We start from the raw sequence: 70,625 nt of genomic DNA on the forward strand, positions 1-70,625 counted from the left end.
GTCTCGTATCGAGCAAAATGGCGGGGGGGTCGAGTCTCGTCTGGAGGTTCCATGAATCGGCGCGGTTCGAGAAGGGGGTGTTGGCGCGTGTCCTCCTCCACACAGTATCGTTTCCACGATCCGATCAACCATGGGGGTGGAGGGGGTGGGGCCGTTGGGGGTGAGTGGGGTAAGTTGGCCCGGTGACCCAGTTTATTCCCGGGGGGGTTGAATGAACGGCACTGAACGCGATGACGTCATTCCCGACCTCATTTCCGGTTCCCCTGGTACAGCCCAGCTATCCCAAGCTCCGCGACGTCCCGTTGACCCGAAATTTCTCGTGAATCGAAGGACGCTCGTTCATCCCCCGGCGCCATTCTAGGCGGCCATGAATGAATTTTCCGTACATATACGCGGGGCTTGCCGCGCTACGAACGGAAAAAAAATAGAAAAATCCCGGGAAGAGACCCTGGTGCCCATCAGTATCACCTGCCACCCCGTTTCATCTCCTGTATGTATTACGTGTTATGTAGGAAATATTACAGGCTAGAGGTAAATTTTATTCGAGTCGTGCTTTCACGCATGACGCTCTCAGGACGGACGGTGAGGGATTAACACTAGAATTACCAAGCAAGTCAAGATGACTTGATAATACATTCTTACAACGATGATTAAAATGTTATAACAATCCATTTTCTCAGATCTTTTGTAACTTTTAAACATCTATGTGATTATAAATGATATTGCAGGCGTAGTCGCTGCCCCGTGATCGCCAGCCCAGTCCTTGCAATTTGGTAATCGACAGACGATCAATACGTCTGGAAATCAAACTACGAATCTGTAAATAAACTTGTAATTATTGGCGAGATTTTTTTCTGTAGCTAGAATGAAATTGAAAGTTGTAGCTTCTATTCAGGATTTCGTTTCATTAAAAATACAGTAAAATGTGGTATTTGAGTTTTCATTAGGTCTTCATTCTGTCGTATTTAACACCGTTAACACATTAAATCTAGTCTACTAACAATACAACGCCGTGTTTCATGGAACTGAACAAATTTAAAAGAAAGGTAAATTTACAAAAACACAGTCTGCATGTAATGTTATACAATATTTAAAAATCTATATGAAATATACATCATTCACCTTTTGGACTGTTCTATCCTACAAAAGGCGAGCGGTAAACTGCCAAAAGTCACGAGAATCACTCATTTTTCGCAAATATTCGATTTACATTCGTAACATTTTTTTTTTCTTTTTTTGCGTGATGTCACAATGACCGAAAAGGACAGGTAGAATTACAACCGTGGAAAACCCATCTCGGAGTTATTTGTCACGGGTATCGGTTGCAGCTCGCGCATCCCCCGTGAATTTCGTACGGTTCGTCTGATCTCGTAAATTTTCCCCGAAGCACGCCCCTCGTTTCCCCCAGCGGGAACTGTTTTTCCGAGAAGCGACAATACGGAGGAGACGGACAACGGGTCCATCGGAGAGGAAATTCCTCTGCGATTTCTTCGGACGTGATTTGTGGAGGGCCGTGGGTGCATACCTGAGATGACACCTGAACCACTCTTCGGGAACAAAGAACGGTCCAGCAGGTATACGGGGCTCCGATTCATGGTGTAAATTTCACTGAACAATCGACTTCGTTAACAGACGAACCCTCAAACGTCTATGCTGACACTAACACCTTCAATGAACCTACAAAGCCAGGGCCGTAGCAATCTTTACGTCACCCTCTGAATTTTTTAAAAAGCAAAAAAAAAGCACCAGTTGATAAACGTTCGAAGCTACGTCTACACTATATAGCAGAACAGTGTTATATTAGAAACTGTTGCATCTTGCTATACAACATATTTTTCTAACTTGTTACAAGATTATACCTTCTGGACAAGTTTATAACAAGATTGTATAACATTTTGCATTTAATAACGGCGTCGCAATGTACCATATAACATGAAAAATGTTATATAACATCGTGTTATAAAATGTATATAACATCATGTTATATAACATTTTTGTTTCTGTTCTTCTGGAAAGTTTTATAACTTTGCTACATAACGTGTTCTGTTATATAGTGCAGACGTAGCTTAACAGTGACCCCCTGGTTAATGATAACAGCCTTACTTAAAGTTATTGTTTTTTTTGTTTTCGTTACTGTAATGGTAAAAATGGAATGTACGTCGATTGTGTAATTTCAGACGCGATATAAGCTATTAACATTTTGACTGCCACGCCAGTTATATATGGGTGACACTATTTAACTAGATTATTTAGCATTGTTTATTATGTGAGCTCAGTTTCTATGTTACAATGACTTATTGAACTGTAGATTTCATGGATTTACACAGTAAACAATTGTGAACAATAGACTGATGGAAGTGTTACAATTGAAGTTTCATGGAGCTTCCGTGACGTTTGTTCGAGTTATTTTGATAAATTTCGTACCGAGAGCGTTGGTATACACGTCCCTGCGAGGGGGTTTCGTTCAATTTCACCAGGACGATTGTAAATCTTTCATTGGAAAGTGATCCCCATGGACAAAGGGCATCGCATTACAATGCAAACCTTCTACCGGAGGCATCACTTTGAAAGTGAGATCCTTCAGAGTGATGAGCTCCGACAGCCCTGCACCTTTTTCCCTGCCGATACATTTTTCACTCGGAACTTCTCCCTCGAAACGAGGAGGGAGTTATGGTCAGCGGTATGAAAAGAAAGTGTCTTTGTGGGAAATATATTTGCAGTTATTAAATAACAGAGAACGCGATGGACCGTATCGAAGTGAAGTCAACTTACCATGAACTAGTCTTATCGATTAATTTTCGGGGTAATACTCGCCCACACCTTAAAACATCGATACTTTTCCGTTATATTTTTTTTTAAATGATCGCTGTTTAAATTACGTTTAGAAACTAGTCAGAATGACGGATTTCAGATTTTTTATTTTCCAATTACTGAAACCTTAGAGATACTTTCATCGAAATTTATGTTAACCTCTAATTTCTTATACAGTTTATGTTACACTGTACTAAGCTATATTGTATTATATATTACACAATTTAACTTAGCATGCAGTCAACGCTGGTAGTTTCAGTGTTAACACGTTGGATAAATCTTATCACTAGACTGCAGAAGTTTATGCAAATTCACAATTCTAGGTATAAATACGTAAAAATTAAAACGCAGCAGAATTCTACATTCTGTGCTAGAGGCTGCACTACGTTAATAGTAACAACAGTAAAAATATTAAGCTTTATTAAAACCTTTATTTTATTTCATTTTTCACGTTAAAAGATACTATAATCATATCACTAAAAACGAACGAACTTTCCGGTTCAACCAACACATCGCGACAATTAAAATCTTCATTTCTGTTCGGATCTTCGAGCCATGCTTAATTGTATTTGTCCTCTGATCTTGGCTCCGGCACCGTGGCCGCGGATGTGGCGCGCGTTCGGCGATTAGTGTCGGCACACGGCCCCAACATATAAACATTAAATGTCGCAACACGCGTATACGTATATAAATGTTGGATAAAGCAGCCAGCCGCGCGTTAGTGGAACACAGTAACTACGTCGCGAACGGATCGACGAGATGGACTTTTTGAGTTTCGATGTCGCGACAAAAAGGCTCACGTTGCAAAGGGCCGAGGTCCCTGTGCCGGGCCCAAGCGAGGTTCGGGTCAGAGTAGCTTACGCTGGGATCTGTGGGACCGATCTTCACATTCTAGACGTGCGTCGTTACCGATACAACGGTTTATATTTCTTCATTATTATATCACAACCTTGCCCGTCAGCCTGTATGAGTTTGTTGGCTTCGTCTCTGTGCTTTTCATACCATTCCATAGTAACCCCACGTTACGAAGTTCTTGAATACACCAGGTGTACGAAGTGCTCGAGTACACCAGGTGTACATGGTGCTCGAATAATAATTCTTACCGGTATGTTCGTGTATCAGTACGCTAAAAACGACAGGACTCATTGTGTATACGGTGCTGTAGAAATGTTTGTTGTTTATAATAAAAGTTTGCCTGAATTTTGGTTTGGATAATATAATAATTATAATACGTACATAGTGAAACGCAGCAGTATCTAAGGGTCGTCATCCTGACCATCAAACAGACAATGAGATTAAATAATTGTTTTTGTTAAATGTCTACAGATTCAAGAAGTGTTATTTTATTATAAAAATTGGAATTTCCACGTTTAATCGATTTAAAATGGAGAAGCAGTTTCTTGTATCTTTTATTCACTAGTCGAAACTATTTATCCACGTAGTGAAGTTTTCCGTCTGTGTTTAGATTGATCGGTAGGTACCTATATGGTCTTAGACGATAAAAATTATTTGGACACTCTGTGTGACTCGTATTCGAGTGATTCTTGCCGCTTGTAACATTATAAGAATTCATTTGGTCCAATGTGTATGCATAATAATTCTGACCGATACGTCCATATACATATATCTATATCAATGTACTAGAAGCGGCAAGATCGCTAACCGAATACATATCCGTGCACGGTAAAAATAATTCTTCTCCCTCTCTCTGACAGTGCCTGGTGAACGAAATTTTTCGTTTTTATCCGACGTTACGTGACTTTAATCGGTTCTGCAACGATTACGCTCTGTGCCCCGAGCCACGGGAATGTCCCGTAATTTCTTAACACATAAAAGTATTTTAAGAGATAGAGATTAACCGGCCGCACGATACAACGCTCCTGTTGATAAATATTCAACGGACACGACATCGCTTGTATGCAATACACACGGTCTTATCGGTCGCGTGATGCTGACTACATGATTCAATGAGATTTGTTGAAATTTTCCTATGAACAGCGTAATTATCACGTTCTATTTGACCCTCGGACAACGGTGTTTGGGTACATTTAGACCCACGATATCAGAATCCTCACTCGACGTTCCCGTTTATAGACACTAACCAAAGCATACAATTTGTTTGTAACAATATTTTTGTAGAAAATCAGGGGTAGATAAACAAATTTATTTTTTCTCTAAGAAATTTCGATCGAAGCTTCTAGTTTCATCTGTCTCACACAATCGCGCGTGTTATAAACGCGTAAATGTACATTCTAATTATCAGTAGCTGTAAAATTCAAACTGAGAAGAGAAAAACTCGTGTAATGAATGATTAAGAGTGTTAAGAAACGCCATGAAGAATTATAAGAGATATACGAGAATAAATACAATATGTAAAAATAAATGAATATTAATTAAAAAATTTTTATCAATACACAAAACAACCCCGATATTCGCTCATAGTGTTCTGTCCGTATCATTCACCTTCCAAGGCTCAAACACGAGTAGATGTCGAGGTATTGGTCGAGTAGTTGGTCCTTTGTATTAATTGCAAAATGCTATCTCGATTTCAGGGATCATTCCCGTGCAAGAAGGAGGGTTCTCTGACACTTGGCCATGAATTCTCGGGCACGATCGATGCCGTCGGTTCGGCAGTGAACGTTCTGAAAGTCGGCCAAAAAGTCGTGGTCGATCCGAACAGCGGTTGCAACACTTGCGATTACTGTCACAGCGGGAATTACCATTTCTGTAGCGCCGGTGGTATAAACAGCACCATAGGAATCTACAGAGATGGCGGCTGGTCCACTCACGCTATCGTGCCAGAAACGCAGGTGAGTGTCACCTGGTTCTCGATTTTTTCATTTAATGGAATTGAACGGCACACAATGTTTCTTGTCAAAATCGGCTTAATTTGATAGATAAAAACAATGGGTAGAATAAATTTTTTAATGAAATATTTAAGGATCAACGAAACATACAATTTACTGTACTGATTTATCAAATATTCTTGGAACTACTGATTTTTTTTTACAAAACTTCCGTATATTTTACAGATTATTTTTAAATGAACGTTAATAATTATTACTTGATGGATACAAGTTGCGAGAACTATTACAGATCATTAAACTTTTATCTATTCTACACCATATCGATTACCTCGTCCCTTCTCCCATTAATCATTCGTATACGAGTGATAGCGAAACCCATTACTGAATATGAATCGCCAAAATGATAAATTGCTCTGTATATGTACCGTTTGAACGATGATCCCATCCGTATTCTTTCGGTCCCCGTGTACTTTTCATGTTTTCTTCGAATCCCTTTTTCGTGTATTTATTTTTATTTTGACAAGACTCTTTAAATTCCATTATTCATCGCAACTAAGAATTATCTCTTTTGCACAAAATATACGTGTATCCTCTGTTCACTTTATACAATAATTTAAAGCTACAAAATTACGAATGCAATAACAAGTTCCGATTTATATTCAAACCACTCTCATATTTCCTTTAATATACATAAAACAATACATTTTCAGATACCAGATTTATTACTCAAATATTTATTAAATCCTTTAAATTTCTACGTAAACACTTCACGAAAAAATAAAATGTGATACAGCCAAGAAAAAACAGTATAATATTACGTTCGTGTGGAACAAAGGCCGCGATCTACATCCTTCCGGCGTCTCATAAAATCTCCGTATAAAAATACGTTCGGGAAACCTATTTACGTCACGCCGTCAACAGTTTTACTATCCCAGTTTACGAGTTCGTAAAGCTTCGCGTAGCTCGTTTTAATCCTCATCCAATCAAACGAACAGGGCGCGCCCTTATAATCACAGGTCGTTTAAATTCAGCGAAACAGAGGCTCACGTTTATTTTAATGCTCGCGGTTCAATTTAGTTCCTCGGGGGACGACGAACATAGGAACACGACCTCAAACATTTTATAAATATATAAAAGTCAACTGTAAAATTTATTTCAACCAACCAAAAGCTATTTAAGCATTAAAACTATGGGCAGCGCCGGTTTAAGGGTCGGGGGCTATAACTCCGGGCCCTACTTTCAGAGAAGGGCCCCGATTTGAGCCTTCTGTTTATGTCAAAAAATAATTGAATGAAAGTTTGTTGACTGTTTCCCTTTTGGAATAATTAAAAATTGTGCTAACTGTAGAAATAAATCGGATCAAAGTTATTAAAATATAACAAAGCATTGTTCATTATAATCAAGCGTTCGTTAGGATTAAATGATATTTAATTTTACTTACACTAAATTTCAATTTTTGAAGATTTATGAATTTTATTATACGTTACATTACAAAAGTTTTGTGCCCCCCTCTCGCTCGAAGGTAATAGCCCTGGGCCATAAGAAATCTTAAATCTTGCTGACTAGGGACGATGAAATTGAGAAAACTCGTTTGAAAAAGTGAAAAATGCACCTTTTTGCATTTCTATTTTTGATTTTGTTTTTACGAACTTTTATTAAAAAATGATAAGTGTGTTTCGTAATTAAGGTTTCAAAGTGACTATACAATTTCTGTCAGACTATAATCTAGATTAGTTTTCGAAGAACCAATAAACCTTAGGGAGGGATGAAATACAGGCACCTTCCCCACTGTCATTCGACCCTCCTGATGAAGCTAGATGCAGCACTTGCGAAACATTGGGAAAATAATTTCACAAGGACCACGATTTACACCCAAAAGCCTCAACAGCGAGAACTGTTTCGTGTGGGACAGGCTTTCCATATCATTTCTCGTTCATTCAAGGTCTACGTGGTGCCCGATGGCGTGGAGATGCATCAAGCTGCCCTCACGGAGCCTCTCTCCTGTTTGGCCCACGGATGGGACAAGATTAATCCCGTTAACGTCGGTCTCAATGTACTCGTAATTGGCGCCGGAATAATTGGCCTTCTGTGGTCCTGCCTGTTGCACTTGCACGGACTCAGGAAAACCGTGACGATCAGCGAACCGCAAGAGAAACGACGCAAGATGATGCCCAAACTCGGTAACGTCTTGGACAACTGACATTTTCTACACAGGGAGACCACAATGTTTCATTGCTAATGTATGATCAAGTCCGCCCACAATCAGACTGTCGCCTTTGAAATGAGAAAGTTCATACGAAAAAATTATCTTTACCCACCGATTTTATCAACCCCAGTCAGCCAAACCTGCAAAGCCAAATTTTGTCCAATACTTGTTATAAAGTTATGGCAACAAGTTTCATGCAAGATTTGCTGCAAACAATTTACGCACGCATTGGCAGCAATATCAAATTGGTTTGCACAAATCTTGTTCCGGTTTTGCCCTCAGTTTGACATAGGTCATGTTGCAAGACTTTTTGCTAATTTGCTTTACAATTTGGTCAACTGGCGTTGCCTGCAAAATCCAAGTCGAATGCGGAAACAAATGGCAATGGTTTTTCTAGACAACTTTTGTTATTTATTGCTGGCCATTTGCTCGAAACTTGTACATAACTGGTTATTAGGGAACTTTAGCGAAATTATTGACATCGATAGTGCAGTGATATGGGATCATCAGACTGTTCGAACAGCTCGAACTTGTCTGTTGATGGACCTACCTTTGTATTTTCTGAACGACTAACAAAGTCATCTAGAAATTAATGGTAGGCCTCTGATAGCTGTATTATTTCTGTACTAGTAATGTAACATTTTAGGTCTCTTCGATATTGCTATAAGTCTAACTATGGTTTAACAGAAGTTAGTAATATTAGTATTCTATTTTTTTAGATTTAGATTACGAAGTAAAGAGTCCAAATGAGTTAAAAGAAGGTTTCGACTTGGTTGTCGACTGCAGCGGCTCCGGTCCAGCTATGGAGGCGGCTGTGCCGTTGTTAAGACGCGGTGGCCGTTTATGCGTGTTCGGTGTTGCCAGTCCTAAAGCGAAATTGACCATCGAGCCATTCCAGGTAATTACTGACTCACGATTATGTCATCGTTTTCCGGATAATTGAGTCGTTATTGTTCCAGCAACCGAGCGCGTTGCTGAAGCGAGACACACAACGTGTAAATTGTTCTTTGTTTTCCTGTAGGTTTACATGAAAGAATTGAATATCGTCGGTGTAAATATAAATCCTTTCACATTCCCAAAAGGGTTGGCCCTATTAAGAGCAATGGCTGATAAGTATCTCAATTACGATAATCTAGGTATTAAAATATTTCCATTATCAAAATACGGTGAAGCTCTCGAGGCACTTAAGAGGGGAGATATCAGCAAGGCAGTGTTCAAATTGTAAATAGATCGATTATTGAATAAAATATTGGAATATCTTTTATATCGGTTAGTATAGTTATTTATTTTATCGTAGGTTAATATTTTAAATAGGGCATAAATATAGAAACAACAGTTTGACGCAATTCGCATTTATTAAAATCCATATTAGCCTAGAAGTAAATATAAAATTGCAAACTCGTAAAAAGGTCATAAAAAATCTTACTTAATGAGATTCTATGCTTCTGCCCCTCGTTACGATATTCGCGTATTCGTCTGAATGAGATAAGAAGAAAAATGATCCCTGTTATGAGTATGCAGTCTATGCGCATAGTAACACACGTATAAAATATCCTAGTCGCAATTGTATAAATAATTTCGTCTACAATATACAACCGTTGGTCTAGTTCTAAAAAAACGAATTACATGCTTTGCATATCAACACGATCAAGGTACTAACGTGTATATTTAATTTCTTTTTTTTTCTTGTTTGCCGAACTTTACATAACAAGGCAGCTAGAGAGTATTACTACTTCGTGTATTATTTTTTTTCCTTTTCAATAGAGCATTAACAAGTATTTAAGTCTTTAAAATTGTATTGCTGCACTTTTGAGCTCCTACCAGTGCTATCTGGAAGGTTGCATTGATACACTCGTTAACATTATTATCAATCACTTCCTTCGCGTCTATCAGTTGTACTGATATATAAAAAGAACTATATAATATACTTATATATATATATATATCGAACTATTGATACGCAATAATATTACTTTTTTTCTTCTTCACTATGCCTCACTATTTATTTCATCTGGAATGTTAGTTTGTACCTTGCCAACAACTCTTATATGGCTGGCCCCTAATAAGTTTCATATAATATACGCTAGTATTAAGTCAATTTTGGTTGTAAATAACTACAAAAATAATCATCTAAAAAGTGTTAAAAACAAATCAGGCCCCTAAAGTTATCGTTGATGTTTTCTAATATCTATTGAGAATGATGAACCACAGCGCTATCAGCAGCCATTTGGACAAGCCGCATCGACTTGCTGCTGCCCACCGAAGTCCCGGGTAGTTAATATTTGGCGTGGAGATTTCTGCAAATTGTGATAGTACTTTTTCATACAGCGGCGCTACGTCGTTTGAAGTGTATTATACAAGTTCAATATCGGACATATCAAGCAAGAGAAAAAGCATTTCTGATAACGTACCTCATAACTGTAAGCAATAAAACTAAGACTATCAAAGGTCCTGAAGAGAATGGTACTACTCCAGCCCCATAACGGGCTTGACCACAAGCTGGTGGACACACAGGGACAGTTGTTTCTGCGCAAAGAAACAAGGAGCATTCTAGAACATGCTAACTACCAAACTCAACATATGAATACGGTGAAATTAAATTTACAAAGACCAAATAGGCATATATGAAAGCAAAAAACGCAAAATGAATAATGTACATAAAATCATATCGATTTACACGTAGAATGAAATACAAAATACATGGTATTATCATATCATGCACAGTCAATATATACATGTTTATCTACCCTACAGCTTTATAAACCTAATATCACAATTAGAAAAATTAAATTGATATTTCATACGTTTACATTTACTTTTAATGCGTTCATGAATGCTTCAGAATACGTACCAAATAATTCGACCTTCGTTTCTGCAGTTCCTAACTTATTAGCAGCTCTGCACACATACTCTCCGAATTGTCTCTTTTCAATTGTTATCACTCTAATCGTTGTATCGGTATATTGGTCAGCAGTTGCAAAATGTGATATGCTATAATGCTGATTATTAGACAACTGAACATCATCCTTCAACCAGACAATAGCTGGTGGAGGATAGGCCTCTACGTGACATTCTAAATCCATATCATACTGTAAGGCTTGACCAAGACGTGGTCTAGGTGCTGTGATCACAGGCGCAAATTCAACTTCAACATTAATATTACGTCTACCTCCGCGACCTACACCATTTTCGGCAACACAATAATATGTTCCGCGGTCTTCTTTACGAATTGCAGGGATTTTCAATGTGATACCGCTGAAACATACTTATTTTTTAATACAAATTCTTAAACAACTCAAACAACAAAAGCAACGGAAGATCAATTACATACCGATAAATTGATCCACCAGTTGGTAAAATGGCATTATTTTCCCTACGCCATGAAATTCTTGGCGCAGGAAAGCCACCAGCATAACAATCAAGTTGCACCGGTTGTCCTTCGCTGACAACAAGAGATCTGGTTGAATTATCACTGATGACAGGTGGTCTACGGACTTGCAGTTCAACGTTTGCAGTTACATAATTATTTAATGATATCAAAACTTTACATTGATAAAATCCTGCATCAGTTTCTTGTATGTCTTTCACCTGAAAATGTTTATAATATTATTTTCATACACTGACTTGCTGAAATAAACGTGTAAGTATTATTAAATTACCTGTAATACAAAGGTAGATGTAGCTTCATCATACCTAAGGGCAAATCTGGTGTCTCTTATAATTAAAGAACTGCCATGTGAAAGTGGCATTTGTTCATTAGCGATATCTTTATTAATTTTTGTCCATATAACTGGATATTCCTGTGCATATTGGACCGAACATCTAAACTCCACAGTCTCTCCAATATCTTTAATTTGTTCTTGGGAAATGTAAGATATTGTTGGTGTACGTTGACCCTTCACTAAAAGGATAAAATAATAAAATTGCTTCCTGCATGCATACTATTACATTAATATGTAATATTACTGTTGAATAAATATAAAATATAATAAGAAATGTGACTTTATATAAATATCACATTATATTATTCAGTTGCCCAAGAAGTTTATTAACTATCTAATTATACAACTGGGTTATCAACATAATGGTCAAAGATAAACCCCCAAAAAGAGTGAACCTTGATCAATATGTTGGCCTCATTGAACCCATCTCTTATTTCTTCTAATCATCCTCATTATAACTTTGTACTGATGTTTTCTCAATACCATTAGTTTATTTTGGATTTCATGTATTCATATCATACACAATTGCTTAAAACTCAATATAGTAAACAGTTTTATAAAGTTCAATAAAGTTTCTATTTTATTTTGAGCCCCGATATTAATGCAATAAATTAAATTTTTTTTTAATTTCAATTTCTATAAATTAATTTCTAGAGATCTACATCTGCATAATAATCCATGGGTAGTATAATCATTTCTACTGTTGTGACTCAATGTTTCATAACAATTGTATCCTGTTGCGTTTTCTAAGTAATATCGTCAATAAACCAAAACCAAAATCGATTCAAATAATACAAGCGACAATAAATAATATCTTTGAAATACTTCAGAAAAGTGAAGTGCCATATTTTTAATATTTTTAAACCGGTGGGCCAGATGAGTCCTCTCCTTAGTTTTTCTAGGGTTATTGAAACAGCTTTCGATAGAAGAAAAAAGCGTCGAAAAAACAAAAGACAGGCATTACGTACGAAACTAGTACGTGCAAGTGAATCGTGAATTTCGTGTCTCTTACCTGTTTGTAGAAAGGCAAACGCACAAATTATATAAACAGTCTTCATTATGACACACCCAATGCTGTCCAACGACGCCCGAATAATCTTCACCTTTTTTTGTGCGTGCGTTTATATCCACTGGTTTCGCTGAACATAGGATAACACCTTCTCGTTACATCTGTTCAACGCGTCCAAAGTAAAGGTTGTTGTTGAAGACAACGATCCACACTAACGATAATTCGAATATCTTTAGCGTTGTTGTCAAACAACAACGCAAGTGGATAGGAATCAAAGGAAGTAATGCTCACAGGTGTCTGTTGACCGAAAATAAATATGGCGAATGACGCTACATATCTGATCAAGCGAAACACTATTTAGACGCCTTTGCACACTTAATACAAACCGACAATAGTCATCTATATTTAACTTACATTATTTATTTCATTATTTATACAAATTGTTTATTTATGTATTTCTGTATTTTCATGAATTAAAATTCTGATCGAATGGTACAAATAGTTGTACACATGACTCACTACGTTCATTCAAATTTGTACCTTACGATTAGTAAATCGATTGACGCACAATGGAAAACTGTTATTTTTAATGAATGAATAATGAATTTTAATGATGAATTACGTTTAAATACAATTCTTAGATCACTCTTCCTCCATCTTTTTAATTTAAAATAGAATAAATTCAAGTCTAACTTTAAGTTTGTATCCGTACTCACATCCCACCCCCATTTAATTGAATTTAATCTCATCTAATCTGTCAAGTCATTATTTAAGGCGTTCAGTTTAATTTATTTACATGTTATTTTTATAGCTTCGTTTTTTCTCCCATGTCTCACTTTTCAGTTACCATTGTTGTGAAGACCTTTACCACTCCTCATCATTTAGTATTTAAATTTAAGCTAGTTATAAGCTAATGTAAATCGGTACAAAAACAATAAGTAGATAAAATCTTTGATTCCATCTATGGATCGTCGACTGTATCGATCTCATTCCATCCATCTGTCTTGGGTCTCCAATCGCAGCAACCTCCTCGTGGTGAGACCCGGGCAATCGGTATTATCCTCGACAAAATATTACAAATCAAGGGTAATACCGAGCTAATTGCTACGAACTTAAAATTTATTTCCATTATTCTAAAAATAAATGTACCTATTAACGAATTTTTTTCGTGAGACACCAAAACATTTCATTAATTGTGACGACTGTGGTTTCTGTTTCAACGCGTTCTGCGTCATCGGTTTATGTTCCAGAGCTTACAGTCGTAGCTAGTACATATTTCCGATCGTTGCTTTACAATAAACGCGACTATAGATTCTTTTATATTCAAGCGTCATCAATGTGTTACGTATGTACGTCATGATTTCATCGGTATGCACGTGTACATGCTCATCCCTCCGTTGATGTTTCAAGTTCATCAAAAATTTGTTCTGTAGCGATTCGATTAAGTTCAATATATACACATTAATGCCAATTAATTCAATACAGGATATCCCACCTAACGTGAGCACCTTAAATATCATACTTGCTTTTGATTGGCAAAAAAATAATTCTAACAAATGCTCAAATAGATGTTCATCAACTTCACGCTGATAAAAATACGTAGTCCCATTTAAAAAAACATCGATGACCTTGAAATTTCGAAAAATATGACCTTTAGAACAATTTTTGCTTATCATAGTACTCCTTCTAACCAAATAATACTATCCCCTCGCATTTTATTAATATAAATTGAATATCATAACGTTGGTACGCAAAATCAACATATTGATACGATGACCTACAACTTTTGCAGTAACCTAGTAAAAAAGATCGATCCTTTTAATTGTTAACTAGTAGAACCAGGTTAAACCAGTCTACCCAAATGCAAAAAATGACCAAAGACCGATGTTTCCATTCGACTCGAATAGACTCTGAACACTGCACCATTTGATCGAGTTTCAAGTCATCGGTTTCGATGCTGTTCGCAATGCACTTGGTTCCATCATTACCGCTCCAGTAATGTCCTATACATGCACGATACGTAACATATGTTGTGACCGAGCGGTAACCATAGCGATCCGAAAAACCTCATTGTTCCCCTGTATTCTCGTATCGTAGAACCAACACGAATCCTCGAATACCTTGATTCCTTGATAGGTCCTCACGAGCGTGCCTATGTGTGTGAGATATGCATCGTCGCACACAAACATATACACGATTACCTGTGGTGAAAACGCGTGTGTGCACAATATTATATGTGTGTGTGCGTGTGATTCCGTGGCAGCGGGAAATCATGAATCGTAAACACATGACAACGATGCTGTCGCTCCTAAGATTCCGGTATATGTATGTGTAGATGACACGATGTATCAGCATGAGTAACGTTTACGTGAACGTTCGTAATTATCCATCACGCACACCGGTCGAATTAACGCACATGTGTATATTGATTTATGTCACGTGGATCCACGTGGACGGAGTTGAAAAAGGTGTACAAGAATAATTGGGAATAGGCATCAAGTTGTCCCATGAGGGGAAAGGATTTCTTTGGGGAACAATTTAACGAGGAGGAACGATCGGTTGTGGACTGTTTACCACCTGATTTAACGATGACCAAGCAGTTTTGTTGCAGGAATTATATTGTTTGAGGACAACGTTATTCTTTTCGTTACACAAGTCATCGGGCAAAAGGTCCTTCGAAGACCTGTTCGCATGAGAATGAGGCTAGTTAAATCATTTCGAAAAAAACTGATAAGTCATTCTGTAAAAATAGATTCTTGGTAAAGAATAACTCAGTGCAAATTCGATTGAAGAGCAACAATGATAAACTTAAACATATAGTATGTAAAACATTTGGAGAAGTTAGTGATAATAACGTCTTTCTGTCATTACGTTCGTGAATAAAGTATAGGGCTGCATTGATGTCAACGGTGTAAAGACATAACCGTTTTCATGGCTACCCTTTAAAAGGTAAATACCTAATGGACATAGAAAATGTCTCATTGTCAGTTGATTACTATTATTATCTATATTTGTAGACACATTTAAAAAGCTAGAATTAAAAAAACATTCGTAACATCTATTAACAAAGACTATTATATTAGTTATATTAAATTAACAAACTCGGAAAATTTTTCGTACGTTTCGAATATTTCCATTTCCGCGAATTTCGTGCATACATTCGCTAATGTCGTAAGTGTAAAAAATCTACAATCTGTTCGTTTCTTTATCATTAAAACAAAAGAATTTTCACAAAAGAGGAATGTAAAGTGTGAATAAACGCTGGGAAAGATTTGTTGATTACGCAGGAAACTCGTTTCATAATTAAAATCGTTGAGTGCAAAAAAACTGATTGTTAAACTTTATCAAAACAAGCAAGATTGTTCACGAAACAAAGGTGGTCACGTGTATTTGTTCGGTTTATGGTCATGATGCATGAAAGACCTAATGATAAACAAACTGTATGTTACAACTAAAAACACGTACATCATAGAATAATATCGAAAATAATACGACGGTATATCTTATTAGACTTCGTACTAAGGAAGACGTAGGAAGTTGAAGGAGAACGAGCAATATCTTTAAAAATAAATACTAAATTCAACAATAAATAGTGGACTACTCATTTATACACCTGACAAGAAGAACAAGGACACAAAGATAACATGAAAACTCCAACACTTATCCTTCCTATCAAATCTGAACAAACCCGCACTGTTTCTATATAATCCTACAAATTAATAAATATCAAGACGGATTGGTTATATTAGATTATTGCAAAAGATTCGTTGTATTGGTAGAATACAAAATATCACACAAAACAAGAAGACCAGGTATGGACCGAAAGTACAGACGAGGGTCGACTCCGTGTTAGAATTTCAAAATCCTCTAACACGTATCCTGGTAACCACCGTCAATCAGATTTCTCACAGAATGTTTGCATGTCACTAAATAAGAAAAACAGAGGAAATATCGATAATCCGAAATTTCGTTGTTATTACCAATTCGGTATAAGGACACTTTTGACCTTCTTATACCCTTTAAACGATTTCAAAAATAATAATTCCAAATATGTTTCGCACAAAACCGACAAACTTTTCCAACGGCCTAACCTCGTCCTGTCGTCAAAATTGTTAAAATATAACAAAGCGTTCGTTATAATCAAGCGTTCGTTAGGATTAAATGATATTTAATTTTACTTAAAATAAATTTCAATTTTTGAAGATTAATGTAAATTATTGTTTGTTTCATTACAACAATTTTGTGACCTCCACCCCCCCCCTCGCTTTTCAACCAAAGGGGGACTCGAAGGTTTAATAGTCCCGGGTCACAAAAAAATCTTATTCCAGGTCTACTCCCGACAGTCCTGCACGATCCTTTTTTTTGCGCAGCCTGTAGAAGGGATACCATGACACGAACCACGCTTGCAATTACACGTGTGTCTGTTCGTGCAAAGGCACGTATATAGTTACCATTCGTAAATGACACACGCACGGCTGTACATGAAACATATAAGTATCGTCCTGCCACGAGGAGGTCAGTATGTGTCACACTATCGCGGTGGAAGCTACCGGCATCACCTGACAAGACACGGAACGTTGACAGTCCACGGTGGTATTTCAAACGAAGTGAAACATCCCACGAGTACCTATCGTCACGATTACAACTACCCTTTGTGAAACAGATCGACGTGCACTATTTACGTTCAATCGATGAGATATTTTCAACAGCACACTACAAGAACGGAATAGACACTTCGGGAGACCAAACATTGTTTCCAGTCTTCCGAGCACCGTCGAGTGACCCAATTCTGGTTAATTAACATGCTATCGTGTTTATATGAATTGTACAAACTTTCGTGAAATTGACGATCGCAAGTGTCGGAAGTGACACGGAACGTCATCTTCTTCTCCGTCAACGTGACCTCACGATCTTTCAATCCGTGTGCCATCGGTGGTGACTTCGAAGACTTTGAATCGTTCTGTGGTGACGTTAGTGGTGACGATTGAAGACTTTAAATGATCGACAAGATAACATAATACATAATAACAGTTCGGTTATTTTAATAGAACACAAAAGACATAAGGACGCTAATGGAATTGTGTAATTATCAACTATTCTTGGAAGAAATGGTTGCAATAATTATTGTTCTTTACCAACAACTAGAACCAGAAGAGAGACAGACAAGAAAGACGCAATGGCGCTAATAAAAATGCCTAATGATCGAGATCCAATCGAAGAAACTGCTACCAAACCTTGTTCTAATAATAAATAATACCATTTATCAGATTTCTTGAAAGAAATGGTTGCAATAATTATTGTTCTTTACCAACAACTAGAACCAGAAGAGAGACAGACAAGAAAGACGCAATGGCGCTAATAGAAATGCCTAATGATCGAGGTCCAATAAAAGAAACTGCTACCAAACCTTGTTCTAATAATAAATAATACCATTTATCAGATTTCTTGAAAGAAGTGATTGCAGTAATTATTGTGCCTTACCAAGGACAGTTATAAGCACAAAGGAAAGTGGAACTATGTAATGTTCAAGTACAAAAGACTAAGTATGTACATGTAACGAGTGTCGAGCCGCGGACGACCATCGAAAACACGGTGTTTCGTGCAAAGGATCTATAGATTTCGTTTAGATCGTACAGGAAAGACTCGGCCGGAATGTCAGCACGTTTCCTCGTCGGCCAAGGGCATACGAACCCACCCCGGGTCGAGGGAAGGTGATAACTATAGAGCAGCCGGCCAGTGATCCATTCATAATTGAGGAAGTGCCTAACCGTCCCGAGGCCGCAGCCTGGAATCGTGATCGATCCCCCTCGTTTACACAAGCGGCGAACGATCAGTAGCAATCACGCCGAGTTTTACGTACGAATGTCGATCGAATCGATATCTGAATTGTCTGGCATCCCTCTATCGATCGATCGTTAACGGGAACGATCTCGAGGAGATCATCTTCGTCTCCAGATGTGCTGTGTTCGATCCTGTGAATGCAAAGTAATCTATGAAAGACACTTTCTCTGTTGAGTTCGACGAACAACAATTACTGAATCAGTGATCGACAATGTGAATGGCATTAAATATAATATGGGGAATTGAAGCAGTTTTTATATAAATCGGAAATCTTCGGTATTTGGATACGAAAATCGGTGTAATTGTGGTATTCTTGTCAGGGATCTATTATTGGTCTTCTTAGAAGCAACGACGATTCAATGAGAATTATTGGATCGTGAGGTGTGCACTTGGTGCAAAATTGTTGTTGTGAAAGTACGTGGATCGTATATTGTTTACCAAAGGAGGAGACTGTATTCCATTAGCGTCTCGACTATCAGAATGACGTTGCCGGTCAGGATCGTCGTGGTGTTTGCATATTATTTCGGTGTTATCGGCGACTTGCCATTGTTCGACCGATTGTCTGTTAATTCCTGGTGAGCACGATGGACAACGACGAGCTTCGGGTGGAGGATGAGACACAGGTACGAATGTTTGATATACAGCCGATGTTAAGGCACCCATTTTTTAAGCTTATTGTTAGATGCTCGATGCATGAATTATTGAGCATAGAAAGTGGAACGCGATGTTTCGATTAACATTTTAGTGTTTCTTATTTTAAAATAGCTTGGTGGAAACAGTTGTATCGTTGTACCAAGATAAAATAATATTTTATTTAGATTGAGTGGTTCGACGAAGATAATCTAGAATTTGAAATGCATATGTAGTCCAATGTTCTATTGTAGAATTGTATGTGTTTTCAGAGAATTATTATACGTGTTTTATATGGAAGTGTCTGAATTAATTTGTAAAATCCTAATATTTTGAAACATTAACAATCTAATTGTCGAAACAAATCGATTCCTCTACTGTATATAACTGACACACAATTATACGAAAATGATTTCGAACAAATCAACTCAATTCACCATTTGAATAATGACACTGCAATAATTTAGTATCGACAAAAGTATTTATTAGGGTGGAAATGTAGTGCAAATACGTTGACAGAAAATCGAATCTTGTCAAAGCTATAACATAATCTATAAAATAATCGTAGGTGTATTTTATAACGTTAATGCACGGAACTGATACCCAGATCAATTACAGTATTTACATATTTCGATTTCAATATTACTGCATTTATAAATAACTTACGTGCCTGCACAGAACGATATTGCTGAACATTCTAGGCTTTCGTTGCGATCAGTTGTTGAATCTAATCGACACATCTAGTCAGCACGACTATCGAAATAATGGATCTATACGAACCACGTTATATCAAGAATATCCGTTTAATTATAAAAATGAAGTCTACGTTAAATTACGAAGCATTCGCATAAAATAAAGGTTCGAGTGGGTAATGTTCGTCGTTTCATCGATCCTTCGAAACAATGAAATTTTAATAAATGTAATAGTCCTAATAGCCAACACGCAATATGTTAACAGGTACGGTGTATACATATATATTAAATAAATACGTCAAACATGATAGTAGCTATTGTTTCGCAGTTTTCTTGGACAAGTGAATTTAATAAATATATTTAAGGAATATGAAAAACACTCGTACATTAACACTAGAACTGCCAGCGTTGAATGTACACCAAATAAAATTGTATAATACATTGATGTGTATAGTACAATATAACATAATATAGCACAATGTAAATTGTATAGTAAATTAAATGTCAACGTAAATTCCGACAAAAGCACCTTTACGATTTCAATAGGTAATTGTAAAGCAAGAATTGGTTGAGAGTTTTAGTGTTAATTTATTCTGGAAACCAGAACCTTTTGCTTTTTCCATGTCATTTGTAGATTACAAATAACAGAGTGCTTGAAACAATTCATTATTCGAACCATTATATTCACATCAAGATCCGCTTGACAATCGAACAAAAAGCGTGACAAATAGTCTGAAATTTACGACACGTGTTTAGGAAGTATGCTTCTGGTGCAGTACAACTTCAATTCACACGATGAAAAAAAAAAGTAGGACTCGCATGAATATAAAAATAGTTTAATATATCATTTGAATTTCACGGAAACTAAATGCATACGTGATTCGAATTGACGACGAAATTAGGCTTTAAATTGCACTAGAGACTGTTCGGTGATTAGAAGCATTTAGCCCAGTTTGGAGTCCAAAAATAAAAATTATGTTTCGACAATTTTTTAGCAAAAATGATGAAGTAAATGAAACATCTATTAATACATTTATTGTACATATCTTCGGGTATGCGAAAGAATATTTTTTACAAGAATAAAATGGCGATGCTGGGACTCAGCCACGTTTAGTTCCCCTAATTGGCATTCAGAATAACTTGCAAACAATTTGACCTAGAACAAAAAACAAAACATTTTCATGCTGTATATGAAATTTACTAAAGAAATACGTATGGATTTTGCGATATGTCAAAAACAATCTTTGCTATGGACATTTTACAAAAAATGTTTCGGTTGCAAATGATACTTATTTCTTCAAATATTCACTAGTTGCACAAAAATGAATATTTCTAAATCTCTCTAGGTATTTGTTTGGTAAATTTCATGTAGAATACACAAACATTTCGTTTTTTGTTCTAGGTCAAACAGTTAAAAATCTTTTAAAATCTCCCCCTGAATTGACATAGAATTATAGGTATATTAAAAAATACTGAGTATAATCATTATGTGTATTATAACATCATAATTGAGTATGATAATTATCACGGTTAACTACCGAATTACTTTCGATGACCTTTCTGTTTACCGCCACGCGATGCAGTCAACCGAGCAATACCGTAGTTGTTTAAAAATGTTAGAAAATTTGTCGAGAAATGTTACGAGCAAATCCAAAACTATTCAGGATGGAAAGTGTTAGATATGTGGGTAACAATTTTAATTCTAAAAAACATGGTTTTATATTTTTACAATGTCAAACTCAATCAACTGAACAGAAAGTTTATCTGTCATCGTCGATGACCGACACGGCCTTTACTGTGTTGTACTAGGTATACTGATCGTGAGTATATGTTGACTTATTAGTAAAGCCCGACCATAGACGAGTTATGCACAAGATAGAATAAAGTCAGGGCTGCCTTTCAATGACGTGAACGAAAATTCATCAAAAATAGATGTACGCCATTAGTGCTTTCAACAGCTGAATTATCGATCATTCTTTAAAACAATGACAGGTGAACAGTAAACTTTGTCCCCGAATAATTTACGCACAAAATGGAATAAAGGTACGGTTAGTTTTCTATGACATTAACTAAGATTCATAAATAGAATTCACTTATACCATTTATCGTGTAATGGCTCAATTAGTAATCATTCCTTGAAACAATCACAGTAAATTGCGAACTTTGTCCCTGAACAATTTGTGCGCAAGGTGGAATAAAGTTAGAGTTAGTTTCCTTTGACTAAAATTCATCAAAAATCGACATATACTATTAGACCATAGAAGGCACTGGAATTATCCCATTATCAGTACATTCTTGAATATATATTACTTTTGAAAAATACATTTCAAAAAATCGATTTTCTAAACTTTCACAGTGGCCTGTTGGCCCTTAACGCTTTCAATGGCTCAATTTATTCGCATTCTATCCCCTTAATACCTGAATACTTCAATCGGTCTTTTTTTTTGTTTTAGGAAAATCACAGCAGACGGCCAAGTCTGTCCCCGACAAATGCGAACGCGGACGATCGGACCCCGAGCAGATCGCCGTCGCACGTGATACCGGAGAATGCGACACCGAACGTGCCCTCGGCGACTTCGACGCCCCGAAGTCGAAAATCCTCGACGGAGTCGAATTCACACAGTTTGAACGACAGCTCCCAAAGGACGGTGGCCGCGGATAGTAAAGAGATCGTGATTCACGACGCAGATAAGAATGGTATTATTCCAACTGGATCGCCGAGAACCAACAGAAAATGCTCGAGAGCCAGTGTCTATCCATCCGGCACGAGTTTGACCGCCAGAGACGCTTTCGGTAAGCTCTTGTCGGAATCACGATTTTTTATACCTATCTACCATTTCATTTATAGTCTTCTGCACTATTTAGAAACTCTCCTCGAAAAGTAATTGCTAGGCTATTGACGATGTGACATTCAGTGAAAGGTCACTTGATGGGAATAGAGACAGTAGCCATGTTGAATTACTTCAATGTCTTTGCTACGTATCCGCTAATCATTACTACTATATATTCACTGTAGATTCACTGTGCATTCAGTATACATTCAATATAGATTCACTGTGCATTCAGTATACATTCAATATAGATTCACTATACATTCACTGTAGATTCACTAGAGATTCACTGTAGATTCACTGTAGATTCACTATAGATTCACTATACATTCACTACACATTCGTTATGCATTCATTACGAATTCACTATTCACTATACATTCATTATGCATTTCTTGCGCATTCATTATGAATCTACTATGCATTCACTATGAATTCACTATGCATTCACTTTACATTCACTATATAATACGGGAAGGTTGACGAATTTGAACCATCGCCTACGTTGGACAGGTGCCTGAGAAAGAGGGGATGGTTCCTGAATTTTGACCATCACCTACGCTGGACCACTACCGTAACTTGTCATGCATTAACAATTTGCTCCGTATGATAGACAATATGTGCTGTTTGTATACCTACTAAGTTAATCAATATAATCATCACTATCAGACACATATTAGCGTATAGACAGACCTAGGTAATTGCCTAACTTCAAGAACCTTCCCCTATATGGAATTTTATGTATTATATAAAATATTTCTTTTCAGAGATATTTATACTTTCAGTAGACGTAAGTTCGGCTGAAATTGTTTCTCGTAATAAACGAGATAAGTAACGTTTCTGTTGAAATTTAAATGTGCTGTCAAACGTAATGTTTAAAACGACAGAAAGACAAACAGGAGTGGCTCTATTCTGAAAACTTCAATTCTTCGATTTTACAATCGATATTTCTTCGTACGTTATGTATAAATGGCTGAAATAGGCCTGAGTCAATAAACTACGATCAATATGCATACGAATGTCACTGTGTCACGAATCGTGGACATTAATAATGCACGGACAGCTCGAGCGTGATTAAAAAGTCCCCACGTTTGTCCCTTCTGTTTTTATCCAATTTTTTATGTACTTTGCAAAATGCAATCTTCTCTGACGAAGAACAATGTTCTCCAAAAACAACAAAATTAATTTAACGTGAATATTACGTAAAATCTACCTGTCTAGGATTTATAAAAATCATTATGTTTCAAAAAAAATAAAGCTCCGGTAACAATTTTTGTTTCTACGAAATGTTTGATACTGTTAAAACTATTAATCAAATTTTTAATGTTCACGATTTTCGCACTGGTCCTGTAAACATCCTGTCCATAGTTCAGTACACTTTTCAAGTAACCATTTCAACGATATAGTACATACATATTTTATATTTAATTCATAGAGTCTTCTAATATCTAGTGATGAGAAATTTCCGTGCAACAGGTGCTTAAGTATGTACCTACTTCTGTTCGCAAAGTTCACACTTAAACTCTATTCAAAAGCTGTAGGATTCCTTGAAAAAAAATATGATGGAACACATGAAAAGATTATTAAAGATACTTTGCATACATACTTGGCTAGTACGAACAAGGCAATTTGTATTTAAACAATTATGTTATAGCGTGTCGAATCGATCAGCAGCTCTAATAGAGATAACAGACTGTACTCCCTGTTGGTAAATTGATCGTTACGTTATAATAACTTGAACAGGTCACAACCGACGACACATTGTCAGGTATCTGTAAGTTTCAAAATTAACACCTAATAATATACTAACATATTTGCATAAAAATTTTCGTACACCCAATAACAAATAAACTAACTTTCGATAGTTTTTCTTGAAAACATTGTACGCCATTTTGGTGTTCACCACGATGAACAGTTTAAAGGAATTATGATTCTTTAAAAGTCCGAGAATTCATAGCGTTCTCAAAATATAAGGAAACATTTAATCGTTCAAATAACGAAAACATCGTACACAATTTTGATTCCGTCACAAACAGTTCAAAGAAATTATTATTCTTTAAAGGTCCGAAGCTCACAATGCCAGATACATCGGACGACAACCCGTCATTGATAAATACACCGATATTCCCGGATGAAACACCAAGGGACGATGCAATGTTACAGAAGGATGCGTCCCCTGAACCGGAAATCGATCCTGACACGTTATATTTTCGGTATGTAAGAACCATGAGAAGATGTTTCGTTCTTATTAACACTATGACGACCGATGACGTGACAATGGCATCATGATGCGAGTGTCAACTGGTACTTTTCAGATACTCAAAGTTATGGAATTTTTTTACATACATAGAAAAAACGATATTTCGTTGGTTCTTGACAAAAACAACCTTCCACTAATGATAGTTACCCGCGAAGCTATTACTATGTATTAAACAACCGGGTGGTCATCATAATATCAAGCAGACATGGGCAAGTTTGTTGTCTAAATAAAGAGTTTCAAATAACGACTAAAAGATATAAAAAAATATTTTACAATTTTCACACGATTAAACGTGGAAACTCAAATTTTCTACAATAAAATAATATTTCCTCTTGAATAAGTAGGCACTTGGCAAAAAATTATTTAAACTCATTAACTGTTTAAAAGCCCAGAATGACGATCTTATATACTCCTCCCTGTTCGCTATGTATTATTCGAATAGAATTCGGCCCAATTCGAGTGTTATTAGGTGAACGTAGACAATGAAATTCCCGGTGAATGATTGAAAGACTAAAAAGGAAGCTCAATGCGCCCGTTTCCGCGGTTACAATAGATTACACATTTTTGTGTCACGGTCGTGTGTATAGGTACCCCTGCTACAAGTGGGATAGAGGCGATAAATGAAAGACCATTCTTAAAGGCCATTTTTATTTTTAGTCCGCGCCGGGCTATATCGGTGAGCCCTGGTACGTCCGTAAATAGTGTGCTTTTGCATTATTAATTTTCCCATCGTTTCGTGTCCTATCGGTGGCTCCCGTTGAATTCACAGAATTGCGATTTTATCCTTTGATAAGCTACCGCGCTGGTTAAGGCACTATTTTCGTTCAAGATAACGTCAATTTTTACCTTTACGAGAATGTCCCGGGAACACGATTCCACTGGACACCGTTCGATTGCCATTCGAAAAGAAAGGTCTTTTATGAATATTAAATAATTATCGAAAAATATTGGTAAAACAGTGTTGATCACCAACTTTCAATCTATGTCTTGAATCCTCTTTATTTTTTAACCACTCGTCTAAGGGTGGCAGGCACTGCACAAGCCAGAAATCGAGAACATTTATCGAAAATTCAACTTATACCCATTTTCTTCTTTCGATCAATGACAATGAATATCGAAGGTGTGATTCGTAATAAATGAATCGATTAGGCAACTTTACTTCACTAAACAAAATCATAGCGACCAAGATTGGGATAAATGTTAGTTAACCATTTAAGGCCTGAATTATGTTATCGTTATCTTTTTATCGCAATTTTGATTCCAGATAAATTTGAAAACTGTTCAAATATGATATTCCAATTTTTTTTTGTATTCTTCGTACTTTTTCAAGTAGCTAAATAGGGTGTCTCTGAGTGCTGGCACAATTTTATAGCATCTCAGAGGACTTCAAAGAAGTACAATAAATACTTAAGTCCCAGCCAGATTCTAAGTACATTGTTTCGTGACTACATTTTACTGTAATATAAGTGGTAGGTACTACAGAGTGTGTACATATCGTTAGAACATAAAGGGTTAACGCGTATCGTGACAATATCAATTCACAGTGACGGCAGAAGACGGATCGACAAAGTGTTGGTGTATCAAGATGACGTTAACGGGGTGCTGACGGAAGTGGAGACACGTAGACAGGAGCAGAGACGGGTTTTCCAGCAGAATCTATTGAAGGAAGGTCTGCAATTGGAACTCGAGCCAAAAGAGAATTCCTTCGACGGGAAAACGTATTTCTTGAAGCTGCACATACCGTGGAAAATCAAAGTGCAGTACGCGGAAGTGATGAACCTGAAGCTGCCTACCAAAAGATTCATCACCATCTCTGTGAAGGCTTGGGTAGGATAATGGAAACGTTTAGTTAATTATACGGTACCGCGTAGGAAAATAAGAAAGCAAAGATGGGTTCGACACTGATACGTTAACATTAAAACCACCAAAATGACGGATTTCAAATTCCTTTGTCAGACCATTAACAGTATCGTAACGCCCTATTTACATTCCCTTCGTATTCGCGTAAATCGTCAGATTATCTAACTCGTTTATTTCCGTCAGCAAGGTAACGAGGACGCGAGACAGAGACCGAAACTTTGGGAGAAATGGATGAAGTGGATAAAATGGATGAGAAAGTTACACACCTGGGACACCAAGAAGTATCCGGAGGAGCCAAGTTTTTACAAAAGCACCGATTCCGGTGACCGTGAGGAGAGGTAATAGAGCATATAATATTGTCCAGACGGTTTCCTATTCACCTTGACCAGTGCAGTGTCTCCGTTACTTCCGATAATAGGAAACAAAAACCGTAAAACTGTGTCAGGAAAAGGGTTAATATTTAATATAATAATATTAACAGAGAATTGAATTAATATTGTTTCAACGTGTAGGTTCGTGGTAAAGGACAGGGACACAGCTTACACACCTGCTCAAAGATCGCTGATAGTGATGCAGATATTGCTGAGAGCTAGGTACGACGAGCATCACGATAAATCCGGTATCCGTAGACTTTTGGCGGACGGCACTTATCTCGATTGCTTTTCGCTGCACGAGGGACCATACAATAAACCGGTCCTCAACGGGGAGATCCTCGACAGATATTTATTGTACTTGATCTGGGCCAGACCTGGACAATGGTAATTCTACGAAGAAACTCTTCGACACGAATTGTGTATACCTTCTGTGTCCAATAATTATTTGGATGATTCGAAAATCAAATCTAACTACCCTAGAAGTTATGAACCCTTTCTTTTTGTATCGCCCTGTATAACGAGGAACAATGTTATATATTGTTCTTAGGTATAAGAAACAACCCCTTTGGTTGATCAGACGGTATTTCGGTGAGAAAGTGGCCCTTTACTTCGCATGGTTGGGCTTCTACACGAAATGCTTGTACGCGCCAGCGATCGTTGGGCTGCTCTGCTTCATGTACGGCGTGTTCAGCATGGAGAGCAGCGACAACATTCCCAGCAAAGAGATATGCAATCCAAAGATAGGGGGTAATTAATCTTGAAATTTTATTCTCTCGAACGATTCTGCTTATTTTAGGGATGTTCGATTCCTATTCGATTCTTCAGAAGGTCGATTCTTTTGGGTAACACGACACTGCCCTGGCAAAAGTATGGGACTAGATCTTATAATTAAAAAAAGAGGAAAATATTATTATATACAGAGTTAATGAACGTCACGTATTCAAACTGATGGGAAGTGATTTGTATACAGGGAGCGTAAGATAAGAACAAAATATAGAAATAAATTTTTTTAACTTACAGCTTATTTTTCGTGAAAATCGACTTTGAAGATCTGCTAGATTTATTTATTTATTTATTTATTGATATACGGGTATATAACCCTTCAGTATAAAATCCAGTTATAATCAGTCAATTGTAGGTAACAATGTGTTGTATAACCTATGCCTAAAAGAGACTTGGGAACTAAAGAAGTCCAGCGATACACAAAATAAATTAACATTCATAATTATGCGGTTTATGCAATTATATTGTCCATAATTCGTACGGTAGGCTTCTGGAAGTAGTAGGACATGATTTCTTCTGGATGACGCTGACGTAATTAACTTAAAGCGGGATAAAATATCAGGACACATAATGACGTCATCAAGCACTTAATGCGCCAATAGTAAGTCAACATAATACGTCTGCGTTCCAGAGAAATTTAGAAATTACGAGTGCAGAGGGTTAAGAATATACGGGGACAATTGAGTAGGCCTGGGCTAGCGCGTCTGTTCATTGCAGTCCGTTTCTACTTACTACTGTAGTGAACACATGTTCCAGATTAATATTCAAAGTTGATTTCCTCGAAAACGGAGCCTTAAATGAACAAATTTTATTCCACATTTTGTTCTTATTTTTTTATAAGGAATCACCCTGTACCCGCTTGTACATCTTATTCGATCGCACCCTGTATATACCGATTCCATAACTCTTAATTTATCGTAACAGAATAATGAGTTACTTTTCGATCAATCATGAACTCTGGTCCCTTACTTTAGGCCATCATGTATTATCTGCTATACATAACAGTGACGTGTTACCCAAAAGAATCGACCTTCCGAAGAATCGAATCGGAATCGAACATCCTTAACTTATCCCCAATTAAAAATCGACACTTTTTTTCCTCAGGAAATATCACATTGTGCCCCAACTGCGACAGAGTGTGCTCGTATCAGTACCTGGGCGAGTCTTGCATCTTCTCGAAGCTATCTTACCTGTTCGACAATCCAGCCACCGTATTCTTCGCTATATTCATGTCCTTTTGGGGTACTATACTCGAAACGTATAAAATGTTTCTGTCGAAAGTCACGCGTAAGCACTCGGTAAAACGGATGCTGTTTTCTATTCTTGCGCAGCCACGACGTTTCTCGAGCTATGGAAACGACGCCAGGCAGTTTTGATCTGGGAATGGGACCTTCAGAACGTCGAGAGCGACGAGGAGCCCAGGCCGGAATTCGAGACCACGGTGAAAACGTTCCGAATAAATCCTGTGACCAGAGAAAGGGAACCGTATCTACCGACTTGGTCCAAGGCGGTGCGTTTCTTGGCCACCGGATCCATAGTGTTTTTCATGGTAATTATGAAGGTGTCTAAATGTGACGGGATGGATACATAAATAATGGGAGGGGGGAATTCTCGAAGTGATATTTCAGTATTACTATCGGCAGAAGTTTCCGAAGACAGATCAAGTATTGCTGGACTCCTATGTTTATTTATTTATTCATTTACACGGGTAGAGAATAACCCTTTGGTGTACAGGTAATATGACAGGGGAAAAAAGAAAAAAAGAAAGTCATTTTGGTGAACAGAAAGAATGGACGTTATTGATTTAGTAGTTGAATAAGAGATTGCTTAAATTCACAAGGTGTATTTCTGAAAAAATCAAGAGATTGACATTAGGTGTTGGAAAGTATATAATGTAATGTACATAATAAGTATATAATGAAAAATACATAGCTGATTGAATATTAGGTATACAAAAGAGTATTCTTCTACTCCGAAGACGAACACTCTGTATAATTAATTAAGTAACACAAACGACATTTGCGTTTAGATATGTGTAGTTCTGGGTGCAGTGTTGGGAACAATCATTTATCGAATATCGCTGGTGGCCGTGTTCTACGGCGGCGGCGGACGGTTCCTGAAGAAACACGCGAAGATCTTCACCTCTATGACCGCCGCCCTGGTGAACTTGGTGATCATCATGATACTGACTCGAATTTATCATCGTATGGCACGATGGATGGTGAACATGGAGAACCCGAGGACTCAGACAGAATACGAGTCAAGCTACACCTTCAAGATATTCCTCTTCGAGTTCGTCAATTTCTATTCGTCCCTGATCTACATCGCCTTCTTTAAGGTTCGTAACACAATGAATGAACCCATAATCCCCATGTGAACAGGACTTTTGTGTTCGCGAAACTCATAGTAACAGTGAGATCTGAAAGTCTTCTGTTTTGAAAACATTTTCCTCTGACAACGAAAATTCGAGAAAACAAACGAAATTTCTGTAGGTATTAGATTATCGCGATTCTAATGATAACATTGCTAAACTGTAAAAACTTAAGTTATCAGAGGTTAAGAAAATCACTTTGTCGATCATCGTAAAATCGTTTTGCACTGATTTTATCTACCAACTGGGATATTTGTATTCATTTTGTGGGCTTTTTAACACTAGAACTAACGACGATATACGCGTATTTTCTTCGATCGGTGGATAAACGTGAAAAACTTCTGAAAATTTAGAAATTTAGAAATTGACCAATAACAGGTGCAAAAGATCTGAGAAAATGTATTGTCAAAACATTTTAATCGCCGTTGTAAGAGTGTATTGACAATTAATTTTGACTTGCTTGGTAGTTCTAGTGTTAAATATACAGTGAGAAAGTAAGTTGAATAAACAGGGAGAAAGAAATGAAATCCTAAGTTTTATTAAAATTTAGCTACCTAAATTTCAGAATTTAGCTGAATCGTAAAAATTGCAGTTTGGCAGCTTTAGTATTGGAATCAGTCATATAAATTTATCGAAATGTACGACCAAATTCTATAAGCCGATGATTATATTGTTTATGAAACTATTAAGTACTAATTTGTAGGGAAGATTCTTCGTCCATCCCGGGGACGCGGACGCAAGGGTCTCCGAGTTTTATCGAATAAAAACGGACGTTTGCGATCCAGCCGGTTGCCTGTCGGAAGTTTGCATACAGCTCGCCATCATAATGGTGGGGAAACAGTGCTTCAACAATATCGTGGAGATATTATCGCCGAAACTGTGGAATTGGTGGCGGAAAAGGAGTCACGTGGCCGCCACGAAGGATCACGCTAGACCTTACACTTGCTGGGAAAGGGATTACCAGTTGCAGGATCCGGGAAGGCTTGCTCTCTTCGACGAGTACTTAGAGATGGGTAAATGGCATTTCAACTGTATGCTCATGCTTTGTTTTTGAGAAAAATAGCATTGAAAATTCGATTGGTGAACGTAATACTACTAACAAAAAGATGGCCGCAATATCAAAACATTTGGGACACGTCGTAAACTTCTATCTTTTTACAAATCATCTCCTCCACCCTCAGATTTTGTCATAGCAAATCTTGTCGTTTGTATCTTCAAAAACAGACAATGCAGTAAAGGATACCTTATTTCATATTATAAATAAAGAATTCTTCTAACGTAGACGAAAATGATCTATTAAATCAGTTATGGTAGTATCACTTCAATCACAAAAATGTTCTTTAAATTGTTGCACGATTGTTTTCTCGTCAACAGTATTGCAATACGGATTTGTGACGCTGTTCGTCGCTGCGTTTCCGTTGGCGCCATTGTTCGCGTTGTTGAATAACATCGCGGAGATACGTTTGGACGCTTACAAGATGGTGAGAGAGGCGAGGAGGCCGTTGGCGGAGAGAGTTCAAGACATCGGTGCATGGTCTGGCATACTTCGTGGCGTGACTTACGTCGCGGTGGTGTCCAATGTATGTAAAACTAAAAAAAAGTAACGTACAGTAACGGACAAAAAAGTTCAGCACTATTCGCATTCTTCGAATAGTCTCAACTCCATTTGATATTCTTTCTTGCAGATCGTGCACATTAGTTACTTGCATTGAATGCACAATAGTTTTCTTTAATGGCCCCAAAAGTAAAGATCGTGCACTCCGAACAGTTTCTTTAATCATCCTTAACTCAAAAAAGTACGACGACATGTTGTTTACTTAAATTTTTTACTTAAATTAGTGTGAAGATTTACCCCCTAAGGTATCGACATACATTTATGAATCACCCTGTATATGACAAAGACATATTGAATTTTTAAGTTGACGTTACAAAACAATGAACAAAAGCTCGAAGGTCCCGAGGTGTAACGCTGACTTATTAACCCTCATCCGTCCCTCATTGCCCCAACTTAATTTGTCCCTTGGTGTTAAATTCACCCAGTGGCAAAAATTAATATAATGAAGTGATAAATAGGTGAATTTGCAAATTCTTTAAAGTAAAAATCACGAAGCTTCAGCTTAATTTACTTACACATGACAGAATAACGTCGTTTCTTAGGACAAAAATGTGTCAGATTGGCACAAGGGACAGATGAGGGTTAATAAAGTTTAGCACAGTGATGGAGCCTGAAATTCTGAAGCGAATGATATTTGTTTCAGCCGCATATGGCCGTTAGTTTATGCTTTATTTAATGTTCACTGCCGAGGAGCCTTCGAACACACATCGATGATTTGCTGTATCAGCATGGTGTGCATAAATCGTATTAGTGAATACAGCTCTATGTCACGTTACCTTATCCCTACCAGTAGGGAATTCTCCAGCAACCCTGGTACTCCCCATCAGTTATATCGTTAATTATTATTATATTTTGCATAGGCGTTCGTCATCGCGTACACGTCCGATTTCATTCCGCGTAGCGTGTACGCTATCGTGTACTCGCCGACGAACGATTTGGTCGGTTACATTGACAGTTCCCTGTCAGAATTCAACACGTCCGACTATCGGGAGGACATGAAGAGCGACATGGACGGTAAGCATCCGGAAACATGCCAGTACAGGGGTTACAGAAACGGACCTCAGCATCCGACCGATCCGTACGGTCTAAGTCCACAATACTGGCACGTGTTCGCAGCTCGTTTGGCCTTCGTCGTTGTGTTCGAGCATGTCGTAAGTTTCTGTGTACTTATCTGTACATTTTTTTTCTCCATTACAGCATTTTGAATTAGTTGAAAATATTAATCATTCCAATTAAATTGGTAAAATTGATAAAATGTATAAAGCGCCATATCGGGCCCTAGCTAAACACGACTCCAAACGCATGAGCTATCTTAAAACTGGATTTAATAAAAATGTATAGTATTAATTTTCTTTGAGCCCAAATGATATTCTGTTTTACTGTTATTAATATTTAAGATTTACTAAGAATAAAATTTAAGATACATAGATATTAAGATACACTAAGAATAAAATTCCTTTTGTATCTGGGAAATTGTTAACGATAAGGTAATGCTTGAAAGTACAGTCGTCAAAAAAATCGTAAGGCAAGGGGTTAAACAAGAATTACTAATGTACATGTTAAAGTCCGTCGCAATCCGTGGCACCGACAATCTATAAATGGGCCTTAACACTAGAACTACCAAGAAAGTCAAAATGACTTGTCAATACACTCTTACAACGACGATTAAAATATTATGACGATACATTCTCTCACATCTTTTGCACCTTTTATTACGATACAAAAGTGAAGAAATTAGTAAATTTTTAAATTACTAAATTTTCAAAAGTTTTTCACGTTTATCCACCGATCGAAGCAATCGTCGGTAGTTCTAGTGTTGAATCGTCTCTTCGATGATCCAGGTTTTCGCCCTGACTGGAATAATGAGCTACGTAATACCAGCGGTGCCCCACTCGTTGGCGACCCAACTGCAACGCGAACGGTTACTCGCGCAAGAAGCCAAGTACGAGAAGGGCCTGAAGGGCCGAGAAAACGAGGACGATATCCTGTCGATGCTCAGGGACGCTGGAAGCAACGGTAGAACCGGGGGCGGCGGTAGAGGCAGCTGGGCGAGACGATTCAGTAAGTTAAGCGACGGATTGGACGCCCACGTAGACGTGGGCGTCAGAATCAACAAAACCAGCGATGGTTCAACTGTCTGGGAAGTCACATAATTCGTACGTGATCAAACGATTTTTGCCACTCTGACTGCCAATATCACAAGTGTCACAAATTTCCACTAGGACAAATTGCAAAGTACATAAAGATGTTACAAGAAATAATGTTTTTTTCGTTTTTTGTCACATTGAAATCATGCGATCCAATGAGATTTATTACTTTTTAATATTTAAATATGTATCTTTGTTGAAATTTTATAAGCTTATCGTTTTCATCATTATACACGGATTGTTTGCACAATGATATAAGCGACGATGTTTAATTAAATTATTCTCGATTGAGCAAACTGCAAATACTTGCGGGTCACCTAAATGTGAACGATGTGGCAGTCAAAATGTTAAACGAACGATTGCGTTTCGCTCACGAAAAGTGTGCTTGAACATTTTTTTAATACTTTATTCATTAACGAAAGACTTCTTACGGTACTCCATTAGGAAATGCTTAAGGAATGTTTTATGTGTATATAAGACGTACTGAAATATCAAGTACAAACTTTATATATGAACGAATGAAGTAATAATTGTGATACATTAGGTAATGTAGGTGTATAATGCATATATTTATGCACGGACTTAAGTAAGAGGAACAATGTTTCAATATTATGCGTAATGAGGTGACAAATGCCAAACGTATTTAAAAAACCATAGTCAATCGTCCACTTACGACTCATTGTACTTGATTCTGAAAAGATGTTAATAGTGCTTAAACAATATATGATTAATGATAAGTGAGTGACTCGTGATACAATCAGTATTAATTAACAGCAACCCTCTTCTGTACTGCTACGAACTGTAAACGCTATAAATGTATTTTTTTAAATGTTTTCTGAAAATAATTTTACATAGGGATTAGTGTTGCAGATAGAAATATCATCAATTATTGAAATGACAATGATGTTAGTGTTCCTAATTCTTGGATCTCGTAGCTTCTTAACCGTATATAATTACTAAAAGACGTTTCAGCTTCGTACTTTAAATTAAAATTGTGTATTTAAGTAGCATTATAATAGTTACCAAATAATTTCCCATGATTTCAGATTTTTTTTATGTTGAAAGTAAACGTTATTTTTATAATTTTGAAAAACTACCCACACTCACACTTAACTGTAAGAGAAAATTACGAAACATTAATGTACGATGAAAAACGTGTCTAAAATATGCAGAATGTGATAAATGTATAAGATTTATCGGTTAATCGATTAATTCTTAATGCATTAAAAAGCGTAGAATGTAAAGCTAACGTATAAAAATGTCTTTTTTATATCTGACCATGTGTGTGAATTTAGACAATTATTTTTAAATGTATGTACTGTATAAAAGTAGTCGTAGAAAGTATAGAGTGAGAAAAACTACTAGTATTATTATTTAACTGCTGGAATTATTTTTATAACTCCGTCGAAATAAAATGTACAGTACTTAAATTCTTGTGTTGCATGGCGAAAAAACCGTTGCACGTGGGAAAGGCGAAGAACTTTCCCGGAGAGCTTACACAATATACTCTTTATTGTACATAATTTCAATATTTCATTTTCCGTCTTACGCTTGACATTATTACAATAATTACTATAGAATATATTTATAATAATATACATGTACATATTTACTTCTTTGCTATTGATTCAATTTATATGTATAATTCTATATGTATATTGGCCTATGATTCATTCCATACTGCACTTTCTTGCGTCATCTGCTTCCTTTTAAAATCTAAAAGTGTATCACAGTTGTGTCGAGGGATAGACAGGGATTTTAAAGAAAAGGAGACCGTTCAGACGACCGAAATCGATACGTAGTCCATTCAGTCAGATATCGGACCTGATGGACACAAATAATCTCAATGTCCATAATTCGGCAAACAGCTGCGATGAAATGTATGTTCTACATTCCTAGTCTATAAAAGCGACTTTTTATCCTACTATAAAACTGTCTATGTTGTTACGAAAAATAAACCGTCGTATTACATTTAAAAAAAAAAGACAAATCCTAAAAAAAAGAGTAATCACCATTATGCGCAATTTCAAAAACGAGGAAGAACTTCGTATATGTTTCTTTCGTTTTTTTTTTTTCTTTAAATTTAATCTAGCAGTACGATAATCTGCTATAATCTGTTTCGACTATAATACACACTCTCGCGAGTAATATTATTGCTTTTGTACTAACGTTACATGAATAATCTCAGAAAGTGTTACGGTGGAAAGTTTATCGTTACATTATTACTGTCTACAACTTAACATTTTTCGTAGCCAGTATATCAGGTATGATTAGCAAAGTTGTTCACTATGCAAATTCTTCTTTTCGGTACAAATTGTAAAACATAGAAAAACTCTTATGCATCACGCAGCGATAAAGAAGAATCGAATATGTAACACCGTCAAACTTTGTTCGTTCTGTTAATTTATAAAAATATTTTAGATTTCAACAACAAACGTTAATACATTGTTCTTTAGGCATTCTGTACAAATAATTCATTTCGTAAAAAAATCTCTAAAAATATACTATGTGCGTTAAAACATCCTATATTCTCTCAAAAATAAACTTTCAATAAAAATAGTGTCACGCGCATTAAAAGAGAAATCGTAATAAAGGAATGTAACAGCATCTCATCACACATGGGCCGTTGGTTCGTTCTTGTTAAAGGAATCATCTGCTACAATGTATTCACTTACTTACGCGTGTTTCAGATACCGACTACAGAATCGCTGTGAATAGATTAACAGGAAGTCACAGACGGATTCGTTCGTGCCGAGAAAACATTTTGACATTTTGTCTGACAACGAAACATAACGCAGAGGCATTAAATGTACATTGTCAGTCGTATCGAATTTACAACACGTCTCAATTAATCCTCCTGAGTGGACTAAATCTCGATTTCCAAAAGATGTGTTTTTAATTTAGGTAAGAGGTAGGAAGATGTAACACTTAACTAGGTCCAGGAGGAGCATTGAAATTGAACATGGTGGTTGGTGGCCGACCTGGTAAAGGTTTCGGTGGTAGTCTTGGCGTTACTGATCCTGAAATTCCATAAACAATTAGAATCGAGTTTAAAGTGTTCGAAGTGTTTTTTTACTTGAATTCAACTGGGTTCGCGTTTTTCTTTTCTTTTTACCATTAGGTTGCGTAGGTGGAAGTTTCGTAGGACTGGGCCCATTGAAAGACATATGTCTCCGTGCATGAACGGCGCTCGGGCACGTATTTTCCAGGGTAGAATTCCGCCTTGCGAGCAGTGCCGAACTACTTGGATTCAAGGTAGGAAGCCGAGGCGGTAACGTAACTGGGGGCTCTCTTCGCGGCGGCAATGGCGGCGGAGACGTACCGTCCCTTGGAGGAAGTATTGGTGCATTTGGAGCTTGTCTTGCCTATGCAATCAATCGTAAACAATATCTCATGAATGACAGATAAATTATATTCTTTTCCTTCAAGGTGCAACGATTGAGAATTATTTGACGTTTTTCGTGTGATCTTAAAGAAAGCTACATAACCTCTAAACGATATTTTATTGCAGGAGAAAAAAATCAACTGATCGGGTACACGGAAGTCGAAACCGGATTTCTCGCTTTTCGGGCGAGTACTTCGACCAAGTAAGCTACCCGACAGTTGGCTGATTCTCCTTCTCATAACTCATATGAGCTATACAAAGATGGCTGCCCCGATCTACCGCTTAAATTATACAGGACGTCATCAATGGATATTCCTTATGCAAACACAAATCGAAAAGTCCTTTAACGTTTTATAATCTGAAGCTTCATTACCGAAATATTATCAGTTAAATCAATCAAGAAGCAGAAGCCAGTGACTTGAGTCGTGCGCTTTTTGACTGCCTGCACGTACGTGTGAGCTCATTTGACTGCTAATATCTCACAAACGAAGCTTCGGACTACAAAACGGCGAAGGACTTTTCGATTTGTATTTGCACAAGGAATATCTATGTTGCGGATTGTCCCATCTTTTTGGGACACCCTGTACACATAATACATTACCTGTTGCGGTGACTCGCTTATGGAACTCTCTCGTTTCCTATGAGATCTAGGCGGTAAAGGTGGCGGAGGTTGACTTGGAGGTACGTGGCTAGGAGATGGTGGTGGCGGCATCGCTGCACCAGGGCTGCCGCCCGACGATGACATACCAGTCAGAACTCCCATTACACCGATCGTACCGGAATTAAAGCCGAAGTGACTATTTTGCGGTTGATGATGAGGGACAGGCAAGTAACCAGGCGATCCCAATTGAGGACTGCTACCCGGCGAACTGATCGAAAGTCCTGACATGCTTAGAGGACTTGGTGAACCTGGAGGCGGACCTGTACCTGTATTAACAGTAAAGTATGTCTACTACCTATGTAAGCAAATCAGGCAAAGAAATAAAACCTGTTCCTCTGTTCATCTCTATGAAAATGAAGATTTAGAAGAAGCAGCCTACAGTTTCTAAACTAGGTGTGACGTTGTCGCACACAAACCTCCTATTAAGACAGGTGCAAAGACACTGTGGTCCCCTGGGTGAGATACTGTGATGTGTGAGGTGTGTGGAGGAGTTTCCGGTAATTCCGGTGCCGGCGCTTCCGGCGGAGGATCATGTAATCTTACGCTAGATGCTACAGCTTGCAGTGGAGCTGGTAACTTGCTTAAGCTTCTAGCTTTAATGCCCGGCGATTTTAAGTTTAAATCTGGCCATTTACGGGGCTGCGGGAATTAATCACATTAGTTGGTACGTTTCAATGTTATTACACTTCCACTGTTCCGAGCATTCGATAGAACTTACAACTCTAGGTGGCTGCCTACATCCCCTCGGTTCTACTTCTAAGCTTTTATTATATAAATAATTGCTTATATCTGCATCTTTCATATTAGGATCGAAGGGCGATAAGTTCTCGATGAAATGTCTTATTCTGGGCTCCACTGAAAGACAATACGGTTGATTTTGGTACTGTTGAATTTCACCAGTTATTTCTGCCACTTTCCTCCGTTTACTAAAATTTATGAGCTCTGGACTTCCCGGCAAATAATCCGGATTTCCTTCTTCGGTGTGTAGAATGTTGGTCAAGTACATACCTAAGATAAAATTTATTATTACTATTGATTCGTTCAAATTGACATACAATATCCCATATTTTGTTTAAATTATTCACCAAAAAATGGTACACAAGGTGGATTAATAGATCGTAGTTTTTCTTGATATCTTCGGAAATGACCGTTATTCAATTCTCGTGCTTCTTCGAGGGCCTTTTCCAATCGTGCAGGTATTTGCTACAGAGAAATAGCATGTGAAAGTTCATTTGCTACATTCTATTAAGAATACTGCATGAAATAAGATTCCAGAACGTACTTGAAATGTGAATTTTAACCTAAATACAGATGCAGATCCCATAGCACTAACAATTGCTAATACACCATTAAAATTATTAAGATCTTGAAGCACCATCATAATTTCGACTGCACGCGATACAATTGCTGCTCGCTCTTCTAAATTTTCAGCTTCTACTATAGTTTTTTCAAGCCACCGAGTAAACTATAAAACAAACACATGATGACTGCATTTTATAGAAACATATATTATGTACAAATTTAGAGAAAATTCAGAACGTAACTTACATTTGTCGTGTGTTTTATCATTTTTAGTAGATTCGGAGATGTCTTTTCTTTATCTTTCTTCGTCCATACAGTACCTACTAATTCTGAAGGCTTTACAGTTCTATACAATTCAAACTCTAAGAGTGTTAACTGTCTTGCTAATTCAATCGGATGTAACTAGAATTTCAAGAAATTATTTGTATAATCATCTTCCTATTATAAACAATAATTGCACACGGAAGTTTTACCGTTAATATTCCCCATTCTTCTTCAGGAACTTTTAGATGCCACTCGATAGATGGTGGAGATCGTTCGAAGCTAAACGTTTTAGGTCGTTGTTCTGAGGGTTCACACTTTCTCTGTACAATTTTTATTACTGAATCGACCCATTTTCTCATAGACTTTCCGCTTACTGTATCTAGAAATACTTGTAACCTTTCCAAAAGATTCCTGTCGCGTTCGAAATCATAAAAATGGTGATCGACCTATGTTTAAATAGAATTCAAATAAATATTAAAAAGCTTAAACTAAAAATATGTTAGAATAAATATATTTAAAATATTACGAACCCAATGTCTCAAAACATTTAAAACTCTGAATTGCACTGGTTGACAAAACTCTTTTCTATATCTCTTCCAATCTTCTCTGGCGGTTGTTTTACAACCAGACGGTTTTTCCTCTTCACCATAAACTAACGAAGGATCTGGTATGTCAAATCTTTCAATTAATAAAGTCAATAGTTCCTGAGGTGAGCAAAAACTCCTGAAAAAGAATAACATTCGTCAGGATTTAATTGTTAAAGGGTACACAAACAACAAATAAATCTACGAACCTATAAGTAGTAAGGAATGTTCGTACAAAAGCTGGGTCAGCGTATATGTGATAAGTTAATCTTTCTACCAATTTAACCAAAGTTGCACCCTTAAGTAATGGAACACCACCGTTTTCGCGGGCCCCCAAAACAATATTTTCAGGGCCATCCTGTTCGGCAAATTTATATAAATGTGGTGGAGGCAATCTTAAGGGATGTTTTCGTTCTTCGTCCAAAAGAATACTGTCCAACGTTCTTTCTAACATACTCTTTGTGTTCAACATTACAAGATCCGCCATCCAACTATTTTTGTCTTCGACGGATTTGGCAACAAGAATAACATTAGGGTGGTCCCTTGGTGCAATTTCAAAGGCATTTTTTAATTCTATAGAAATAATTACATATAATAATTTGTATAATTTGAATTCTTAATTCAAAAATTACCATTTTTTTCAATTTACCTTCGGTATCCTCCTTATCTATAATATCAACTTTTCTAATAAAAAATCTTTCCTTTAAACGCAGTTCACCTTGGTGAGGTGGATGACCCACCACACCGACTGCTGCCACGGTAACACTAACTCTTTTGCCGCCACTGGGTTTACAAAGGACTAGTAAACCATCGAAAAGAAAGGCCTTTCGTTCTGTTAATCTTCTTCCGTTACTTACTTTTCCTAGCATATCCTCTGCACGTACGGAAAAAAAATATAATAATAAAAATTCATCGCTACATATTCGAAAAAGTAAATCTTCAGTGATATTTGTTCGTACCACGTATAAATTCGTTGCAACATTGTCCAACATCCCGTTGATCCCACCCATCAACAGTTTTTTGTAATTCGCTAGTTTTCTCTAACGCTGCTTGTCGCCTTGCTCTACTCTGCATTCGCAGACCTGTATCTTTTTTTGGAAGACTCGCCATAGATTTTAATAATTCCATCTGTAGTGGTCTTAAAAGACCTGGTAATTGTTCCAAAGTTTCACCATCTTCTAAGTTTGGTGTACGTTTGTGTAATACCTAACCAAAATGATATTGTATGTATTAGATGAATACATATGTATCTATCGATTAAATATAAAATGTATAAATACAGGTTTAATATACCTTTATGTAGTCAAAGTACAAAAAACAATGCCATATTGGTTGTAATAAAAGTTTTGGCAAATAATATTTGACAGCTTCTTTAAATCCATGCCCCGCTGCTCGTAGTGCAGCATTAGCTTCAGGTCTCGACAATAAATTTGTTAAAACTTCTCGACTAGCTGGACTATTAATGTCTTTTGCATACCTAATATATGTATGGTTGTAAAAATTCGTGTTCTCTATGGATATATGTATGTATACATACAATTATTAGACATTTTTATACGTACTTTATATAAACATCAAATTCTGCTGCTTCGGCCAGTTCTTCAAAACAGGAGCCAACTGTAGGCGTTTGTTTTTCTTCTGTAATTTCCATTATGTCTTCTAAACTACCAAGTAATGTTACAGTAACTTCATAAATATCCATTATATTACTGAAGAGTGTTTCAAGTTCAGTTCTATCTTGTGTTAGCTTTGCAATTTCTTCACGAAATACCTATTCATGGAAGAAAAATCTTATACTATTTTCTTGCATTAATGGTATAACAATTAACTGTGAAAGTTACCCTACCTTAATGATCATATGGAGATCTCGCAAATAGTGACGTTCATCGTGTATGAGATCCCGGACAGATTCTTCATAAGTTTGGGAAACAACCGCGCCTAAGCCACTTTGTGGACCCTCCGCATAATCATCTTGATAAAACAAGTCCATTAATACCTGTTAAAAAATTGATAATTAAAAATAAATTTTAATTTATGAAGTTAAGCGCTACATCTATAACCGAATGTAATTGAAATTTCTATAACTGCAAAAACGTAATTTGACGATTATTAAACATAATTATATTACCATATCTGCGCACATTGCAACTCTTATGTCTTCGCAAGATATTTCCACATGGCGTATATTCTTGACATAGTTTCCAGCTAGCTGAAAAAAAAATAATCTTTAATATTTTTAGGAGTTGGAAGAGATAAATGGCACAAAATAGCAATTTAAAGTAACAGAATATCAATTGAATTCAGCTAGCTTTCCTTATGCAATTAATGTTAAAACTCTTTTATAGTTAACTGTAACTATTACCAACCTTCAAAATATCTGCAGAGATATATTCCAATACTCCTACCACGAAAAGACTAACTTGTAAATCAATTTTCTGCTGTAATACTTCCTGATAAAAATAAACAAAATTATAATATTTATTAATGAATGCACAAAGATACAAATATAATACAACTACTTTAATACATTCACATTTTGTAATAACTTTTTTACCTTTTGTAATAGCTGATGAATTTTGTCAACTGGAAGAACTAGTGGTGATTTCTTTTTTCCCTTTTCCAAAGCATCTCTTGCATCACGAAGTGCCCATTTGTCAATGGGAGTGGGAAATGTGCGTCCGACTCTTTCTTCAACATCTTGTGGTGTATGTGGAGGAGGATGACCGCACAGCATACCCAACAACCTTAAGATCAAACTCTCGACATAGTCTAAAGCATCTTGTCGTGCTTCAAGACTAGGGTGTACTTGTTGCAATACCTATTTTATTTTAATTGTTCATTAGACTATGCCAATTGTTATAAACAATCCTAATTTGGGATCCTTCACCTCTTAACTCATGATTAATAGTTAAAGTAATGAAAATTTAAAAAATTAAGAAGTAACTAACAATAGTATTATTACCAATCAATTTTTCGGACTATGGTTACAATATTTCATTGAAAAGTACATGCACAAAATACTTTGTGTATAGTTGATCATTTGTTGCAATAAAGAATCAAATAATGATTCGCTTTAAATGATTAATATACAATGAAGTACTTCTTAAACAAGGGCAATCTCTATATTTAATTACATATAATGTTGGGCCACTAGAAACGGGTCACCTTAATGTGTTTGGTTGATTTGATGTTTTAAAAATTATGTTAGCAAAAGATAGATGGTTATTAAGGATTACACTGTACAATATTTTTTCTGTGATCACTGTGTTTGATGCTTGTAATTAATTTTATTCAATTGCCTTCCTAAAACACTACGTACAGTTGTCCTAAATTAATATCACCACCATTTACTTCTTCCATTGAGAAATGCATAGTACATGAGACAGAATTATTTACAACAAAATGTGCGATGCAAACTAGAACATTGAGTAGAAACAACATGTTTGTTTTGTTCTTTTACCTGATACATTCACAATGAACTTCAATTGAACAAAGAAAAACAAATGCAATCATTATCATCATAAGTGATAAAGAAACAACACTTGAAAAATAAATTGGAAAGTATCCATGGTTACTGTATTCATTTTATTTCAAACTATCAATACAACAATAAAAGAATATACCATTTCATTTACAAAAAGAACCACTGATGACATTTAGAAACTTGGAACCAAATGATCTGTGAAAATAGTTTCTTATTGCATCACTTTAGCCCCTTATAACTGTTTATTCCCCCCTGTGATACTTTCTCATAACGTCAGCTTAATGAGAAGTATTGAAGTGGTCTATTTCTACTGGATCATCTTGTACGCAATATTTCAAACAAAGTACTTAAACAGGATCTTTTAAAAGGATAACATGCTACATGCTATATGTTATTTTCATAATATTCATTGTGTCAGTTCAATATAGATTACTGTTAAGCATCTCCTCAAGTTGTGTGCAAGAATTAAACGAGTCTCGCGTAACTGTCAAGGATGTTTGCACTACTATAGGTTTGGTGACAGGATAAAGTTCTAGGTTTCTGAACGGGGACTATATTATGTTCGTTTCACGCGTATCGACAATGACAATGGGTACAACGGAATCCTTAAGTAATCGAATCGACAAGGCCATCGATTGCTCAATGAAACGAGACCCCATCGAAATTCGCTAAGAAGGAATTTACGAAGGCAGGGGATACCTTGCGCAGAGAGTTGACAAACACTCCCTTCCACTTGGCGGCGTTCTCCTCTTTCTGAAAGTCGTAGCCTGACGGCTCGCCCACCACTGACGCCGGCGACGAAAACATCTCAATACACTGGTACAAGGTATCACGCACCCGACAGAATAACGCGCACTAGCTAGAGAACACGCTCCGGAGAGTTCCCGATATTTACAATAACCATTTCGTCGGGAATCACAAAAACTTGACAGAGACGTCTGTCTGTCCGTCAGTCCGTTTTTCTCAGGGCGCAGACATCTCTGTATGTAATGGGACGGCTAAGCGACTCGGTTATATTCCCTCGATACCCTTGCGCCTCGAACACTTATTATTCTTGGAAGCATCTCCGAGGCCAACCCGAGAGTCCCCGAGTTATGCCGTTTGTGCATTTTATACGCCCTTTTACTCGAATTTTTGTCAGAACCCAGCGCGAGCACCACTACTATCAAAGGATACCATTGCGCGACTCGCATCGATCGATAACTGCGATACTACTGTCGCAGCGAGATATTCGTCAACTTCGAGATATCTCGTCGCGCGACTATCGACTGCCGTTCGAGAGATATCTTTTCGAACTTTGTTTAACGTTCTTTAACAAAACGCGCGTTTGATTATAGCACTGATTACTTGTTACGCGTTTTCAACGCAGTGATTGTTCGTCGATAAAGTTGAAAATTAGTGTGTTTTGACAATGTGTTCACGGAAGAACAGACAAGCGTCAGTTTGAATTCGTTGTATGAGCAACGACAATAAAGGATCAAATTTCATGCGCATGTTGGCTCAAGCCATTTCACTATTGTTCACTCTCTTGTCACCAACATGTATTTAATTACAACAGATTGAATCTGGTAGAGGAATCTACAATTCATTACTCACATCTATCGTATGTCCCCAGGAATGAAAATTTCATGAGTGTTCGGTACGTCGAAAAATCATCGAAGGGACCATGGTCGTGAACGGATTCTCTTCCGTCCTTTCGCTGTAAAGTAGACGTATTAGAAAGGAGTCTTGGGTTGTAGTCCCGACGGACCTATTGGTTTTTTTTCGCGTACAAAGCAATTATTGCGTTTAATATTGTTTTTATGAATATGTATATGTATTATTATGTACATTTGAGTAAATTATTTTATTATTCCATTGTTATTACAACAGTTTAACAGTGACAACGAACGCATGTATATTTTCAAATATCGGACTAATAGTATATTTTGATTCTATATTATTACATATAAGTGAGTAATATGTATCAAAAACGTAATCGCAACACAGATTTTTATTACACCACAAACATCACATAAAAGATATTTCGTTATATGGACATTTGTAATAATTAGGGATGTTAACATATAACGAAATATCACTGTAACACTTAAAAAAGTTTCAAAGTTCCATTTATATCATTGTCCTGTGAAAATGTTCATACTTCCAGCAACATTCATATTCCAATCAAAGAATTTACAAAATAAGGAAAAGGAATCTGAAGTAATTTTTTGTAGTTCCATACATCTTTATCTCGAATAATTTTCTAAAACATTCAAAGTACTAGACATTTTTACACCCCGTGAACTGAGAACTGGGGTCATAGAACCCCCGGAGCATGGGTGAGAGACCCCGTGTGGTGAGACCGTGGGGTCATAGAACCCCCATTGGAGGCTCCAGAGACCCGTGTGTTGAGGCATGGGGTCATAGAACCCCCAGTGGAGACGCCAGAGACCCCGTGTCGTGAGACGATGGGGTCATAGAACCTCCGGAGCATGTATAAGAGTTGTGAAAGTGATCCTTTATCGCTGTTGCTCGTATAACTCTATAGCTCGATCGAATGTTGTTCATACAATTGTCACATTGGGACTGACGCTTGTCCGTGTTCCCGTGAACAAATTAGATAATAACCCCAGCAACCATAGCAGTTTCTGCAGATACTACTACAGCCCAAGTTTAAAAGACGTAGGCAGTAGTTAGTTTCTGTAGTAACCTGTTGAACCAGACAACTATAATTAGTATAGGATTGTACAATACTTATACAGTTATATTTAAGACAATTCGATGAAATGAAGCTTATATTACCTGACATATGTTTATTGGAATATACATATATACATATAAATTATAATGATATAAAAGTTTGAAATATAATACGATGCGCTACGGTACAATACGTCTATTCGATTCAATTGCTCCCTTGCGACTACAACATCCTGCTATCCGCGTTCGGCGTAGTGCGCTAATACGGAGGCCAAACATTAAAAACTTTAAACACTTAATTTGTGCTAATAATACTCAAAATTCATGTTTTATCGGTAACGTCGGGTACTGACACTAAAATGGTAAGGGGGCTTCTGACATCCTCGTAGCATGGGACAGAAAATTACATTGCATGTTAGGTCTATTCATATATCTCGTCTGTGTTGACACCGAATTGATAAGGGGCCTTTGGAACCCTCGAAGTATGTGACATAAAACAGCATTGGATGATAGGTCTATTCCATGCCTAGTCGGTGGTACTTTTGAAGCCAGTAATTCAAATTTTTTGCTTTCAAAAATATTATTTGCGAACAGTGCCGTAAGCGTAAACCAAAAATGGCACTTCATGTAAACACCCAGTGACAGATATGTGTAGATATTTGTTTTGTTACCTCAATGTGGTCGCAGATACATATAGATGGCGCTAAGTATAAACTTTTGGAGGGATATCGCAATCCAACATGGGGGCGATTGGTGTTATGCGTTCGTGAACGTCAAGGTGAAAACCGGTGCATAATACATGAATAATTGTGGTTAAATCGACTACATGTTTACGTGAATATTAGATCGATTAGAATATCACTGGCACTGACAGGAGGTAGCTCTGAAGTTCGAGAAAATGTCGAAGACAGACGAAAACGCGGACACAGGGGACACAGGAGATAATTCTAATGGATCATCAGCGGATACCACGTCGTCTCGCGGCGGTGACTTCGAAACGAAGCTCGAAACCGATCGAAGTAAGCGATTTGATTATTTACTGAAACAAACTGAAATATTCTCCCATTTTATGACAAATAATCAGAAAGACAAAGCCGGAAGCCCTTTAAAGATTAAAGCTGGCAGGCCGCGGAAGCAGCAGCCAGAGATCCCAGTAAAAACCGATTCCGGTGATCACAGGCACCGTAAAACCGAACAGGAAGAAGATGAGGAATTATTGGCCGAGAGTAATGCTAGTGTGGCGCCAACCACGCGTTTCGAATCGTCGCCACATTACATTAAATCGGGTGAGTTACGAGACTATCAAATACGTGGCTTAAATTGGATGATATCCTTGTATGAACATGGTATCAATGGAATCTTGGCGGACGAGATGGGTCTTGGTAAAACTTTGCAGACTATTTCACTGCTTGGATACATGAAACACTTCAGAAGCATTCCTGGCCCGCACATAGTCATTGTTCCAAAATCTACTCTGGCTAACTGGATGAATGAATTCAAAAAATGGTGCCCCTCTCTCAGAGCAGTTTGCCTCATAGGAGATGCTGAAACTAGAAACACCTTCATTAGAGATGTTATGATGCCTGGAGAATGGGACGTCTGTGTAACGTCTTATGAAATGGTAATAAAAGAAAAGTCAGTATTTAAGAAATTTAACTGGCGTTACATGGTGATCGATGAAGCTCATAGAATAAAGAATGAGAAATCAAAATTGTCGGAGATCCTGAGAGAATTCAAAACAGCTAATCGACTTCTATTAACAGGAACGCCTCTGCAGAATAATCTCCACGAATTATGGTCCTTGCTCAATTTCCTATTGCCAGACGTGTTTAATAGTTCAGACGACTTTGACTCTTGGTTCAACACAAATAGTTTCTTAGGTGATAATTCATTAGTTGAAAGACTACATGCTGTTCTCCGACCATTCCTCTTAAGACGCTTAAAATCTGAAGTAGAGAAAGGACTAAAACCCAAGAAGGAGATCAAGGTATACATTGGTCTTAGTAAAATGCAAAGAGAGTGGTACACTAAGGTACTAATGAAAGACATAGACATAGTAAATGGAGCTGGAAAGATTGAAAAAATGCGACTGCAGAACATTTTAATGCAACTGCGCAAATGTTGCAATCATCCGTATTTATTCGATGGTGCAGAGCCTGGACCTCCTTACACGACAGACGAACATCTTGTTTACAACTGTGGTAAAATGGTAATCTTGGATAAATTGTTACCCAAATTGCAGCAACAAGAGTCACGAGTTCTTATATTTAGCCAAATGACACGAATGTTAGACATCTTGGAAGATTACTGCCATTGGAGATGTTTTCAATATTGTCGTTTAGATGGCAACACAGCGCACGAGGACAGACAACGTCAGATCAATGAATATAATGCACCTGGAAGTGAAAAATTCATATTCATGCTGTCAACTCGTGCTGGTGGTTTAGGTATTAATTTAGCGACAGCGGATGTAGTTATTATTTATGACTCTGACTGGAATCCACAGATGGATTTGCAAGCAATGGATAGAGCCCATCGTATAGGTCAACAAAAGCAAGTCCGTGTATTCAGGTTTATTACAGAAAATACTGTAGAAGAAAAAATTGTCGAGCGTGCTGAAGTTAAGTTACGTTTAGATAAATTAGTTATTCAACAAGGACGATTAGTCGATGCAAAGCAAACAGCACTGAATAAAGATGAAATGTTGAACATGATCAGGCATGGTGCAAATGAAGTATTCGCATCGAAAGATAGTGCTATCACAGATGAAGATATCGATACCATTTTACAAAAGGGCGAAGCAAAGACAGAAGAAATGAAACAGAAACTAGAAAGCTTGGGTGAATCTTCTCTACGAAACTTCACAGTGGACGCACCCACTGATTCGGTCTACCAGTTCGAGGGCGAGGATTACCGTGAAAAGCAAAAGATTCTTGGGTTGGGTAACTGGATCGAACCACCAAAGCGAGAACGTAAAGCCAATTACGCGGTCGACGCCTATTTCAGAGAAGCTCTTAGGGTATCGGAACCAAAAGCTCCCAAGGCACCGAGACCCCCGAAACAACCTATCGTCCAGGACTTTCAATTCTTCCCGCCACGATTGTTCGAATTACTCGATCAAGAAATTTATTATTTCCGTCAAACGGTAGGCTATAAAGTTCCAAAGAATCCTGAATTAGGTTCTGACGCAGCCAGAATTCAGAAAGAAGAACAACGTAAAATCGACGAGGCGCAACCGTTGACGGACGAGGAGGTCGTCGAGAAAGAAAAGTTGCTCACTCAGGGCTTCACGAATTGGACTAAACGGGATTTCAATCAGTTCATCAAGGCGAACGAGAAGTACGGTCGTGATGACATAGAGAACATTGCCAAGGAAGTGGAGGGAAAGACACCAGAGGAGGTTATGGAGTACTCAGCGGTATTTTGGGAACGTTGCCACGAGTTACAGGACATTGATAGGGTAATGGCACAAATTGAACGTGGAGAAGCGAAAATACAGAGGCGAGCTGGCATAAAGAAAGCTTTGGATGCCAAGATGGCGAGATACCGTGCTCCGTTCCATCAGTTGAGGATAGCTTACGGTACGAACAAAGGTAAGAATTACACGGAAGAGGAAGATCGGTTCCTTGTTTGTATGCTACACAAATTAGGCTTCGACAAGGAGAATGTGTACGAGGAACTTCGAGCCACGGTCCGATCGGCGCCGCAGTTTCGTTTCGATTGGTTCGTCAAATCTCGCACGGCCCTGGAATTACAACGTCGCTGCAACACCTTGATCACTTTGATAGAACGGGAGAACCAGGAATTGGAGGAACGAGAGAGGCAAGAGAGGCGAAAGAAAGGTGGCAACATAGGTGCGAAACCGGCCTCCAAGCGAAAACAAGAGAATCTTCCAGCGCCCCAGGACAAGCCGAGGAAAAAGAAGAAATAAGGACTGAATCGCGAATCCAATTTCCTTGGCTGTCTATTCAGAGAGCATTAACTTGACTGCAACAATCCTCTTCTTTCTTTTTTTAAATCTATTTCCATCATGATGGATTTAAAAAATGTACAATAATATATCAATTAAAATATTTTTAAAATTGCAAAACGATTATTTTACCGTTTTAAAATGTTCTTCGTCCGAAGAACTAACGGCATCATTAAAAATCTGATCAAGTGAACAGTATTCGTCGAACTTTTGCTCTTGTGTCATTTCCTGCGAATCGTTTTTCAGTACAATTACGTTCCAATCGATTGTCTTCTTTTTTTTCTATTTTATTCCAATGGTAATGATATCTAAAGTTTCATGGTAATAGAATAATCAATGGAGTTCTTATTTATTGACACTAATTGGTACAACCGAATTACGGTCATTTGCAAAACGTTTGCGAACGTAATACTGAAATACGTATTTCATACACTGGGTGGCCAGTTTCGTCTTGTAAATGAGTGTGCTTTGAAAACGATCTCGAAGTAAAGATTCGATTGTGAACGAGTGAAAGACACTTAGAGATACAGTTATGCCTTGGTGTGGTTGACGAGCTTTTTTATCACAGGAAAATGAAGAAATACGAACTAAACTATACTTTGTACTGTAATATTAATGTTTTCTACCGTATATATCCTGAGGTTGCGTTTCGAGGTCGGAATAGTTTTTGACATGCATTGGTTTATGTATTTGAAACTGGTTACACACTTGGTACTCATTACGTTTCCCGGCAATGACGAATAAAAGCGAGATATTTTTTTATATACTTTAAATCATCACGAAAACTTGCCTGATGTATATGTACCGCACATACACAACACGAACGTACCTTGATTTAATTTTACACGAATAATACTTGTAACGCAACATTACGTGAACGATTTTTATTTATTTCGCTACGATTTCGGAAGGCATTGTATTTCGTTTTACGAATAAAATACCATATGCCGTATTATATATAAATGTCGGTTAGTGTATTTAACTATAGTTTATACAAAATCAATTGGTCGTTCGAGGTCATTAAAATGAAAGATTACGCTTACTGTACCATTTGGTCGGTCTCGTTTTTCGTTTTTCAAAAATCTGTATAGACTTCTTTGTGAAATATAAAGGATCGTTGATTTTGTTTGAACTATATGAATAATTACCCATCCACATTGGAATCCAAATGAAATACACTGGGAAATTGCAAGAGCACAATTAGTTGACGTAGACAAACTCACAGTTTCTTGTATAGTTGTATTTATTAAATTTTAGAATCGTTCGCAACGAGAAAATATAAATCAGGATACTTGTTTCTAAATCGAGTCTTAGCGCATAATTATTGATAATAATTATACATATGTCACATTATATATATATATATATAGTGAATGTATTGCTCGACCATTACAAAAGAAACTAATTATTCAAATTATATCGATCCTGAATACTTCTCGATGGATAATAGGTAATCGTACTTTTTTATAGGACGCATAAAATCATTCTCAAACAATAAATATTCGTTATTATATTGGTCATACATTTTTCAGAAATCTCCACCCCCCTTTTACAGTCTTAGAAGAAAGATTAATTAAAGTAATCACACATCGATGTATACTTGAAAAACATAACGCTACGCCAATACAATTTCCACTAGGACTTCTATTCTTGATTCTGTTTAATAGAGTACTTGGCTACAATTTATACAGAAGTAAAGTTTTATCACTTACATGTATAAATAGTACAAATTGAAAAGCAAGTTTGTATGAATTAAAAAGTTACCGTGGCAAATTTTACTTACAACAGTGCAATTTAAAAGAAGAGATAAATATTTTCGTTTATTTAAAGTGTTCGTATAATTAGTAATTCTAATCATGGCGTTTTCTTAGTTTTACGCCGAGAAAGAATTTTTCTTTAAATTATGTTCCTATATAATAATCGTTTTGCAATTTTAAAAATATTTTAATTGATATATTATCGTATATTCTTTAAATCCACAATGAGAAACGAATGCGATTATCTATCATCTTTTCTTTTTACGTACATTCAAGCAGGGGAATAATAGTATTTTTCAACGAAATCGAAAAAGAAGCACTTTTGTTCCTTCCATTATATTAATGTCATGGAAAATAGATTCTAAACGAATCTGGAAAAGTAAAATATAACAATTTATGTAATCTTTTTGAATCACTTTGTAAGGCCCCGAAGTTCATTAATATCACCACGGGATATAATATTCTAATTATACATTTTATACTTGGTGTTTTAAATGTTACCTAGAGTAATGTTGCTCCTTAGTAGCAATAGATTTTCATAAAAATAAACATCGATTTCTAATGAAACCAACTTATGTGAAATGATGTATCTTTAAGATGAACAACTGACGTAAAAAAATTTAATAAACAATATATTTTCCAGTATTTGAAGATATCTATTCATTTTTTTAAACATTGTAGCGATTGTTATTTGATATTACAAAATTGGAAAATATATCATTTCTTTCATCAATTTTTACGTATTAAATTACATTACCATTACACAAATAAAGTATAGCCGAATAAAATAAACATTTCCAAAAATGTCACATTGTAAGTCATAATAAAATGAGCCACAGAACTGTTGTCTTAAACAATAACAATTAAGAGTTTGATTCACATATTAAAGAAGTTACATGAAAATATCTCTTAACGAATCTTAATTTTTATGCTATCATAGTTTCACACTCTTAAAAATTACACATAATGTATGAATATTGCTGATTAAAATGCACATATGTTACATTAAAGAATATACAGAAAAATACGCAGGAAACTAAAGTACTCCATTTCATTGTGATTACTTATTCTACTATTTTTATTATTTCTTTTTTTGTCGTTTTATATTTTAATTATGTCCTTAATATACTTCTATCTTACTCTATTACACATACTTTCGAAAATCTTATAGCAATGTCATTTTATCTGAAATTAATGGGCAATAGAATACATTTAGTTTTGTAGGAAATACAATATGTTCAATCAGTAATTACAATTATTAGAAACAATATGACTCGTATATAGTTTATATAATCATCTATGGCAAGGACCGGCCCAACTGCAAGTTAACTATATGTAATGTAAATAAATTCATTCCTTGTTCTCCTTTTTAGTTTTTAAAAAAAAGCATACTCAAACAAGTAAAAAAAAATGAAAGACCGCAAAACAAGTATATTAACAATAAAGCATGTATCTAACATACTGATACAAATAAGGATAAAATAAAAGTCAATGAGAAAGCAGTGACTGAGTAATACAATGGGCCTACATAAAATATGAAAATATAGAAAATTTATATTTCCAGTTAATTACACTTCTCATGTAACATCAGTCAGCAGTTTGCAACGATCATGACAATTTGGTGTTTTCTATTGATTCATTGTCTAAACACGCACTCTACCGTAGCACTGAGTGTACATCACTCAATACGTAGTTACTCTAATATTTTAATGATTATATCCATCTACACTTTAAAGTTTGCAATAATAACAATAACAATACTAATACTGGTAAATTATATGGCGCGGTAAGCAATTTTATCCCGCTCAGATATTTAGTACATGTATATATAATATATAAATATATGGGACAACATTTTTTAAAAAACTATTTGAAAAGCGACTTTGTTATTCGTGCGTGAAATTGCGTTGAGTTTCATTGTTTTGTTATTATTCTATTATTGAGATATAGATTGAGGTGATCGTGTTTGTTGCAGGTCGATTGGCACTAGCTAGAGCTGCAGGGATACCCTGAATTTTTGCAGGGATACCCGCAATTTTCCATACTGTTGTAATAAAAGGTGAGGAGGTTGCCCCAGCTGTTACTAGTTCTGGAGGATGTCGTAACCTCAGATCATCCAAGGGCAAGTCTTCTCAACCTGAAAGGCTGGGCCCCTTGGTCCGACGATTTCGCGCCATTCGCGATGCAAGAAATAAAGATGATATCCCCGTCGATAATAACATTGATGGTCAGGAATGTGGTCGTGACAACCGTCATGTATCTTGAGATTCTTAACACTTATATAAATATATGATATATACATGTACTACATTTATATTCTTTTTTGCCTACCTAATATACGTATACTAAAATTCATTATTCGAACTCTACAGTTTGATAATAACTTGCAATACCAAAGGATTTAGTATGCACACAGTTGACTTTAATTATAGAAACGATGTTTCTTACCTTTTTTTTTTTTACAATCAATATTGTATTAAAGTTTTGGTGAAATCTGAGTATATAATGATTATATTCCATTATATTTTAGTGCGTCTGTAAGAAATGGATTATCTCGCAATACCATGTATCACTTATTACTGTACCGTCCTTAAATGCAATCTCATTACATACATAGTGAGAGAAAGAGGGAGAGGGATGTTGTCAATCGGTTTCAGGAACGTTTGAAAGCAATCAACTGAGTTTTCCTATCGTAACATATACTTCTAAGCGACACAAAGAAATATCAGCACGTATTATACTTAACAATAACAAAAGTCCAACAATTGTTCAATACTCGTTGATTTAAAAAAAAAAAATGTAATACAACACAGTATACTTAATAAATTAAGAAACAAGTATGCATATTCTTCCTTATACTGACGAAGAAAGGCATGTTTACGTACAAAAAAGTGAAGTAAAATAATGAATATTGTACCGTGAGAGCAAACTTTAAGTCAAAGTCGAACTTACATTAGTCACCTTTTATGCTACAAATAAATTCCACGTAAAATTGCCATAAAATAATAAGAACTAATTTCCTTACACATATTTGCGAACCAAAAAATAATGAAATAATGTAAAATCCATGTATGTTACATTATAAAATGAACTGTTCACTGTGGTCACTCGAGTGATTATTTACAACGTTAGTGTTTGCAAAATAAAAATTATCCAAACAGTGGACCACATATGTCGTATGACAATTACACACTTCGTAAAAAATGAAAGCGAAAATTTCAACGTAAATTAAATATTATACGTTAACAGGTACTTATACTGCGATGTAATAGTAATGGTCACGAGTGTACCGTCGTTGAAACAAGTTTCCGTTATTTCGTACATGATAAAACGGCACTCTGCGCGGTCTGCGGTTTTAAAATGCTATGAATCTCAAGTGTCAGATCACATGTAAAAAAATATAGCTACCCCAAGCAGAGAAGGATCCTTTAGTGGGCATGTGCAGTCAGAAAGTAGGAGAGCAGACCGACCCATAGGTTTCCTTATCTTTTGTTTAAAATAAGGTGATTGAGCAGAAACTCTTGCAAACACGATCGCTGACAGTACAATAAAGGCGACACCTCAATATTACTAAATAAACACCTTATTATAGCTGGTGGACAAGATATATTGAACTTATAAAATTACGTCCTTTACCGGTAGACACGTATTGATACGTGCAGACTATACGTATACCTGCATAAGGCTTAGGTAGAATTCACTCCGTTATATCTTGTCCACAAACTATAATGTGGTCAGGTGTTGGCAACTAAGATCCAGCATCCAGGAACATCTCCACTGATGTCTTTCATTTCTCGGTCGGCCCTACGTATTCTTCCCGAAGGAACACATTCTCTGCTGAGGAGAGCTATAATATCACGCATAAAAAAAGGATATCTCTAAAATCGATTAACAGTGACTGGACGACACGAATTCAACCGGAAAAAGGAACGAAAGTTAAATATAGCGTTGCACATAAAAATTTAACACCCTGTCCGTATTCCTCTATAAGCAAGATAAGAGACAATCTAAGTGAAAGCTTCAATTGAAAATCAGATGCCTCCAAGGGGGTGGATCGGGGGGTGGAGGCAAAGGGACTGGTTACGGCCGGCAATGACCTCTTTTCCTACCACCTTCGTTGCCATCCTCTTCCTCGCCGCCCCGTCTAACTTCTGTATAACGTTCGCCCTTCACGCTGACGATCTTGTTCTCCAAATAACGCACCAGCTTTTTCGGTTCCGTTTTCGGGGCGACTGGACGGTGCTCGCGCGAATCATCGTCCCTGTCGACGTAACTATATCGAGCGATGATACGTGATTTCAATTCCTCGTCGTTCACTCTGGCCCTGTTGCGACCGTTCGGCTGCCACAAGATAATCAGGCTATTTTATGTCGTTTAACTAATAATTGATAATTAACCTATTTGCTAGTACGCGATTCTACGGGCGGGCCAGTTCGTTTAGAGAAGATCCGTAATAGACGAGTATATGTAAGAGAGTAATGCGACGTAGATATAGCAAAACATACACCGTCCTCCTTAAATTTTTAGTTAAAAAGAGCTGCTTTGAATCATTTTCATACAAAATTACAGGGTAAATTATAAATAAAAATATAGTTGAAGTTGGCAGGATGAAAAATCAAATTTCATATAACTTCGTTACAAAGAAACAATGTTGATCTAATGCTTCAAATTTGTGTCAGAATTGTGGACTGCTGAAAATAATAAACAAATTTCTCTATACTTACTGTTACAAATGTCAGGTTACTAACAATACTTTGCCCTGCTTCTTGACGATGAAGTGCAAGTTGAGCAGCCTCTGTAATATCACCACCAGCAACAGCTAAACAATGTCGGACCTCTGCAGGACTTGCAGCTGGGAACATTTCTTGCAATAGAGCTACCTGATGCCAAGATTCCTGACGAAAAGAAAGTAATATTTGTAAGATATATTTTCATGCAAGTAAATGGCATTACTAGATAACATACCATTTGAGATTTTGATAAATATTAATAAACTCACTTCTTGAAAGTATTCACCACTGTAATCACTTCCAACATCGCTCGTTTCAGAGAGATGGTGAACTCTCATTCTTTGTGTATCGGGTGGTAAAAGTGCAGTCAGGCTAATCTGACTCAAAGGATCTTGAGGTTGACAATTTTCATTTTCTTTGCTTTCTTCCCGTAATTTGCTTTCGACATCCAGCAACCACTTGGACACTGCTTCCTTTTCAATTTTAGAAAACTCAGGAAGACAGGCAGACACCATTTCGCACAGTCCATCCACGTCTAACTCTTCCTCAAGTGCACTTTCTTCTACCATACTTACGACATAACTAAGAACGATATCATCTATTAAACTGAAACAAATATCTTCATGGAGCACAGACAAGATGAAAATATAGTTATTCAGTATCTGTAGTTTCGAGTAATTATAGGTAATGAAATATATCTAAATTTGTTTACCTCAGTTGGGCAGTGGGCACCTCCTTCCTCACGAAACTAAACAAGGACTTCTTCACCAGCTCTTCTTTTTCATCCATTGTACGACTCATCCTAAAACAATTATATTAAAATTAATTTATTTCCTACATTCGTGTAGTACATTCCATATTGTGGTTAACAGAATTCATTAAACAAAATGTACATAAATTTATTCTATTTCACTGAATGGTGCTCTCAAAAAAAATATTTAACAGTAATAATTAGATCAAACTTATATAAAGTTGAGACTTCATTTTTAACTTAGTAATATTTACAATAGATAAACTAGATTTCTATTCCATTTCAGACTTTGTAAATTACTTTATACCAACATGGCTTTTATTAAACATCCATTGGTTTTCAAATAATGACAGTATTGATACATAATATTGTCAAAAAACAGAATTCAAATTCTGTAATGTTACAAATTATATTTCAAACAAACAATGAAAACAGTATGCATAGGTATATCTAAAATTATGAAATAAATATATATCATTTCTTTTTATTTTTACATAAATTACTGCACTACATATCTTAACATATATTTAAGAAACCTCTACAAATAGGGGATAATCATTTTTTATTTGTTGTTATCAAGGTTCTGTGATAAGAAACCAAAGATAAAAAGGGTTTTTACTATATGCATAAAAAATGGTTGCAATAAAAGTAACATATAGCTAAATGGTTTGTTTATGTTCTGTAGAACATACTTCAAATTTGTTTATATCTAAAATTTTTGGTCACTACATAGACTTCATCTTATAATGTTATCAAATGAATACAAATAAAAAAAAATTCATAAATGTTTTACATAAGATTGAGACACTTTCGTGAAGAGTTCGTTTTTCACATAATATGTAAATATACGTATACCAACAAATATTTTTCTGGTAGCTATTAAATAATTTGGGGATGAATGTTTAAAAAAAAAAAAAAAGGGTCCTCTATCAGGACACAAACCATCCAATTTACTACACAATAAATTAAGCACAATTGCAATTCAACGATTAACCACGCGAATGTCAGAATTTTGAAAATAAATTTCGGTTTTGAAAGCTAAAATCGCAATTCGGTGGTTCACTTTCCAGTTAGGTTAATAGAAATAAGGTAAAAGGGAGAACAAGGAGTCTCTAGCAAAATTAAGTTCGGCGGAGTATTCTCGGTGGACTGTTTGTTCTTTAGGAACAAAAATGATATTATCCCCTGTAACACGTTGAAAATAAAAAATATGTAAAGAGGGTGCGCGACAGAGAAATGGAAAAAGGACGAGGAGAAATTGACAGGAAAGGTGGTAGCAGCGCCGATCATCTCCAGTACCGAACAATTCTACTGGTTAAAGAGAACGAACGGATTCGGTGAAACCAACATTGATGTACTTTGCCGTGAAAATACAGACGCCTACGAACCTGTCTTTTTCGCTCGTTCGAAGTCCCCGGACTGCGGATGAGGCAGAAAACTGATAAAAATTTCGTATACAAACAACGTTTCTCGCGTTGACAGTTCGTCAAGGAGAGGGGTGAAGATAACGTGGCGCCATCAGAGTCTGCGACCTACTTCGGAATCAAATCAGCAATTTCGTCTGTGAAATTTTTAATTATCGAAAACACCTTTTATTTAGAAACAAATAAACTGTTACCTGAAACCAAATAATATTCTTAATTCATGGAAAATGAAAAATGTATATTTGTTTATATCGTTATTACAATAAATGCTTGTATTGCGTTGAATGGAATGAAGACGTTCAATTCATTGGTGCGGCAATATCGATAATGTAACCCCCAAAAAGTTTGCCATTTTAATATTATGTACAAGTATAAATTATATTTTACGTTCATTATATGTACGTTTGTTTTATTAGTTAAATTGCATCTAGTTTCTAAAAATATTTGATGCGTCGAAACTGTTTAAACAAGATTATTTAATTTTAGATTTTTGACATTATTATTCCTGTAAAGGTACTTTCTTAAGAGCAATACTAAAATATTAGGATTGATTAGTATAGAAACGTTAATACTTTTTAAATTCCAATGTGTAATATGCAAATTAAAAACAACTTATAACATTTACATGAAAATGTATCAAGTGTTTTAGATTTATGCAAGATAACAAATACTTTCAATTATAAAAGTACTGAGGATTTTAATAATTATGATTTTGCAAAAATTTTTGGATAAACGCACGTCAATGTACTAAAAAAATATATAAATATGTATGTTATACACAATGGAAATTTTATGATAATTTGCAAATTTTTTATACTTTGTGTTTACTTATTCATTTATATGTTTTCTCCTTCACAAAATTTTATTAGTTAATATAAAAAATTATTAATTCTAAAAATAATACAAAACGTTTAACCTAACTATCCTGTTTCGTAAATTTCCGTTATTTCTACGTACGGAAAAATCGGGACTGATAATTTTTGCTATACTTCGCTATAGCAATTTATTTATAAGACATAATTTCACATGTTACAATGTACACATACTTTCCAATCATACATGTATTTTTACAATAAACGTAAGTAGTTTCGCAGCTACCTTCGACTTTTAGTACGTATCATGTACATACGTAGAGGGTGATTTTTATACAATTCTTATGAACAAACTCAAACAATGTTCTGCATGTAACGTTTCTTGTAAGAAATTTACAAAATCATCCAGAAACCTAAAGCTGAAATTCAAGATCAGTAAAAATCACTATGAAGAATAGTTGCTTACATTTCGAGTAATCGTCTTTGTAATCTTATCTAATACTAACAAATGGTTCGCAACTAACGTATAAATGCATCAATTTTTCATTAATTCAACGGAATTTGACGCAGCAAACGCACAAAAAGAAATTTATAAAACTTATTACATGATTCATAAATACTAATGTTGTACTGTTTCTTTTTAAATCATATGAAGATTGACTTAATTTGAACAGGTACAACTTTTTTTGTTAAAAGAACAAGATCTCATTTTACAGTGGTCGTACACGAGTAATTAAATTAAAAATAAAAGCGTTTAATTTTCAGCAGAAGTTAAATTAACGATTTATATTACGTTTCATGATTAATTGGTAACCTAAATCGACAGAATTGAAGAAGACCAGAGTCAATATAAAGGCATAGGTTGATTTGTTATGAAATAATTTGTAATTAAAAACGTAGAAGCCATGTATTGTGTACAAGCTTCTATGTGTACACATAATAAACTCGATTATAGGTACTCATTAACTATGTACAATTAATCAGTAAAATTACGATTTGAATAATTTTAAATTTAAATCGTATTCTCTAGCATAATCTTTCGTATGGAAATATTAGTTTCGATCAATGAACTTGAAGAACAAGCTCCAAAGATATATACTGCCACTACGATTCGTACAATGGTAAAAATAGTTGTAACTTTTTTATTTACTTACGCTCTATTTACACTGTCGCTGAGATATTTGTCGTTTCTTTTAGAAAAAAATTATATAGAGTTTTGCGTTTCAAATGATTAAACTAAAATGAAACCGTGAATAAGTATGTACTTAAAGGTCCATGGCAACAAAGACTACAGAAAAACAATATCACAAAAGTAGTATTCCTTTCCTTCTACGTTTCACTTTGAAAGGAAATTGTCAGGATCATTGCTCTTCGCCAAGAAATTAGCATTTCAGAATAAAAATCTGTTAATCATACTTTTATCGCAATACTGCATTAATCTAAGAATTCTTTAAGAAATTAAAGTCATAGATAGTTTTATATTCGCTTCTCGCCTTTCATTAAACAATCCAAGTATTAAAGGAGTATTTCAGTGTATTCATAGTGTCAAAGAGTCGATATACTTTTTTTGCATTTCACGAAGTTTAACATTTCGAAAATGTTTAACGGGAGTAGTATTTCATTCTGAATGTTTCAAGCTGCAATTTTTATTCGTAGAACTAGATCTTACGTTATTCTTGTGATGTGGGAATTTATTTGAAATTGTTGGGTTAAGACTTTTTTTTATAACTTATACCTCAGTGGTTCTTGTGAGCACTCCATTTTCATCGAAAGAAATGATTTCCGACCAGATAATATAAAGGTTAATGACACGGGCTGAAATACCTACACCCTCTCCCACAACAAGAGATTCTAAAGGAGCATTACTTTTTGCTTATCAATGAGAATACCCCCTTAAACAGTATTCAGTTCATGATGTTACCACTAAACAGGTTTCTTTTCTTCCGAGGGCTCATCCTTTTCGACTTCACTCCGTTCACCATCTTCAAGCTCAACAGAACTGTAATCCCTAGACTCTTCTTCCTTGCTATCTTTAATAGAGGCTGTTTCCGTTTCCTCGACTATGTCTTGTTCCTGCTCTAAAAAGTCTGTAGGTACGAATTCCATTTGGTCCTCGCTATCGTTTATGTCCGGTGGTTCAGGTATTTCGCAGAAATTGATTTCCCCTTCACCATCAATTGTTTCGTTGCCACCTGGGTCGTCCTCGTCATGTAGACTCATAAGCTTTTCGAAATTCGAGCGGGTCGAACTGTCCTCCTCATTATTCTCAGGGAATATTGTAGGACTGAGAGGTATGTCTAACGGTTCCATTTTGACTGTGGTAGTAGGCGATGTGGGTGTGACTGGTCGTTGTAAGCGTATTTTTGTGAACGGTTTCGGCTCGATGGGTTCTGAATATTGCCGTTTCTGAGCGCGTTTTGGACTAGATGGTGTTGAAACTCCAGAAGTGGAAGCTTTTTCTTTGGTCTCTGAAGCGGGTCGAGAAAGTGGTTGAGTTGCTACTAGCTTAGATTGAGGAATCAGCAGGGGAGGTTTTGGATTCTGGAAAATTAATATGTTTTGTAAAGCACTGACGACACTAGTAGGTTCTTAACGAGTAACAACACTTTGTTAGAACGAAATGCATGTATAGAATATATATTTTACCTGTGAAGAAGGACTTGGGCCAGCTAATCCTTTCACTTGCAGCGTCTCAGCTGCAATTAACAACTGTGGCAGTTTATCGTGAGCAACGTTAACTTCACCACGATACATAAATTTGACTAGCGCTTCAACTTCCCAGAATTTAAGATCTTTCATTAAAATAATTGGATGCTGACATGGGTTCTCGCGTAACAACTGTGCGAGGTAATCGCTGCACGAAGATAGTATCATTTTGTGACACTTTAACGAGCGACCCTCGCAGGCTAGGGTAACATCGACGAACTGCTCAGAATCCAATAGAGATGGAAAACTGTTTTGCATGTTACTGTGATAACTGTTCCATCTCAAACAAACCTGAAACATATAAGTGTTACATATTTATATCATTAATATAGGTATGAAATATGGATCGCATTTATCAGTGTTTTAACCGTATTTCGTAATAAATACCTCTGTCGGTTGTTGATGCACAATATTATGAGGTAACCCTTGGTGAATTTGCCGAGGTGGCATTTTAATAGTTGTCGGTGCAACTTGCTTTACTTTTAAGGGTATTGTCTTTAACACAAGAGTCTTTGGTTGTCGTTGGTGCTGCAGCTGTTGTTGTGGTGGCATTGGTGCCGGTGCAATGTTTCTCATAGGCCTTACCACGGACTGTGTAGCTATCCTTATAGTCTTGCGAATTGGATTGCTCTGAGACGTTGATTGTAATGATGGTGGTATTGTTGGTGGTAATGATCCTTGTAATGTTGATTGTAATACTGCAAAAAAAAAACCAGTATTGTATATAGATTTTGATACAGTAAAAACAGAGTATTATTCCCTCTGATGTTTCTCAATATTAGGTGCTATATTATAATTCTCCAGAGGATACTGGGACGAATAATGATGCTAATCATAAGATTTAACTGTCAACGTATTTCTTCATAACATTTAAGACTAAATCACACATAGAAGAACAGTCATCTATTACGTCCTATATTACATTAAAGAACAGCATTGTAAATACGTCTAAGCTATAAATGTATTTGTTGATAAAAATGTAGTAATTTTCAGGAGCAGACCTGGACTAATCTAATCTGAATGCTAAATGTTTAGGGTTCGGAGACCATTGATGGTGACGGTGGGTAGATATATTGTATCGGATCGGTTGCTAGGTGTGAAAAACATTTAAATCGTTAAAGTCATCAACTATCATTACCGTGATAACGACTGCCAATGAGTCTGCCACCGTGATGTACCCTAAGATGCCGATGAAGATTCGTGGTGCCGCACTGTCGAGGATTCGCGCCACCTCGGACTACGACCGCCCCGCAGATACGGCACTGTGCACGGAGAGGATCGTTCGCGCACAAGTCGAAGTGTGCCCAAACAGCGCTGGGGTTGGTCATAGCCCGTAGGCTACGTGCATGCGAGCGAACGCGATGCGTAGATCCCGCGTGGTGGCTGCCCGATGACGGTGGCGACGGTGACGGGATGTCGGTCGCCTCGAGGTAACAATCCTCCTCATCCTCCGGCTCCTGCTTCATCGCGACCTCCTCGAGCCTGATACCCTCCACGATATCCTCGGTGGAAGACGTGACTGCGCCTCTGTCCTCGTCACGTTGCTCGTTAAGAAGACGGCGGGCAGTCAGCTTCACGGTGTCCTTACAGGCCACCAGTACAAGCCGACCCGCCGTCGCGGCCGTTGTGCTCGTTTCGGCGGCTCCGCTTTAAAATCCGACTCGACGCCGCTCGTATTTCCTTTTCGGCAAATTGTTCTGTCTGCGGAACGAAAACGCGACACGTTCTCAGATACAAAGCCACCGGACATAGATACTTCCGAACTGACAACACCGGGTGAAGTTCCAACTTCTGATGAAATCTTTTGAGAATTGAGACTTGTGAGATAAAGGGTTAGATTAGTGTGATATTTTTTTCGTTAAGCGGTAGTGTACGCTTTTTGTCTAAACTCAAAGATTTTACATTCGACTAAAATGAAATTTTCATTTGATAATGTTCAAGAAACAGTAGTCATGGTTCTTCCGGTTATCAGACTGCTCTAACTCTTCAAGTGATAACATTTTGTAGGGGGTTTCCCGCCAATGTCTAATTTTATGGAAAAAAAAAAACATAAGTGACACGTTTGACTAGTATTTCTGTTATTGAATATATTATACTGATCAGCACGAAACTAGTTTTTTTTTTTGAGATAATTATGGTGGAGTGAAGAACATAACGGGCTCAAGTTCGTTATTATACTATCGAATATCTAATACAACTGGGAAATCTATTACTACGAAAATTCGTTAAAATTTAAGAGTTGAAAGATCTTCCCGTGTTAAATATCAAGCCAACAGCATCGTTTTTCACCCTATCGCGGGGCCTTCATTGGACCAATATTTTCATGGCGACTTCCGACTGCGTAGGTGTCCGATGACTAATCGTACATTTCTTTGCAATTAATAAGCAGACCCTACAGTGCTAAGGTCACTGATTTAACTGAAATTTTTCATCACGTTTCAAGTTTTCAATTCATTCTTTAAAGATCAGACACTTTCACAGTCCACTGTTATATGATTATTATTGAACGTTATCACTGTACCAGGAACACAAAATTTTGGGATAACTTTTACAAAAAAAAAATACGGCTTACGTGCGGAAGCCTCAAAAGTAATTTCAATTCAGTCTACTTTCATTGTATGCTATTATGAAAATACGTATGTAATTAGAAATAAATAGTGATATAGGGGCAGCGCGTTTGACTACTATCGGCGAAATCCCAAGTTCGAGACCTCTTTTATGCAAATATAACAAGGTTTCTTAATTGGTGTTTAATCGTATAGTGTAAAAAATATACTAAAAAATTCATTATTTCTAAGTATTTGAAACTAGTAAATGTATAATAATTTGAATTAAAAAGCAAAGGAACATAAACTTGGGTTCTCGCAGTAGTGGCCAGTCACGTTGTCATCAATAACACTTCTACCTTGTAACCTTATACACAATTCTTTTATACACATAGAGGTAAGTGTTGAATACAAGAGTTTGACCTAATTTTTTTGAAGATTCTAAGTAATATGCTCTTCATATTTACTGCACTATTCAGTACGGTGTGCATTACTTACATATCAAATTCGAGCCAAATCGGTAACTCGAACATCGTGGTGTTTCGTAAGAAAGGTTAGGTAAACAATAGATTCGACTAAAAATACGAAATTCAAGGAATAAAAAATTAATTTTACTTAAGTCCCATGGCTTAAATTTGTGCTAGCAATTGAATTTGGAAAAGTATCTATCTATATCATGTATGTAACGTATATCGAAAGATTCGCTGCATTCTTATCCTTAGATAACTGTGTCATACCATTAAACCCGTTTAAGGTAGAGATGAATGAAAAATCGTACATTGTGATTATATTTGAATGAATCAATGACATTGACTGAGACTGTCTGAACTGTATACTTATTAAAAGTGTATGCAATTAAAATAAGTTTTGAAAATTTGAAAATAAGAATTGATTACAACAGAAACTTGAAAATATAATACACGATTCTAACTATACATCTGTACTTAATATTACGTGTTAAGAGTCCTACCTAACTTTATATGTTTAATATTTCTAAATAGCATCTGATAGCAGCACTGAAGCTGTCTTTAATAAACAGTAAAAGCATTTTTAGTTTCTTTAAAAAAAAAAAGAAATTAATTAATTTTTATCCCAAGAGAAAACGAAGACCTTTTAACATTCATTGTCCCGCCGATCGTTTTTCGGCACGATGTACCCAAAATCGATGTATATAAAAAACGTTAACGATAATCGGCCGGTGAGTAGATAAAATACATTACGCGTTCTCGCGCTGTCTCTATCCCCCCACCGGGTCTCTCTATGGCTCCCACTTCTTTTAGCACACCGTATCATCATCCAGCAGACGACGCACGGATAATACGTATTAACGATTTATCCGATGAGAACGTACGATAGCGGTACACGTATTTTGCGTCGGAGTAGATCGATATTACAGCGGGAAGTCGAAGCCATGAAAAGTTCGGAATTGCGCGTAGAAAATACATTTCTATAAATCCCGGTGCGTAATCAGAAACGGTCCAAAAACCTCAACGGAAAAGTTCTACGCCTTCCGCGAAGCTGTTTCTTCTCTTCTCCCTGCACTGCTCCGTTTCTAAATCTCCCCTCCACTCTCCTATCCGCACACACCACATACATACACACACACACATGCGGACGCACAACGTTTCTCGTCTTCGCATGCTTGCACCATCTCTTTCACTCTTCCACGCGCACACTCTCGAATCTCCGTTCACACTCAATCACTCCCTCTCTTTCTTGCCTCCCCGAAGATCTCGGTCGTGCGACCGGCTATAAAATGGCAACCGTTGCGACCGAGCACGATATCGAGTGGCCACACGCCGCTGCTCATTGCCGTGTGTCTCTACCGTACCTCTAACTTTTTCTTCTGTCTTCTTTGTTGTCCCACGCCGTGTCACTTAACCGACTCCAGTGCCGTTCGATTAACGACTGCGAACCGGTTCGATTTCGTATTGTGTGTTCCAACAGAGAGACCCGTTCGTCGTTCTCTACCGGACAAAATTGCTCTCGAGACACGGCGACGCGAACGATCGCCACCAGTGTGTGCCGTTTGAATTTCTCACACGTTCCGGAAAGAATCTACCTCGGCACCGATCTCAAACTCTATTCTCTCGTACGAACCGACACGAAACCGACACTGACTCCCTATCGCGTTTCCAGTGCGCCTATCTTCTCCCGTGCAAACGTTCCACGATTACCGGTATCGGATTCCGTCGTTTCGTGTATTGAACGACGACGACAGGCACCAAGGTACTGCTTCGAAATTCCGTTTTGTTGTTTCGCGTTTGTGTGTCCACGACGTTACTCGATACTGATCACAAGCTACAAAAAAAATCGTCAAACCGAATGGGCAGGACGCTCGTCAAAAGAGACGCCGTTCGTTTTCAGTTTCGATCGAGAATGTACCGTCTCGTCAAGTACGAATAGTGTGCTTTCCCACGGACGCGTTCTGGCGGCCCTTGCTACAAGAGCGGAACGATTTTCCCCGAAGCCGAACCCGGGAGTGACTAAAATCGAAATCGGTGGACGAACAGGGGCGCGTCAGGACGCGCATGTGCGACGGCGCCGCCGGTCGTCGACGCATATTATCCGTGCCGTGTTTCGTGTTGCTATCGCGTGCGCGTTCCCGGGTCCTCTCCTCGCTAAGGAAGTACTAACCGACCTGATCACGTTCGGCTCGCTTGGGCTCGCCGCGCGAATTCTCATCGATCGGGAACCGCTTCTCTCTACGTACACGGCTCCCCTTTTTTCGCGCGCATCTTTAAGACGCCCGCCATATTGCACATGGAACGTGAACACAATTGAAATACAACCGTTGTTAATCATTTCGTAGCCAAGCTGTTGTTGCGTGCCGCTCGATGCTAATAAAATATTATGCAGAACTGAACGATTTTTCGAGACAAATTCTGCAAATGTTTATGAAACTGTTTACAATGACCGGTACAGAGATCTCTTTTGTTTCGTCACTGCAATATTTCACACGTGGTGGACCTATAAATTTTCTGAATCGATGAATAAGTACGACGTCATTCAACAGAGAAAGGTTTAATCATCTCGTAACTTCACTTTTCGACGCATTGATTGGAGATTATTAATCACTTACGACTTACAAGCTTCCCAGTAGGAATAGAGAAACAATGCATTTCAGATTGTCAGAATGGCGCGATGCTTACTTATCCCTTTGTGTGAAACGTCGGTTAGACCAATCGCGTACCGACCGTCCATTATTGGAATAAATTGCCGGGAAAATTGAAACACGTGTTTGAATCAGTGCTGTTTTGGGCTGAAACCTCGTTTAATATCTATTATTTATTCTGATTGATCTATGGATCCATTTTTTATTTATGCGGACCTTTATACACGCGATTTTAGTTTCATACGATATTTAATTTATCCGGTCAAATAATATATTCTTCTAATGTATTTTCATAAATTGTTGTATATCGCTGACCAAAAATTGCTTACTTGATTGTACATATATTATTTTGACCTTATTTTGGTTGAGTTCTGAACAGATAATAAAAATCCTGTTATCACGTATTTAGATAGTTCTTATTCAGTCCTTTAGCTTAGTGAATATGTTGTGTTTGTGTTGACGTTTATTCGTGTTTGAAAAAAAAATTTTTAAATATACTGTATATTATACTTAATGAGTAAATAAATAAAATTCTCACGTAGATTATATTCCATTACTCTAGAAGAAAACGTATTTCGTTTCTTATTTCGATGATGTAAAAAGAATCGATATTATTTATACTTATTACATCACTACATTAATATATTTGTCCTGATGATTAACGTTTTTACGTTGTTCGTATACATTTTTTGTAACTGCATGAACATGTCCTCTGGAGAATTATTTATTTCGTTATTAAAAAAACATGACAAACCTTTGTACAATACGGGCGATATATTTTTTTTATCAAAGAACACTGGTTAAAGTAATTATTTAACTTTCTAATGAGTGTGAAAGAATTACACTTACCTTTTCTAGCCGTCCGGCGTTTCGGTTGATCTTCGTTTTGTTCTGACTTAAGATCCTCATTTTTAAGAATCATGGGTACAGTACTAGAACTGTTGCTTTTCTCTAAACCTGCAGGATAAGATCAATTAATGACTATGAAAGGATTAAAATCAACATTGAAAGAAAGTTAACAACACTCACTTGATAACACGCATGGTTTGCCAAGAGCCAAGTATCGCTTCCTGGCAACTTGTGCGGCCGCGAAATCTGGCTTGTGGTTATGTTCCATACGCACTCTCGGTTTCGTGCAGCTCGATGTCGTGATAAGGCTACCTCTGCAATGCATACTCCTGCTGACGCATCTCCATCGGATGTTGTACGGTTGTTTTTTGTGTAGTGTGTACATATAACCATTGTGAATTAATTTTGGGCCTCCTTTGTTTGAAAGCACAACCTGCAATATAGATTAAAAACTTTTGTTAATTCTTTATATTATTTAAAATACTTACGATATTTATCTGAAGTAGATAAGTTAAATGTTACTATGTATAGTTATTACTATAACATATAAACGTCAAATGCTAAATGTATTTAGTATAATTTATATTTAAATTTTTTCGAAATGAATGTTTTTGTTAATTGTTTAGAAGCTTTTAAGATCTCTTATTTCGTACCTCAGCTACGTTCGGATCATCATGACCGGAATTCTCGGTCGGAAGGCCGAACGACGTGGACGCTTCTTCCTCGTTCTCCGTTTTGTTTTCGTTAGGCACGTTTTTCGAACGCTGTGACATCTTCTCTGTTGTGTTTCTATTTTTTCCGACTGTAAACACTTTGAGTCCTACTGAAGCATGTTGCACCTGCTTCTGCCTGTAATGCCAATTTTATTAAACAAAAATAATAAACCAAGAAAAACATGGTCTTATTTGAAGTATAATTAATATTTTTATATTATTTGTTACGACATTTATAATTACTAATTTATATAATTTTGTGATACAAATTTGGGATCACGACGATTTAACTCGTGTTTAACTCGCATACCTGAACCCAAACAGGCTAATGTAACTTATACAATTTAAATGTAATTCACATTCAATCCACCTAACCAGATCTAACCGACCTCACTCAAACCTAACTTATCCAATCCGAACTTACCCGTTCCATCTTAAGTGATTTCAGTCATTCAATATAAATCTTAATTTTCATTGAGGTTTAATTCATCATTGTAATATAAATGTAATTAAGCCAATCGAAACCTAATTTATGTAATTCTCACCAAAACTCAATTTATTTAATAATTTATTTTTAACGCTAGTTCCTAATTCAAACCTAACCCAACTAACTCGTCTACTCGTAGTTAACGTAGTTCTGTTAAAGATTATAGTAGTTTTCGTGAATAAAATATTGAAAAAAATATGTCTTAAACTTCCTGTCAATTGTTCTAGTTCTTATTATTTATCAACATGAGGTGTTGATTAGAGGTTCACGCAATCCGCATATCCTGGGCGGTATACAGACACCACGATTTTCGCAATTACATCTGTCTACCGGGCTTCTATTACTGTGAAATCGCTTAAACGTCTCCGTACCTATGCATGGTCCAAAAATAGCCTGGTACGGAGAGATGAACAGCGGCCTATACAACCAAGAAATCGTGCGTGC

General features: G+C 36.7%; 8 protein-coding genes across 9 annotated transcripts in view; 3 read left to right on the forward strand and 5 right to left on the reverse strand.

Moving 5' to 3' along the window:
• The first annotated feature begins 3,546 nt into the window (after positions 1 to 3,546).
• On the forward strand, positions 3,547 to 9,088 carry LOC107188360 (sorbitol dehydrogenase-like). The gene is made up of 5 exons (XM_015576636.1): positions 3,547 to 3,708; positions 5,364 to 5,621; positions 7,561 to 7,798; positions 8,544 to 8,722; positions 8,846 to 9,088. Exons 1-5 carry the CDS (start codon positions 3,571 to 3,573, stop codon positions 9,047 to 9,049), a joined length of 1,017 nt encoding a protein of 338 aa, XP_015432122.1. The 5' UTR covers positions 3,547 to 3,570; the 3' UTR covers positions 9,050 to 9,088.
• A 78-nt stretch (positions 9,089 to 9,166) lies between these two features.
• Positions 9,167 to 12,865, reverse strand: LOC107188359 (lachesin). Its single transcript, XM_015576635.1, has 6 exons — positions 12,559 to 12,865; positions 11,484 to 11,725; positions 11,156 to 11,412; positions 10,676 to 11,079; positions 10,236 to 10,350; positions 9,167 to 10,121 (listed from the first exon to the last, which is right to left on the reverse strand). Exons 1-6 carry the CDS (start codon positions 12,602 to 12,604, stop codon positions 10,100 to 10,102), a joined length of 1,086 nt encoding a protein of 361 aa, XP_015432121.1. The 5' UTR covers positions 12,605 to 12,865; the 3' UTR covers positions 9,167 to 10,099.
• A 6,083-nt stretch (positions 12,866 to 18,948) lies between these two features.
• On the forward strand, positions 18,949 to 33,965 carry LOC107188464 (anoctamin-4). Its single transcript, XM_015576757.1, has 14 exons — positions 18,949 to 19,019; positions 22,172 to 22,511; positions 24,612 to 24,762; positions 26,354 to 26,636; positions 26,853 to 27,007; positions 27,182 to 27,427; positions 27,591 to 27,790; positions 28,931 to 29,068; positions 29,158 to 29,375; positions 29,856 to 30,164; positions 30,901 to 31,210; positions 31,572 to 31,777; positions 32,673 to 32,963; positions 33,654 to 33,965. Exons 1-14 carry the CDS (start codon positions 18,981 to 18,983, stop codon positions 33,963 to 33,965), a joined length of 3,198 nt encoding a protein of 1,065 aa, XP_015432243.1. The 5' UTR covers positions 18,949 to 18,980.
• A 2,922-nt stretch (positions 33,966 to 36,887) lies between these two features.
• On the reverse strand, positions 36,888 to 44,785 carry LOC107188366 (protein son of sevenless). The gene is made up of 20 exons (XM_015576641.1): positions 44,339 to 44,785; positions 42,710 to 42,973; positions 42,522 to 42,605; positions 42,284 to 42,364; positions 42,002 to 42,151; positions 41,718 to 41,926; positions 41,449 to 41,632; positions 41,115 to 41,361; positions 40,805 to 41,029; positions 40,365 to 40,728; positions 40,102 to 40,294; positions 39,781 to 40,017; positions 39,554 to 39,709; positions 39,288 to 39,470; positions 39,091 to 39,208; positions 38,724 to 39,013; positions 38,422 to 38,644; positions 37,946 to 38,271; positions 37,075 to 37,324; positions 36,888 to 36,979 (listed from the first exon to the last, which is right to left on the reverse strand). The coding sequence occupies exons 1-20, from the start codon at positions 44,444 to 44,446 to the stop codon at positions 36,888 to 36,890; spliced, it is 3,984 nt and encodes a 1,327-aa protein (XP_015432127.1). The 5' UTR covers positions 44,447 to 44,785.
• Positions 44,786 to 47,069: 2,284 nt separating this feature from the next.
• On the forward strand, positions 47,070 to 50,307 carry LOC107188370 (chromatin-remodeling complex ATPase chain Iswi). Its single transcript, XM_015576647.1, has one exon. It carries the CDS (start codon positions 47,220 to 47,222, stop codon positions 50,250 to 50,252), a length of 3,033 nt encoding a protein of 1,010 aa, XP_015432133.1. The 5' UTR covers positions 47,070 to 47,219; the 3' UTR covers positions 50,253 to 50,307.
• A 5,792-nt stretch (positions 50,308 to 56,099) lies between these two features.
• Positions 56,100 to 59,012, reverse strand: LOC107188445 (CUE domain-containing protein 2-A). The gene is made up of 5 exons (XM_015576740.1): positions 58,918 to 59,012; positions 57,491 to 57,580; positions 57,048 to 57,384; positions 56,773 to 56,943; positions 56,100 to 56,389 (listed from the first exon to the last, which is right to left on the reverse strand). Exons 2-5 carry the CDS (start codon positions 57,577 to 57,579, stop codon positions 56,129 to 56,131), a joined length of 858 nt encoding a protein of 285 aa, XP_015432226.1. The 5' UTR covers position 57,580; positions 58,918 to 59,012; the 3' UTR covers positions 56,100 to 56,128.
• Positions 59,013 to 61,454: 2,442 nt separating this feature from the next.
• Positions 61,455 to 67,369, reverse strand: LOC107188400 (protein tramtrack, beta isoform-like). Of its 2 annotated transcripts, none has more exons than XM_015576684.1 (5): positions 66,849 to 67,369; positions 63,610 to 64,172; positions 62,859 to 63,169; positions 62,412 to 62,762; positions 61,455 to 62,306 (listed from the first exon to the last, which is right to left on the reverse strand). In XM_015576684.1, exons 2-5 carry the CDS (start codon positions 63,935 to 63,937, stop codon positions 61,689 to 61,691), a joined length of 1,608 nt encoding a protein of 535 aa, XP_015432170.1. In that variant the 5' UTR covers positions 63,938 to 64,172; positions 66,849 to 67,369; the 3' UTR covers positions 61,455 to 61,688. The 2 variants fall into 2 exon arrangements, with proteins under 2 accessions (XP_015432170.1, XP_015432171.1); XM_015576685.1 differs by lacking the exon at positions 66,849 to 67,369 and adding an exon at positions 66,369 to 66,394.
• A 1,920-nt stretch (positions 67,370 to 69,289) lies between these two features.
• The window catches only part of LOC107188323, a 1,393-nt gene continuing 57 nt past the window's right edge, over positions 69,290 to 70,625 (reverse strand). Inside the window, exons 1-5 of the mRNA XM_015576598.1 lie at positions 70,502 to 70,625; positions 70,005 to 70,074; positions 69,635 to 69,830; positions 69,341 to 69,414; positions 69,290 to 69,293 (exon numbers count right to left, since the gene is read on the reverse strand). The exon at positions 70,502 to 70,625 is cut by the window's right edge and continues 57 nt beyond it. Coding sequence (XP_015432084.1) covers positions 69,290 to 69,293; positions 69,341 to 69,414; positions 69,635 to 69,830; positions 70,005 to 70,074; positions 70,502 to 70,625 — 468 coding nt within the window. The remainder of the gene's footprint in view (positions 69,294 to 69,340; positions 69,415 to 69,634; positions 69,831 to 70,004; positions 70,075 to 70,501) is intronic.

Source organism: Dufourea novaeangliae, unplaced genomic scaffold, assembly GCF_001272555.1.
Source record: "Dufourea novaeangliae isolate 0120121106 unplaced genomic scaffold, ASM127255v1 scaffold124, whole genome shotgun sequence".
Lineage (NCBI taxonomy): Eukaryota > Metazoa > Arthropoda > Insecta > Hymenoptera > Halictidae > Dufourea > Dufourea novaeangliae.

What these genes read in the sequence shown, in the direction of transcription:
- LOC107188360 (XM_015576636.1), top strand. Translation starts at nt 3,571, where the DNA reads ATGGACTTTTTGAGTTTCGATGTCGCGACAAAAAGGCTCACGTTGCAA. An exon ending in CTATCGTGCCAGAAACGCAG is followed by an intron (nt 5,622 to 7,560) that starts GTGAGTGTCACC and finishes CGTTCATTCAAG; the next exon opens with GTCTACGTGGTGCCCGATGG. An exon ending in CAAGATGATGCCCAAACTCG is followed by an intron (nt 7,799 to 8,543) that starts GTAACGTCTTGG and finishes CTATTTTTTTAG; the next exon opens with ATTTAGATTACGAAGTAAAG.
- LOC107188359 (XM_015576635.1), bottom strand. Translation starts at nt 12,604, where the DNA reads ATGAAGACTGTTTATATAATTTGTGCGTTTGCCTTTCTACAAACAG. An exon ending in CATCTACCTTTGTATTACAG is followed by an intron (nt 11,413 to 11,483) that starts GTAATTTAATAA and finishes AAACATTTTCAG; the next exon opens with GTGAAAGACATACAAGAAAC. An exon ending in AACGAAGGTCGAATTATTTG is followed by an intron (nt 10,351 to 10,675) that starts GTACGTATTCTG and finishes TTCTTTGCGCAG; the next exon opens with AAACAACTGTCCCTGTGTGT.
- LOC107188464 (XM_015576757.1), top strand. Translation starts at nt 18,981, where the DNA reads ATGGACAACGACGAGCTTCGGGTGGAGGATGAGACACAG. An exon ending in TGGGCCAGACCTGGACAATG is followed by an intron (nt 27,428 to 27,590) that starts GTAATTCTACGA and finishes TATTGTTCTTAG; the next exon opens with GTATAAGAAACAACCCCTTT. An exon ending in ATGCAATCCAAAGATAGGGG is followed by an intron (nt 27,791 to 28,930) that starts GTAATTAATCTT and finishes TTTTTTCCTCAG; the next exon opens with GAAATATCACATTGTGCCCC.
- LOC107188366 (XM_015576641.1), bottom strand. Translation starts at nt 44,446, where the DNA reads ATGTTTTCGTCGCCGGCGTCAGTGGTGGGCGAGCCGTCAGGCTACGAC. An exon ending in AGATAAGGAGGATACCGAAG is followed by an intron (nt 40,729 to 40,804) that starts GTAAATTGAAAA and finishes TTATTTCTATAG; the next exon opens with AATTAAAAAATGCCTTTGAA. An exon ending in ACCTTGTGTACCATTTTTTG is followed by an intron (nt 39,014 to 39,090) that starts GTGAATAATTTA and finishes ATTTTATCTTAG; the next exon opens with GTATGTACTTGACCAACATT.
- LOC107188370 (XM_015576647.1), top strand. Translation starts at nt 47,220, where the DNA reads ATGTCGAAGACAGACGAAAACGCGGACACAGGGGACACAGGAGATAAT.
- LOC107188445 (XM_015576740.1), bottom strand. Translation starts at nt 57,579, where the DNA reads ATGAGTCGTACAATGGATGAAAAAGAAGAGCTGGTGAAGAAGTCCTTG. An exon ending in GTGCCCACTGCCCAACTGAG is followed by an intron (nt 57,385 to 57,490) that starts GTAAACAAATTT and finishes TATTTGTTTCAG; the next exon opens with TTTAATAGATGATATCGTTC. An exon ending in GTGGTGAATACTTTCAAGAA is followed by an intron (nt 56,944 to 57,047) that starts GTGAGTTTATTA and finishes TCTTTTCGTCAG; the next exon opens with GAATCTTGGCATCAGGTAGC.
- LOC107188400 (XM_015576684.1), bottom strand. Translation starts at nt 63,937, where the DNA reads ATGAAGCAGGAGCCGGAGGATGAGGAGGATTGTTACCTCGAGGCGACC. An exon ending in CATTGGCAGTCGTTATCACG is followed by an intron (nt 63,170 to 63,609) that starts GTAATGATAGTT and finishes TTTTTTTTGCAG; the next exon opens with TATTACAATCAACATTACAA. An exon ending in GCCCAAGTCCTTCTTCACAG is followed by an intron (nt 62,307 to 62,411) that starts GTAAAATATATA and finishes TTAATTTTCCAG; the next exon opens with AATCCAAAACCTCCCCTGCT.